The sequence below is a fragment of the Caloenas nicobarica genome, chromosome 33 (genome assembly GCF_036013445.1).
Source record: "Caloenas nicobarica isolate bCalNic1 chromosome 33, bCalNic1.hap1, whole genome shotgun sequence".
Lineage (NCBI taxonomy): Eukaryota > Metazoa > Chordata > Aves > Columbiformes > Columbidae > Caloenas > Caloenas nicobarica.
The window spans coordinates 1,203,904-1,268,084 of NC_088277.1; the positions used below are offsets into that span (position 1 = coordinate 1,203,904).

Below are 64,181 nucleotides of genomic sequence, written 5' to 3' on the forward strand. Positions count from 1 at the left end.
ACATGCCTTATTTCCCCTCTAAAAGGCCTGTTTTTCACCTCTAAAATGACTTTTTTCCCTCTAAAAGGGCCTTTTTTCCCCTCTAAAAGGTCTTTTTTTCCTCTTAAAGGGCCTTTTTGACCCTCTAAAATGGCCTTTTTTTCCCTTTAAAGGTTTATTTCCCCTCAAAAAGGTTTATTTCCCCTATTTCCTCCTTTCCCCTCTTCCCCGTCCTCTCCAACAAACTCCATCTCATGCAAAACACCCAGCGAGGGGGAAAAAAAATCATAAAAAAGGATGTTTTTTATTGGAAAAGATGACATTTTTATTGTCTCTTGTATTGTGCTATTTTCTTTTTTTTATTACCCAGTTCCAGCTTTATTTTAGCCGGTAACAGAAGTGAAATTATTTTCCAAGAGGGGTTTTTTTATTTTTATTTTTTTCCCCCTTTTTTCTCTTCCATCTCCGCATTTCCTTTTTAAACAGCCCATTAGAAAAATATCGCCTGGCAGATGGGAGGGGGGAGAGAATCGGGAGGGGGGGCGGCGAGTAATAAAAAATAAAAGGAACCAATAAAGATTAATTATCTAATTAACGGAGACATAAAATATCGAGAGGAATAAATGAGGCTCGTGCCGAAATTTGGGGGGGGAAGGGTTGGGAATGGGGGGGGTCCCACCTGTTGGGGGGATCATGGTCTGATCCCAGCCCAGCTCATCCCAGTCCAGCTCATCCCAGTCTAGCGCATCCCAGTCCCGCTCATCCCAGTCCACACACATTCCAGTCCAGCTCATCCCAGCCCAGCTCATCCCAGTCCTGCGCATCCCAGTCTAGCGCATCCCAGTCCAGCTCATCCCAGTCCACACACATCCCAGTCCAGCTCATCCCAGTCCCGCACATCCCAGTCCCGCACATCCCAGTCCTGCACATCCCAGCCCAGCTCATCCCAGCCCAGCTCATCCCAGCCCAGCTCATCCCAGTCCCGCACATCCCAGCCCAGCTCATCCCAGTCCCGCACATCCCAGTCCAGCTCATCCCAGTCCCGCACATCCCAGCCCAGCTCATCCCAGTCCCGCACATCCCAGCCCAGCTCATCCCAGTCCAGCTCATCCCAGCTCAGCTCATCCCAGTCCCGCACATCCCAGTCCCGCACATCCCAGCCCAGCTCATCCCAGTCCCGCACATCCCAGCCCAGCTCATCCCAGTCCCGCACATCCCAGCCCAGCTCATCCCAGTCCAGCTCATCCCAGTCCCGCACATCCCAGTCCAGCTCATCCCAGTCCCGCACATCCCAGTCCAGCTCATCCCAGTCCCGCACATCCCAGCCCAGCTCATCCCAGTCCAGCTCATCCCAGTCCCGCACATCCCAGTCCAGCTCATCCCAGTCCCGCACATCCCAGTCCAGCTCATCCCAGTCCCGCACATCCCAGCCCAGCTCATCCCAGTCCCGCACATCCCAGCCCAGCTCATCCCAGTCCAGCTCATCCCAGCTCAGCTCATCCCAGTCCCGCACATCCCAGTCCCGCACATCCCAGCCCAGCTCATCCCAGTCCCGCACATCCCAGCCCAGCTCATCCCAGTCCCGCACATCCCAGCCCAGCTCATCCCAGTCCAGCTCATCCCAGTCCCGCACATCCCAGTCCAGCTCATCCCAGTCCCGCACATCCCAGTCCAGCTCATCCCAGCCCAGCTCATCCCAGCCCAGCTCATCCCAGTCCAGCTCATCCCAGCCCAGCTCATCCCAGCCCAGTTCATCCCAGCCCAGTTCATCCCAGTCCAGCTCATCCCAGTCCCGCACATCCCAGTCCAGCTCATCCCAGCCCAGCTCATCCCAGCCCAGCTCATCCCAGCCCAGCTCATCCCAGTTCCTCTGCAAAGCTCCACCTCCAAGGACCCTGTCAGACGGTACCTGGGTTCGCGGCCCAGGTGCGGAGTCAGGGTGGGGTTGCGGGACCGGGGATGGGACCGTGGTTCGAGGCCGGGCTGCGGTGCCGGTCCCGGGGTTTTGGTGCCCGTGCCGGGGCCGCGGTTCGAGGCCGGGCTGCGGTGCCAGTCCCGGGGTTTTGGTGCCCGTGCCGGGGCCGCGGTTCGAGGCCGGGCTGCGGTGCCAGTCCCGGGGTTTTGGTGCCAGTGCCGGGGCCGCGGTTCGAGGCCGGGCTGTGGTGCCGGTCCCGGGGTTTGGTGCCACGCCGGGACTGCGGTTCGAGGCCAGGCTGCGGCGCCAGCAGCTCTCTGCCTCTCTCTAGCGGCTTCTCCCCGCAGAACCGGCCCGGAGGCTGCGGCTCTGCATAACCGGTTCCAGCAGCTGTGGGCAGGCCAGTGCCTTCCCAGTTCAACCCAGTGCCTTCCCAGTTCAACCCAGTGCCCCGGCGGTGGAAGGAAGGAGGGAGGGACAGTGGGACAGGGAGAAAGGAGGGAGGATAAAGCGGAAGAAGGAGGGAGGGAGGGCTGGAAGGATGGAGAGCGGATGGAGGGAGAGAGATAACAGGGAGGAAGGAGGGATGGAGGGACAAAGGAGGAACGGAAGGAGAGAGGGACCCAAATCCACCCAGGTGACACTTGGGGAGGTGTTTCCATGTTCCCGCCCAGCCCGTGTCCCCCACAAGGTCCCTGTGGCCCCCACATCCCCCTCAAAGCCACCTCTGTCTCCCTCGAGCCTCCGTGTCCCCTCCATACCCACACCCGCAAACCCGTGGGTGCCTCGAGGCGGGTAGTAACAATAGCAGGGACCCCCCAGGGGACCCCCCGAGTGATGACACCCTGAGGACAAGGCAGGGGGGACGCAGCGTTTATTGCTGACAGGGGAAACTGAGGCATGAGGGGGATGTGAACAGAACACCGGGGTCCCCTTGTCCCCCCCTGTGCCTCAGTTTCCCCCACCAAGAGCACACAGGGCCCCAGACCCCGGGGTTAAAGAGCTTAAAAAACCTTAAAAAACCCCAAAAAACCCAAAAAGGGCAATTTTAGGCGAAAAAAAGTATAGTGTTAAACTGAGGAGACTGGGAGCTGCCCCAAACCTCCTCCCAACTGGGGTAACTGAGGCACAGCCCCCTCCTCCCCGCCAAACAACTCCAGCACTCCCAGTTCCCCCAGTCTGGCCTTGGCCAGTTCCTCCCAGCCCTGGTTGGCGCGGGGATTTCGGGGCGAGGGATGGGGTAACCCCTCCACCCTCACGGCCGCCCCCGCCAGCGCCCGGCGCGCCCTCCGCTCGGTGAACCGCCCCACGGCCACCACCAGCCCCACGCCTAGCAGCCCCACAGCTCGTGCCAGCGCCCGGTCACATGGTCCCAGCAACCGGTTGCGTTCGGGGGGTGGCAATTCGGCAGGGGGGACGTTGCGGCCGCTGGCAGCGAGGAAGAGGAGGGGACAGAGGTTGTGGACGAAGCAGTGGCGGAAAAAGACGCGGGGGTCGGGGCAGAGGGCGCGGATGAGCCCCCAGAAACGGGCGCCGCTCACCTCGGCGCGGCGGCAGCTCAGCCCCAGCACGGGGCGCTTGGGGTGTTCGCCGGGGGGTTTTGTCACCGCGCCGGTGACGCGCAGCCACTCCCGCACATGCCAGACTTCGCCGAAGGGGACCTGAAAGACAAGACAAGACAAAGGGGTTAGAGGGGGGGATTTGGGGGTGCCAAGGGGATCTGGTACTCAAAAAAAGCCCTGGAGATTATGCTGTGCCTCAGTTTCCCTTGGCTCGAGCTCTGCGGGGATGGATGGGGCCAGCGTATGGTGTCCCCCGGGCACGCTTGTGCCTCAGTTTCTCCCATCTGATGTCCCATGGGGGTGGATTGGGATCCCCAGGCACCCCATGAGCACCCCCATCCCTCAGTTTCCTTCACTTAAGGCCTCACGGGGTTGGATTGGGATCCTCTGGGCACCCCTGTGCCTCAGGTCCCCCCCACTCAGACCCCACAGGGCTGGACTGGGGCACCCCAGCCCCCCCATGCCTCAGTTTCCCCCACCTGATGCCCCATGGGGATGGATTGGGACCCCCTGGGCACTCCCGTGCCTCAGTTTCCCTGACCTGAAGCCCCACAGGGATGAACTATGTCCCCCATCCCCGCCCCGTGCCTCAGTTTCCCCCCGTGCCGTACCCCGGTCTGGGCCATGCCGAAGGGGCCGGGGTTCATGCCGAGGAATAGGACGCGTTTCGGGGTGCGCAGGTAGCGGCGCACGAAGCGGCGGTGGGGCCGCCATGCGTACTGCAGGGGCCGGTACACATGCGCGACGGGCGCCCCGAAGGGCGGCAGTGCCCGCAGCTCCGCGTCCTGCTCCTGCTCCAGCCGCAGGAACCGCCCCGCCAGGTCCCCTTCGTCACCCTCCTTGTCCTCGTCATCCTCATCCTCATCCGCCGGCACCGGCTCCGGGTCCGTCACCGTCATCGCCGGCCTGTCCGCCATGCTGCCATCGCCTGCGGGAGGGGACACGGGGGACAGGGTGGCTCTGGGTGGACAGGGTGACCTTGGGGGGACAGGGTGACCCTGGGGGGATGGGGACATGGTGGGAGGAGACATGGGAGACAGGGTGGCCTTGGGGGGGGACATGGGGGACAGGATGGCCCTGGAACACAGGGACATGTAGGGAGGGGACACGGGGGACAGGGACATGCTGGAGGGGACACGGGGGACAGGGTGGCCCTGGGGGGACAGGGTGACCCTGGGGGATGGGGACATGGGAGATAGGGTGGCCCTAGAGGGGACACAGGGGACGGGGTGGCCCTGGCGGGATAGGGTGGCCCTGGAGGGGACACGGGGGACAGGGTGGCCCTGCAACACAGGGACATGTAAGGAGGGGACGCAGGGGATGGGGTGACCCTGGTGGGGACAGGGACGTGCTGGGGGGAACACGGGGGACAGGGACATGGTGTGGGGGGGGCATGTGGGACAGGGTGGCCCTGGTGGGACAGGGACATGGTGGGGGGGGTAGACAGGGAAGCCCCAGGGAGCGACAAAGAGATGCCAGGGTAGACAGGGAGAACGTGAGGGGACACAGAGAGGCCCCGGGGGGTGACAGGGAGACCCCGGGAGGTGACGTGGAGCCCTTGGGGGTGACGGGGAGACCCCAGGGGTGACAGAGCGGCCCCCCCGGCCCTGACCCAGGGAAGGAAAGAGCCCCAGCTGCTCCGCCCTGTCCCCTGCACACCCGGGGCCACCAAGTGCCCCATTAACCAGCCCCCCCAGGGCCCCCTCACCTCCCCACAGCCCCTCAAGTGTCCTAATGACGTCACACGACGTCATAAAACGTCACAACCCCCGCCCCGGGCCTACCTGTGCGCAGCGCCGGGCCCACCGGCCGCGCTTCCGCCGGCCCCGCCCCTTGACCCCTGACCCCGCCCCAGCGCAGCGCCTGCCGGGAACTGGAGTCCGCCGGGCCCCGCCCACTCCCCCCCGCCACCTTCCCGGCGTGCCCCGCGCGGGTGGGCGGGGCCCGGCCCTTTGTCTGCATGCTCGGAGTTTCCCATCGTGCCTCGCGGCGGGAACACCCGTGGGGATTGGGGGAGTTGGACACGTGACCTCACGGGGAGAGCAGATGGAGGGCGTGGCCTCCGCAAGCCCCGCCCCTTCCCCGCGGGCTTCCGCGACACAACGGCGCCCCCTGGTGGGGGCGGGCGGTGCCGCGGCGTGCAGGGGGTGGGCGTGGCCGAGTTGAGGCTCCGCCCCCTCGGACGCCCTTTTGCTCCGCCCACCACGGTGGCTCCGCCCCCTCCAGCTGCGGTGCCGCGACGTGGCCACCAGGTGGCGCGAAAGGCACGGCCGGGGGGACCCAGGCGTCCGAGAGCGGGGACCCCCCCCACCCGCCCCTTTTCGTACGGGGGAAACCGGCGCCCGACTCAGCACTGGGGTGAACTGGGCCATACTGGGGACACCCCCCGGTCACGTCCCCCCTCCACCTCCCAGATGAAGCGGCGGCTCCTGAAAAGTGATTGTTTATTGTGTGGAAATACTGGGGGGGGGGACGACGACGACGACAGTGACACCCCAGGGGGCTAAAAACACCAACTTTAGAAAAACAGCAAAAAAAAATAAAAAAAAGAAAGAAAGAAAAAAGGGGCTGAGACCCCCCCAAACCTGCCCCACCCCCTGGTCTGGAGGGGAGTGCAGGGTGGGGGGGCGCCCCCCTTCAGACACCCCCAAAGAGGAGTGAGGGGGGAAATGTTGTGTCGTCTCCCCCCAGGGTTTGAGCGTCCCCTCCCCTGTCCCCAGGGGGGCTGCGGGGAGGGGACACAGCGGGGGTGACACACACGAGATGAGGGGGGGGCTATGTACAGGCGGGGGGGCCCGCCTTAGCTCCGGGGGGTGTCACGCTCTTTGCTGTCCGTGTCCTCGGGGTACGCGTGCCAGGTCAGCCGCTCCTCGTAGAACGCGATGACAATTTGGGGACACTTGAGGTTCGCCTCCTTCGCCAGCACCAGGTCAGCCTCGTCTGTGTCCTTCCTGGACAGGGAGTGACACAGAAATAAGGGGGGTCAGGGGGTTCTGGGGGACACAGGTGGTGGTCACCCCCCTTGGGGACACACTGGTGGCCTCACCACTTCATGAGGAACATGAGGTCCCCGCAGGAGTCGGTGGCACCGATGATCTTCTCGGGCTCCAGTCCCCGCTCGAAGCCCCGGGCAATGTCGTTGCTCTGTGAATTTGGGGGAAAAAAAGGGGTTTTTGGGGTGGCAGGGACACAGGGAGGGGGACACAGCCCTGGTTTGCCATGGCTGGAGGTCACAGGGTTGGGGATCTGTCCCCACTGCAGTGACACTGGGTGTCTGTCCCCACTGTGAGGATGGCAGCTGCCTGTCCCCATGGCTGGGTGACAGTCCCCATCATGGGGACATTGTGTGCCTGTCCCCATCCCTAGTCACCTGTCCCCATCCCTGGGTTCCCGTCCCCATCTCTGAATTCTTGTCCCCATCCCTGGGTTCCCGTCCCCATCCCTGGTCACCTGTCCCCATCCCTGGATTCTTGTCCCCATCCCTGGTCACCTGTCCCCATCCCTGGGTTCCCGTCCCCATCCCTGGGTTCCCGTCCCCACACCTGGTCACCTGTCCACATCCCTGGATTCTTGTCCTCATCTCTGGTCACCTGTCCCCATCCCTGGGTTCCCGTCCCCATCCCTGGGTTCCCGTCCCCACACCTGGTCACCTGTCCACATCCCTGGATTCTTGTCCCCATCCCTGAGTACCTGTCCCCATCCCTGGATTCTTGTCCTCATCTCTGGTCACCTGTCCTCATCCCTGGGTTCCTGTCCCCATCCCTGGGTCCTTGTCCTCATCCCTGGTCACCTGTCCCCACCTCTGGTTACCTGTCCCCATCCCTGGATTCTTGTCCCCATCCCTGGTTACCTGTCCCTATCCTTGGGTTCTTATCCCCATCCCTGGGTTCCTGTCCCCATCCCTGGGTTCCTGTCCCCAACCTGGGACATTGGGTGCCTGTCCCCTGTCCCCATGGCGTGTCCCCTCACCTCCCTCTTCTTCTTGGCGCGGGCGTCCTCCCCGCCGCCAGGCAGCCCTTTCCTCTTGGCTCCCTCTGCCTTCTCGCGGGGTCTGTTCCCATCTCCCTCCTTCATCTTCTTGTACTTGCGCATAAACTCCGAGATCAGCTCCGGGCAATCCAGGTTCTTCTCCGGTTCCCAAGTGTTGTGTTCCCTGTTACCAGGTAACCGTTGTCATCAGAGAATCATTTGGCTTGGAAAAGCCCCTCAAGATCGAGTCCAACCGTTACCCCAATCCTGCCACTAAAATGTCCCCAAGAACCTCATCTGTTTAACCCCTCCAGGGATGGTGACTCCAGCACTGCCCTGGGCAGCCTGTTCAATGCCCGACAGCCCTTTGGGGAAGAAATTACCCCAAATTTCCACCCTCAACCTCCTTCTCCAGCCCCTTCCCTTCTCTGAACTCGCTCCAGCACCTCAAGGTCTTTCTTGTTGTGAGGTGATCCCAACACCCCTGGGGCTGCCACTCTGTGTTTTGAGCTGATTTCATTGCCCCTGAGGCCGCAATTTTGTGTTTTGAGGCAATTCTGATGCCCCTTGTGCCGCATTTTGACCCCTGAGGTGACCTCGCAACTTTGAGGGTCCCAAAACCACCCCAAAGATTCGAGGTTTGGCCTCCCCGGCACAGGGGTCGGTCACTGCCCTGGTCCTGCTGGTGGCACAGACCAGGACGCCGGTGGCACAAACCAGGACACCGGTGGCACAGACCAGGACGCCGGCGGCACAGACCAGGACGCCGGTGGCTTCTTGGGCTCACGTTCGACACCCCCCAGGTCCTTTTCCAGCCGCTGTGACCCAAGGGCAGGACAATGTTCCCCGTCCCGTCCCCAACTCACTCGGAGAAGCCCTTCCACTTGAGCAGGTACTCGGCCTGGCCCTTCACCACGCGCCGGTCCAGGACCTTCTCCACCACATACTCCTCCTCGTCACCCGAGGACGAGCTGTCGGCTGCCCGCTTGCTCCTCTTGCCCATAGCGCAGCGCCCAAGGGTCCTGTGGGGGGGACAAGATGGGCTTAGTGGGGACCCCCTTGCCACCCATCGCCCCCCAAACCCTTAAAAACAACAAACCCTCCAGCGCCTCCCCACACGATTTGCCTTAAAACCCCCCAAAATGGCGAGGATTTGGGGCCGTGAGTTTGAAAAGCCCGTTTTTCCGCTAATTTGTAACGCGGTTTCCTTTTTTTTTTTTTTTTTTGGAGGATCTTTTTGGGGGTTAATGGGGAAACAATGAGGGGGGGACCCTGTGGTCCCAACCAGCAGCTTTTTGGGGTGAGTTTGCTACTTAACAGTAAAACCCCCCCCGGGTTTAAACCTCAGGGTTCTAAGAAAAAAAAGGGGTTTAAGAAAAATAAATTTTAAGACACGCAGCCAAAATGTGGGGGTTTGTTAAATCTTGGGTTAAGCTTTTTTTTTTTTTTTAAATTCAGCCCTGAAAATAGTAACGGGGCCAAGAAATTCTTCGTGTTCTCTGTTCCCTGGGGGGGCGTTTCCTGAACAGGGCCGGGTGTGATTTCCAGCGGTGGTTTTGGGTGTAAAAGGGCAAGTTTTGGGTGTAAAAGGGGAGGTTTTGGCTGTAAAAGGGAACGGTATGGGTTGTAAAAAAGGCGGGTTTTGGTGTAAAAGGGATGGGAACAGAACCCCGCGGTGTCGCATCCCTAAGGCCGCCTGCGGGAGTCCCGGAGGAACAAAAGAAAAGCGCCGTTTTGAGGCAAAACGCTTCACTTTCGAGGCAAAAAAAGGCGCTTTGAGACAAAAAAAGAGGCGCTTTGAGGCAAAGCGCTGTTTTCGGGCAAATAAAAAGAGGCGGTTTGAGGGAATAAAGCACCGGTTCGGACTGGCTGGCCGCGGTTCTCCAGCCCCGGGCCCGGGGGCGGCGGAGCCCGGACCCGCTCCCGGTGCCGCACAACGGAACAGGCCGCGGGGGCGGGGCGAGCAGCGCGCCACCTCTCCCCATTGGCCGGCGGGGCCGCGGCGGCCGCTCGCTGATTGGCTGAGCGGTCCGCCGCTCGCCACCGCCCCGCCTCCCCCTCCCACCGCCGTTGGCGCGGCCGGCCGTCACTCCCCGCGCCGTCCCGCCCCTCCGCCGCTGCCATTGGCCGGCGCGCCTGCCCATCCCGCTGGCCGGACCCGCCCCTGTCCTGCCCCACCCCTCCATTCGTCCGCTGCCCGCAACCGCTACCTGGGCGGGGAGCGGCTCCGGCGCGGGCCCGTCCGCCGCGGTCTGGCCGCCCCTCCGAGCCACCGCCGCTCCGCCCGCCAAAACCGCCCGCAGCGCGCAGGCGCCGCCGGCAGCGCTCCGCGCATGCGTCCGCCCGCCTTCACCCCCACCACCCCAACAGCCCCGCGTTGCGCATGCGCCGAGCCAGACCCACCTTGGGCGCTGGCGGCCGGGCGGCCCCTTCTCGCCGCCGCCGCCGGGACTCGCCGCCGCGGCGCCACCGCGCCCTGCTGCTGCTGCCGCTCACCGCGCCGCGCTCGCCGACCTGCGCCGGGCCCGCCGCCGGGCAGCGCTGAGCGACGGCCGCACCCGCCAATGGCAACGGCCGAGCCGCGATTGTAGCCAATGAGGGGGAGGCGCGGGGCGGGATCGCCAGCGAGGGAGCCAATCGGAGGAGCGCCGGGGAGTGTCCGGGCGGGAGCGGGAAAAGCGGCGCAGGGCGGGGCCGTGGCTGTGTCGCCCAATCCGTGAGCCGCGGAGGCGGGACCTCCCTCGCCGCGGCCAACCAGCGGCGGCACCGCGGGCGGAGCAGCCGGGCTCCGCCAATGAGGCCGCGTCGCTCAGGCCCACCGCCCAATAGGAGGCGGCGTGGGGGCGCGGCACGGGCGGGCCCACCCAATGGGAGCGGTCGGGGGGCGGGCGGTCGGCGGGGGCGGCGGAGTGAGGCGGCGGCGCTCGCGTCGCTCGGCCCCTTTCTGTGTCGGCGCCTCGCAGAGGGAGCATCGCGCGCTGAGCCGCCCGCCGACCAGCCCGCCCAGCCCCGCGCCGCCGCCATGGCCAAGTCCGAGGTAAGCGCCGCCGCCGCCCCCCGGCCCCGCCCCGCCGTTCGCTCCCGCCGCGGCCTCCCCGCCCCACCCCCCCCCGCCGCCCCGCTCTTGCCGCCGCGCGGGCCGCGCGCAACGCGCCTGCGCGCACCGCCCGCCCGCCCCCTCACTGCGCAGGCGCCGGCGCCCCGCTGCGCGCCGGGGGGCTCCCGCGGCGCATGCGCAGCCCCGCGCGCGCCGGCTCTTCCGCCCTCCCTCCCGCTCCCCGCCGCGGCGCGCCCCCCTCCCCGAGCGCGCGGGGCCACGTGCGCGCTCTTTGTGCTCGGGTGGGCGATGGCGGCGGCTCCGCGCATGCGCAGAGCAGAGGGGGCCAGGCCCTCGCTCCGTAGCCCCATGGGGACCCCGGCCACCCCCAAAGTGCGGTCTTGGTGGGGGATCAGGGGCACTTGGGGGGCCGGGGTGGCCATTTAGGTGGGGTCTTGGGGGGGGCTTAGGGTGTGCTTGAGGGCTGGGCGGCCCCGCAGATGGGAGTGGGGGGGGTTCAGGGCGCTGCAGTGTCCCAGAGATGGGCTCTGAGGGGGCTCAGGGTCGCTTTGGGGCCAGGGCGACCCTACAGAAGGGGTTTGGGGGCCTCAGGGGCTGCACTGCCCCACAGATGGGGGGCTGGGGGATTTAGAGTCCCTTTGGGGCCATGGCAGCCCCGCAGATGGGGGCTGGGGGGCTCAGGGTCCGCTTAGGGCCTGGGTGTTCCCACAGATTCACTTTGGGGGTATCAGGCCTCTTGTAGCCTCACAGTGGGGCTGGGGATCCCCTGAGCCTGGTCAGCCCCATAAGTGAAGTTTGGGGTACCCAAGGGGGTTTCAGGGGGCCTGGACATGTCCATAGGTGGGGATTGGGGGTGATGGGGTCTCGCCAGGGCTGGGGACAGCACTGGGTATGACAGGCCCCGCCCCGGGGCTGGAGGAGCACGAGAAAACCTCATAGAAAAGATTTGGGGGCAATGGGGCCCGTTTAGGGGCTGCAGACAGAGATGATGGGGTGTAGAGGGCTCAGTGAGGCGGGGCTGGGGGTGCCAGGGCCTCCTTGGAGCTGGGACAGCACAAAGGGATCCTATGTAGGTGTTGGGGGGTGGGACAGGGGCGTGTGTGTCCCCCCTTTCTCACGCCCTCATCCCCATAGTCTCCAAAGGAGCCCGAGCAGCTCCGCAAACTCTTCATCGGCGGCCTCAGCTTTGAAACCACAGACGAGAGTCTCCGCAGCCACTTCGAGCAATGGGGCACCCTGACCGACTGCGTGGTAAGGACCCCCCCAAACACCCCCTTTATTGTCCCCCCGTGTCCTTTCTGTCCCCAGAACCTCTGTGGGGGGGTGGGTGACAAGTGACAGCCCTCAGTGACCCAGCACTGACAGGGTAACGATGTAGGTAATGAGGGGAGCAGAGGGAATGGATTCACGTCCCCACGGAAGGGGGTGGCTGCTAGGTTTTTTTGGGGTCGGGATTCACACGCCTGACACATCCCCGTCCCCGCAGGTGATGAGGGACCCGAACACCAAACGCTCGCGAGGCTTCGGCTTCGTCACGTACTCCTCGGTGGAGGAGGTTGACGCCGCCATGAACGCCCGGCCGCACAAAGTGGACGGTAGAGTCGTCGAACCAAAGAGAGCCGTGTCCCGAGAGGTACGGAGGGCACGTCTCTGTCATTGTCCCCAAGGTGGGGGGGTGAAACGCCACCAGGGGGGCTCCCCAGACCCCAAACCCACCCCGGGGTGTCCCCGCAGGACTCGCAACGCCCCGGCGCCCACCTCACAGTCAAGAAGATCTTTGTGGGCGGCATCAAGGAGGACACGGAGGAGCATCACCTGCGGGACTATTTTGGCCAGTACGGCAAAATCGAAGTAATCGAGATCATGACGGACCGCGGCAGTGGCAAGAAGCGCGGCTTCGCCTTCGTCACCTTCGACGACCACGACTCTGTCGACAAGATAGTTAGTAAGTCTGAGACGCGCACTGAAAATGAGCGGGGCACCCAATTTTGTGCCCCTCGCCCCTAAATTTTACCCTTGCCCTTAAGTTTTACCCCACTTCGCTAAGTTTTACGTCCTACCCCGCAGTCCAGAAGTACCACACGGTGAACGGGCACAACTGCGAGGTGCGGAAGGCGCTTTCCAAGCAGGAGATGGCCAGTGCCTCGGCCAGCCAGCGAGGTGAGCCCACGCCCCAGCGCCCCCCCTGAAACCCACCCCCCCACCGCCGCTAAACCCGCTGCCTGTGCTGTTCCTAAAGGCTGTCCCCCCCCACCGCCCCCTCTCCTAGGCCGCAGCGGATCCGGTAACTTCGGCGGTGGCCGCGGAGGCGGATTCGGCGGTAACGACAACTTCAATCGCGGCGGGAACTTCGGCGGCCGTGGTAAGTGATTCTGAGTGGGGGGACATCAGCTGCCACCCGCCTTAGGGACACCGACACCCCACAGCGGCTCAGCCCCCAGCTCCTTTTTCTCTCCCGCCCCCAGGTTACGGCGGCAGCGGCGGCCCTGGCTACTCGGGCGGCAGCCGGGGTTACGGCGGCGGCAGCACCTACGACGGTTACAACAATGGTGGCGGCGGTTTCGGTGGCGGCAGTGGGGGCCGACGCCCGGCACGGGGACCCGCGCTCGCCGTGCGGAACGGCCTCTCCGAAGCAGGGACAGGTGGGACCTTCCCGCACCTCCAAATCTGCTTCTGGGCCATGGGGTGGCTCCAGGCTCCCAGTTAAACCCCCCCCAGGACTCTGGGCTCCCAGTTAAACCCCCCAAGGGCTCTGGGTGCTTTTGGGTTCCCAGTTAACCACCCTCCCCCAGACCTCTGGGCTCCCCACTAAACTCCCCCCCTCAGGCCTTTGGGTGCCTTTGGGGTTCTAGTTAACCACCCCCCCAGGCCACTGGGCTCCCAGTTAAACCCCATTCTGACAATGGGGCCCCCCCAGACTCCCAATTAAACACTCTCCCGGGTGACTCCAGGCTCCCAGTTAAATCTCCCCAGACCTCTGGGCTCCCCATTAAACCCCCCCCTCAGGCCTTTGGGGTCCCAGTTAACCCCCCCAGGCCACTGGGCTCCCAGTTAAATCACCCCAAAGCTCACAGTGCCTCTGGGCTCCCCATTAAATCCTCCCCCCGCCCCCCAGATCTCCGGTTGGCTCTGGGCTCCCAGTTAAACCCCATTCTGACAGTGGGGTACCCCCAGACTCCCAATTAAACACCCCCCCAGGCTCCCAGGTACCTCTTGGCTCCCAGTTAAGCACCGCAGGCCTCTGGGCTCCCAGTTAACCCCCAGTCTAACAGTGGGGTGCCGCCAGACCCCCATTAAACACTCTCCTGGCTCCTGGGTGCTCCTAGTTAAACGACCCCGCCCCCCATCTATGCGGGACCCCCAGGCTCCCACTTGCTCCCCGCTAAACCCCCCCCAATTCCTCTGGTGCTCCTGGGCTCCCAGTTAAATGCGGCTGGGCTCCCAGTTAAACCCCCCCATTCCTTGGGTGCTTCTAGTCTCCCAGTTACCCACCCCAGGCTTCCCGTTAACTGTCCCCCCCCCTAATTCCTCAGGTGCCTCCAAGCTCCCAGTTAAATCCCTCCCTGGGCTCCCAGTTAAGCCCACTACCAGCCTCTGTGTTCCCAGTTAGACCCCACTCTGGGCTCCCAGTTAAACCCCGCCTGGCCATGGGGTGGCTCTGAGCTCCCCGTTAACCCCCCCACAAGCTCCCCAGTGCCTCCAGTCTCCCTATTAAACACCCCGTGCCCTCTGTACTCCCCATTAACCCCCCCAGACCCCCAGGTGTTCCCCCATTCCCCACACCCACCCTCTCTCCCTCCTTTCCCCCCCCCAGGCAGCAATTTCGGTGGCGGGGGGAACTACAACGACTTCGGCAGTTACAACAACCAGGCGTCCAACTTCGGCCCCATGAAGGGCGGCAATTTTGGGGGGCGCAGCTCGGGCCCCTACGGCGGCGGTGAGTCTGGGGCGGGGGGGGGAAGGTTGGGTTGTTTTCCCCCCCCCAAAATCCTTTTTGTTTGACCCCCACCAAGAGCATTTCACAGAATCTGGGGCTGGTTGGGGTGGAAGGGACCTGTAGAGATCACCCAGGGCTCGGCAACCCCAAATTAAGTCAGTTTTTCCTCATGTTCCAATAGCAAAAGTCTGTGATAAACTGAATTTTAACTTTAAACTTGCTGTTGCACAGGAGCAATTTGGGCTCCTGTGTTTAAATAATAAAAATCCACTTTACTTTGGCTTTAAGTATTTCACATAGTACAATTCTGACAACATACTACCTTAAAATTGTGGTTATACACAACATTTGTTCCCTCACTGTTTTTGACCGTTTTTTTTAACATGGGAAGCAAGATCGCTCTAAGTTACCTGATTAATTTTAACGGATTAGTTTTAAATATGGATTATTAAATTTTAAATATGGATTATTAACATTTTACGGGCACTAACCCATGTCCCCGAGAACGTCATCTCTGCATCTGTTCAACCCTCCTGGGCAGCCCGTTCAATGCCCGACAGCCCTTTGGGGAAGAAATCACCCCAAATTTCCACCTTCAACCTCCTTCTCCAGCCCCTTCCCCAGCTCCGTTCCCTTCTCTGAACTCGCTCCAGCTCAAGTTCTTTCTTGTCATGAGGTGATCCCGCCACCCCTGGGGCCGCCATGTTGAGCCCTGAGGTGATTTTGTTGTCCCTGGCGCTGCCGTTCTGTGTTTTGAGGTTATTTTACTGCCCTTGGGGCCGCCTTCGTGAGTCCTGAGGTGATTCTGGTGCCCCTGAGGCCACAATTTTGTGGTTTTAGGTCATCTTGGTACCCCAGGTGCCTCAGTTTTGTCAGCCGAGGTGATCCCGCCACCCCTGGTGCTGCCATTTTGAGCCTTGAGGTGATCTCGGTGGCCCTGGTGCCACCATTCTGTGTTTTGAGGTGATCTTGGTGCCCCTGGGCCTGCAATTTTGTCTTTTGAGGTAATTTTGGTGCCCCTGGGCCTGCAATTTTGTCTTTTGAGGTAATTTTGGTGCCCCTGGGGCTGCAGTTTTGTGTTTTGAGGTGATTTTGGTGCCACATTTTGAGCCCTGAGGTGATCTCGGCGCCGCCATTTTGAGGGTCCCAAAACTGAGCGCAGGATTCGAGGTTTGGCCTCCCCAGGACAGGGGGACGGTCACCGCTGGTGGCCTTTTTGGCCACCTGGGCGACACTACTGGCTAAGCATACACCTATTTAAAAAAAAAATTTAAAAAAAGCTTTTAAAAAGCGCCACTGCTGTGCCGCGTTGCTGAACCATTTGCTCATGGCACCCGAAGCGCTTCTGTAGCCACCAAATATCCCCTTTTTTTTGTTGGTGTTTTTTTTTTTTTTTTTTTGCATTTGTAGCATTGAGCACAGCGCTTTTTTGGGTCATTTTGGGTGGGTACCTCAAAAAAAAAAAGCATTTTTTAAAGCCTTTTTTTCCCCTCCCGCAGGCGGCTACGGCAGCTCGAGTGGCGGCGGCAGCTACGGCGGCGGCAGGAGGTTTTAACACCCAGGTGAGCCCCCCCCCACATTAAATTACACGGAAAAACACCCCAGAAACACGCCCTTTAGATTAATTTTATTGCCTGTTATTCGCAGGACACCAAGCTTAGCGGGAGAGGCGAGTCAAGAGAGGGGACAGGGCCGCCGCAGGTGACACCGCTTGTGACCGCGGCCCCTTTGGCGGGGGGAGGTCGGTGGCCGCCCCCCCCGTGACGCCACCACGTCCTCGGACACGAGTGTCTCCTCCGTGACCCCCCCCAGGACTGTGTTTTTGGTTATTTTTTTTCTTTTTTTTTTTGGTTTTTTTTTTTTTGTGACTCAGTAATTAATTAATTGTACAACCAGGTTATTTTTAGTTTGTTCTGTGCCGTGGAAGCATTCCGACGAGGCCGAACCCCGGGGCCTCGTTTTTATTTGCGCGCCCGTGCTGTCGATCGCTGACTGTAACACAACCTGACGCTGAATAAATGTCTCTCTTTTTTTTTTTTTTTTTTTTTTTTTAAATTATTATTTTTTAGGTAGATTTTTCTATCTTTCGGAGCTCCACGCTCAGATGCCGTGGAGTGCACCCAGTGCAGAATAGCTCAGGCTTTTCCTCTTCCCCCCAACCCCCAAGCCCCATTTCACCCCCATTTCAAGCTTCCACCCCCAAATATCAAGCTGCCAGCCCCCAACTTGTCCCCATGGTGTCCCTTTGGTGTCGTCCCCTCCCCTATTTCCCCCCCCGCAGCACCGCGGACGCTGTAGGTAAGAGCAGCTTCTGTGTCTGTCCCCTCCCCATTGTCCCTGTCACCCCCCCCACGTCACTAACACCCACTTTTTGCTTTTGTAGGAGCCGCCGGTAAATGAGAGGAGCCCGTGGGGAGCAACAGGTGAGCGGGGGGACACTGGGTGGGGGGGTGAGGGGAAAATGGGGACACCCCTGGGGTTGGGGACACCCCCCCTCACAGCTGTCCCCTTCTTTGCAGCGCCCGTGGGACCCCTGAGGTGTTGGAGTCGCCGGGGAGCGGGGGGGGCTTGTAAATAAATTTTAAAAAAGGGTATTTTTGTAATAGTGACCCGTTTGTGGGCACAGGGAGGGGACAGTGTGGGGTGGGGACAGAGGGGACAGGATGGGGATGGAGCATTTGGGGACATGGTGGCACTGGGGAGCGGGACGGGGATGAGGACAGAAGGGACAGGGCTGGGGATGAGGATGGAGGGGACAAAATGGGGACAGAGAACGAAGAAGGTGGGATGAGGGACAAGGTTGTGGGGACCGCAGGGCAAGTTAGAGCCACCTGTCACCCCAGGTGACAGGGACAGGAGGTGACAGGCTGTGACAGCCCAGGGCAGGACGGAGTAAGGGATGTGTCACCTGAACTGAGGTGACAGGGTGACACCTCCTTGCCCCAGAGGGACAGAGAGGGAAAGAGGTGGCAGGAATGTGTCACCCCAGGGTGCTGGGACAGGAGGTGACAGAGGTGACACAGGCGCTGGCCCCCTCCAATCTGGTTTATTGTCTGTTTACAGAGGTGACAGTGACAGGGTGTCCCCAGGGTGTCACCTGCAGCCCGGGCAGAGCTGGGGGGCACTGGGGACACCCTGGGGTGGTGCAGGGGACACTGGGGACAGGACCCAGGGTCCATTGGGCTCTGGGGATGTGGGAGCACCCAAGGGTGCTGTGGGGTGCAGGGGTCACCCAAGGGTGCTGCGGGGCTCTATGGGGTGCAGGATGTCACCCCAAGGACCCCCCAGCACCCCAGGGGGTTCAGGTGTCCCCCAAGGGTGCCATGGAGCACAGGGGTCACCCAAGGGTGCCCTTGGGCTTTATGGGGTTCACGATGGCACCGTGAGCACCCAAGGTGCGCCCCATCAGGTACAGGGGTGCTCTGGGGTGCACCCAAGCCCCCCCCTCCTCCCCATGGGGTGCAGCCCCCCCCTCACTCCCCCAGTCTGCCCCCCCCATCAGGCACCAGGTGCAGCCCGAGGCTTTCGGGAGGGGGCAGCTCCTCACCCCCCATCACCCCCCTGTGCCCCAGGACCCCAACATCCCCCAGCACCCCCAGGGGCACCCCATTCCCCAGGGGTACCCCATTTCCTATTGCCCCCAGGACACCCTTGTCCCCCAAGACCTCCCTGTTCCCCATCACCTCCACATTCCCTGGGACCCCCCCATTCCTCATCACCCCTCTGTCTCCCATCACTCCCCCACTCCCCAGGGCCCCCTCATTGTCCAGGGCCCCCCTGTCCCCCAAGAACCCCCCCTTCCCTATCACCTCTGCATTCCCCAGGGCCCCCCTATTCCCCAGGATCCCCCTATTCCCCATCGGCCCCAAGATCCCCCTGTTCCCCGGGACCCCCCCGTTCCCCATCACTCCCCCATTGTCCAGGCCCACCCCATTCCCCAGGGCCCCCCTGTCCCCCAAGACCCCCCCGTTCCCCATCAGTTCTGCATTCCCCAGGGCCCCCCCATTCCCTATTGGCCCCAAGATCCCCCCATTCCCCAGGACCCCCCTGTTCTCTAGGCTCCCCCTCTTCCCTATCACTCCCCCATTGTCTACGGCTCCCCCATTTTCCAGGCCCACCCCATTCCCCAGGGCCCCCCTGTCCCCCAGGACCCCCCCATTCCCCATCAGCTCTGCATTCCCCAGGACCCCCCTGTTCCCCATCACTCCCCCATTCCCCAGTACCCCCAGGTCCCCCCCGTTCCCCATCACTCCCCCGTTCCCCAGGGCTCCCCCATTGTCCAGGGCCCCCTTGTTCCCCATCATTCCCCCGTTCCCCAGTACCCCCAGGGCTCCCCCATTGTCCAGGGCCCCCTTGTTCCCCATCATTCCCCCGTTCCCCAGTACCCCCAGGGCTCCCCCATTGTTCAGGGCTCCCCCATTGTCCAGGGCCCCCCTGTTCCCCATCATTCTCCCATTCCCCAGTACCCCCAGGGCTCCTCCATTATCCAGGGCTCCCCCATTATCCAGGGTTCCCCCATTGTCCAGGCCCACCCCATTCCCCAGGGCCCCCCTGTCCCCCAAGACCCCCCCATTCCCCATCAGCTCTGCATTCCCCAGGACCCCCCCATTCCCCATCACTCCCCCATTCTCCAGTACCCCCAGGTCCCCCCCATTGTCCAGGGCCCCCCCGTCCCCCATGGCCCCCCGCACCATGGCCGCCACCCTGGCCAGGTCCCTCCGCAGCCCCCCGCGCACCCTCAGCAGCCGCTCCCTCTCCCGTCCCAACCGGCCCAGCTCCTCCCGCAGCCCCGCGATCGCTTCCAGCTTGCGGCGCCGACATCTCTGCGCCGCCACCTTGTTCTTGGCGCGCCGCCGCATGTCGCGGGCCAGCGCCACCTCCGCGCCCGACAGGCGCGCCCGGCCCAGCGCGGCGCGGAACGACTCGGCCGGCAGCGCCACCAGCGCCTCGGGCGGCAGCGGCAGCGGCCAGCGCGGCGGCGCGGCGGGGGGGTACACGGGAGCGGGGGGCGCTGGGGGGAAAGGGGGGGCGGTGGACACGTCCAGGCCCTGGGGGGGAGAAGGGGGGGGTCAGGGGGGTGGCCCCGGCGGGAGTACAATGGGGGGGGGGTACAGTGGGGGATTCAGGGGAGTCAGAGGTTGGGGGGGTACAATGGGGGGGCTACAATGGGGGATTCAGGGGAGTCAGAGGTTGGGAGGGTACAATGGGGGGGTCCCAGGGGGAGCACAATGGGGGGGCTACAATGGGGGATTCAGGGGTTGGGGGGGTACAATGGGGGGGTCCCAGGGGGAGCACAATGGGGGGGCTACAGTGGGGGATTCAGGGAGGTCAGAGGTGGGGGGGCACAATGGGGGTGGCCCGGGGGGAGCACAATGGGGGGGTCGGGCTGGGGGGGCTACAATGGGAGATTCAGGGGAGTCAGAGGTTGGGGGGGTACAATGGGGGGGTCCCAGGGGGAGCACAATGGGGGGGCTACAATGGGGGATTCAGGGGAGTCAGGGGTTGGGGGGGTACAATGGGGGTGGCCCGGGGGGAGCACAATGGGGGGGCTACAGTGGGCGATTCAGGGGAGTCAGGGGTTGGGGGGGTACAATGGGGGTGGCCCGGGGGGAGCACAATGGGGGGTTCAGGGAGGTCAGAGGTGGGGGGGCACAATGGGGGTGGCCCGGGGGGAGCACAATGGGGGGGTCGGGCTGGGGGGGCTACAATGGGAGATTCAGGGGAGTCAGAGGTTGGGGGGGTCCCAGGGGGAGCACAATGTGGGCTTCAGGGGCTGGGGGCAGATACAATGGGGATTTCAGGGGGGTCAGAGGTTGGGGGGTACAATGGGGGTGTCAGGGGTACCAGGGGGAGGTGGGATACAATGGGAGTCTCAGGGGGTTCAGGAAGAGGGGGGTGCAGCGGGGGGGGTCCTGGGGTGTGTTTGGGGGGGGGGGTCCCAAGGCGGGAACGGGCTGGGGTGCACGGGGGCGGGGGATGCGGCGGTGCAGCCCGGTGGCCAGCAGGGGGCGGTAGGAGCCTGCGGGGGGGGCGTGGTCCACGAAGGGGGCGTGGTCACGCGGAGGGGGCGTGGCCCACCTGCAGCTCGCTGAGCGACAGGATCTCCTGCCACGTGATCTCCACCTCGGCGGGGCCCGGCAGGGGCGGGGCTAGGGGCGGGGCCAAGGCTGGGCCACGCCCCCCCAGCTCCCCGAGCGCCGCCAGTGTCTGCGGGGCAAAGTGCCTCGTTGGCTCTGATTGGCTGCAGCTGGCCCAAGCCCCGCCCCAATGGCCCACCAGGACCCCCCCCGGGTCCTAGCGCCCCCCTCAGTCCCCGAAACACCCCCAGACCCACCTCGGTCCCCACCCATGACCCTCACGCCCCATGCGACACCCCCAATGCCACCTCCGACTCCCTGAGACCGGACCCCCTCCGCTCACCTCGGGGTCCCCCATGTCGGAGCCGCAGCGTCGCCGCCTCCTGCCGCCCCAGACAAGGGGTTATGGGGGGGGGGAGGCACCCACTGACCCCCCCGCAGGACGCCTGGGTCCCTTCCCGCTCCCACTTCTGCTTTCGGGGTGCAGCGGGGGACGTGGGGCGCGGTTGGGGGGGGCGATGCCCCCACCTATGGGTGCCCCCACCCACGGGTGCCCCCACCCACGGGTGCCCCCCAGGCGCCACCCACCTTGCGCCACCCACCTTGCGCCACCGCGTTGCCCAACGCCGGGACGTTGCACAAGGACCGAACGGCGTGTCCCGCCACCCCCCGTGTGTGTGTGTGTGTGTGTCCCCGCGTGTCCCCCCCGCTCCCCGCAGCCGTTGGGGCCGTTTCCGGCTGTTCCCGCCCGGGGCTGAGCCGGGTCCCCGTGTCACCAACGCGCTGGCGCTCGGCCAGGGCACCCTGCCCGTCCCTGGCCCTGCCCGTCCCTGCCCGTCCCTGCCTGTCCCTGTCCCTTCTTGTCCCTTCTTGTCCCTGCCCGTCCCTGCCCGTCCCTGCCTGTCCCTGTCCCTTCTTGTCCCTTCTTGTCCCTGCCCGTCCCTGCCCGTCCCTGCCTGTCCCTGTCCCTTCTTGTCCCTTCTTGTCCCTGCCCGTCCCTGCCCGTCCCTGCCTGTTCCTGTCCCTTCTTGTCCCTGCCCGTCCCTGCCTGTCCCTGTCCCTTCTTGTCCCTTCTTGTCCCTGCCTGTCCCTGCCTGTCCCTGTCCCTTCTTGTCCCTGCCCGTCCCTGCCTGTCCCTGTCCCTTCTTGTCCCTTCTTGTCCCTGCCCGTCCCTGCCTGTCCCTGTCCCTTCTTGTCCCTTCTTGTCCCTGCCCGTCCCTGCCCGTCCCTGCCTGTCCCTGTCCCTTCTTGTCCCTGCCCGTCCCTGCCTGTCCCTGTCCCTTCTTGTCCCTTCTTGTCCCTGCTCGTCCCTGCCCGTCCCTGCCTGTCCCTGTCCCTTCTTGTCCCTGCCCGTCCCTGCCTGTTCCTGTCCCTTCTTGTCCCTTCTTGTCCCTTCTTGTCCCTGCTCGTCCCTGCCCGTCCCTGCCTGTCCCTGTCCCTTCTTGTCCCTGCCCGTCCCTGCCTGTTCCTGTCCCTTCTTGTCCCTTCTTGTCCCTGCCCGTCCCTACCTGTCCTTGCCCGTCCCTGCCCGTCCCTGTCCCTTCTTGTCCCTGCCCGTCCCTGCCTGTTCCTGTCCCTTCTTGTCCCTTCTTGTCCCTGCCTGTCCCTGCCTGTTCCTGTCCCTTCTTGTCCCTTCTTGTCCCTGCCCGTCCCTACCTGTCCTTGCCCGTCCCTGCCCGTCCCTGTCCCTTCTTGTCCCTTCTTGTCCCTGCCCTTTGCCTGCTCCTGCCTGCTCCTGCCTGCACCCCAATCCCTGCCTGTGTCCTGCCTGTCCCTTCTTGTCCCTGCGCGTCCCTCCTCCCTGCACTCTGCTTGCTCCTGCCCATCCCTGCCCGTCCCTGCCTGTGTCCTGCCTCCTGCCTGCACCCCAATCCCGCCTGCACCCCAATCCTGCCTGCACCCCAATCCCGCCTGCACCCCAATCCTGCCTGCACCCCAATCCCGCCTGCACCCCAATCCTGCCTGCACCCCAATCCCGCCTGCACCCCAATCCCGCCTGCACCCCGTGTTCTATCCGTGCCCTGCCCGTCCCTGCCCGCACCCGGACTCCCCCCCCCCCATCACCGGGACCCACCTGCTGCCCGGCGGGACGCGGGGACACGCGGGGACACGCGGGGACACGCGGGGACAAGGGACGAGCCCGGCAGCGCCACCCCCAGCGCTGGCAGCGGGGACCCGCCCCGGGGACACCCTGGGGACAACGCGGGGGGGGCAGGAACCCGTGGAGGGGGGTGGGGACACGGGAATGGGGGACACAAAAGGGGGACGAGGGGATGGGGAAACGGGGGGCGTGGCGACAAAAGAAGCGACGTGGGGACAGCGGTGGGTCAAAGGGACATGGGGACAGAGAGACAAGAAGCGGGGGGACACGTGGACGCGACTGGGGGACACGGGTGAAACGGAGGAATAAACAGCAGAATCGATTATAGTGTTAAGCGGCATTTTATTGACAAGCCCTGGGGAATCATCCCCCAAAGTGCTCCAGCCACTGGACGCCCTCGCGTTGCTCATATCCAAATAATTACTGCGTATTGGTTACGGTTCTTGTTTTTAATCACAAAATACATCAATGCGAAGAAGCGGTCGCAGCAACAGGTTGCAGGGAGGTGGTAATTCCGCGGTCTTTGCTGCCATCCAGCGGCGGGTACCGGTACTGCAGCCTCTTTGGGGGGCTCTGGGGGGCTCCTCAGGTGTCCCATTGAGCCCGCAGCTCCTCGCACAAGCGCAATTAGTGCTCATTTACAACAGTAATTGATTAGTTTCTTACTTACGATTAACCTCTGGTTAAGCACAAGCTCAGCGGTCTGTTTCTAAGCAATATATGGCTTGATTTTCTGTCTTGGATCTGAACTTGGAAAATATCCCCTCGTTCTGCGCGTGGTCAGAAAGCGTTGATCATGTTAATTGGTTAATGATGGGTTCGTCTTTTGGAATTTAATCAGAATATACATTAATCGAGCAGCTTCTCTTCATGGGAACAGGAGGTTGAGGGACGCGGTGACAAGAGGACACAACTGGGGGACATGGGGACATCATGGGGACACAGGAGAAGGGGACGCAACCGGGGGACACTGGTGGGGTCAGGGGGACAAGGGGACACGGGTTGGGGGACACAGGGACAATTATGGGGTCACAAGGGGACACAACTGGGGGACAGGTCAGGGGGACAAGGGGACACAGGGGTCGGGGGACACAGGGAGGGGGGACCAGTGACAGGGACACTCGTGCGTCCCTCCCTGTCCCCCCCACGTCCCCCCCCCGGCGGACCCAGGCGTCCGGGCGCAGGAAGCCGCTGGCGGTTGCCCAACCCTGGGGCCCCACGGGGGACACGGCGGGGGGGACACAGGGGACCGTGTGACACCCCCAGCGTTATCAGTGGGGCCCAGGGCATCCGGCCCCCCCCCCCCCCCCCCCAAAACCGCACGGGGGGGACCCAGGCGTCCGGGTGTCCCATCCCCCCATGGTGACGCTGCTCCCCCGGCGTCACCCCCCCCGGGACGCTGCTGGGTCCTTGTGTCCCCCCGCACCCCCTACATCCCCCTGCTGTCCCCCCCTTGTCACCTTTGTCCCCCCACATTCCTCGTGTCCCCCTGCATCCCACTTGTCCCCCGGTGTCCCCCTATGTCCCCATGTCCCCCTATGTCCCCATGTCCCCCATATCCCATGTGCCCCCATGTCCCCTCATCCCCCTTGTATCCCCATATGTCCCCATATCCCACGTGTCCCCATGTCCCCCCATGTCCCCTCCTGGCCCTATAGAAGCCAAAGGTCACAGGTGGCCCGCCCACCTATGGGCATGTGGCCAAGCACTGAAAGGGCAAACCGCTTCCGGTCACGTGGTTGGCGAGCCAGCCAACCGCAGGGTGAACCTGGCAAAGGGGTGACGTCAGCGCTTCCCTGGTCACCATGGGAACTGCACCGCCCCCGCGGCTTCCGGGAGTGCGGCGCGGCGGTGACGGACGGGTCGCCCCTCCAATCAGCGGCCACCGCGGGAAGGGCGGGAAAAGCTAGCCCGCCCTCCGCGCCTAGCTGCATCGCGATTGGCCAGACGGGTCACCGGCTCGTCCAGTCAGCCCGGAGGGCGGTCCCTAAGGCGTGACTGGCAGCCGAGCAGCCAATGAGCGGCGGCGGCTCTTCCGGCTCCACGTCGGCAGCGGCGGGGGCAAAATGGAGGCGCTGATCCTGGTGAGGGCGGCGGGGCCGGGGCCTTAATGGGCCTTAATGGGGGTTAATGGGGGTTAATGGGAGAAACGGGGGGGCGGCGGTTGGGGTGCGGGGTGGGGAAGGGGGGGAGTGGGAGAAATGGGGGGACAAGGGGGTGGTGAGGGGGGAAATGGGGGGTAAACTGGGGGGGGGGGCAGTGGAGTAAATGGGGCGGTGAATGGGGGGCGAGGGGGGGAGTGAGGGAGTAAACTGGGGGGCAGTGGGGGGGGCAATGGGGATAAACCGGGGTTCCAGTGGAGTAAACGGGGGGGCGGTAAGGGGATCGATGGGGGTAAACTTGGGGGGCCAGTGGAAGAAATGGGGGGTGGATGGGGGGAGTCGATGGGGGCAATGGAGGGAGAATGGGGGAAATGGGGGGGAATGGGGGGAATGGGGGAAACTGGGGGGGAATGGGGGAAAGTGGGGGAAATGGGGGGGTATGGGGGAAATGGGGGAAACTGGGGGAAATGGGGTAAATGGGGGGAATGGGGGAAACTGGGGGGGAATGGGGGAAAATGGGGAAAATGGGGAGAATGGGGGGAAATAGGGGAAACTGGGGAAATGGGGGAACTGGGGGGAAATGGGGGAAATTAAGGGGAATGGGGGAAATGGGGGAAACGGGGGGAAATGGGGGGAGATGGAGGGAATGGGGGGAATGGGGGAAACTGGAGGGAAATGGGGGAAATGGGGGAAATGGGGAAATTGGGGGAGAAGAGGCGGATGTATGGGGGGCAATGGGGTGAATGGGGGTCAGTGTGGGGGGGTAAATTCCCGGGTGCCCCTGGGGTGGTCTCGTCCTGCGGGGGGTGACTGTCCCCAGCGGGGGTGACAGGGGCCCTGGGGGGGTGGCCGTGGGCGGTGGCCATCGCTGGCGGCCACTGCTGGCTTTCGGTGGCCATTAGTGGCTGTTGGTGGCCATGGGTGGCCCTCGGTGGCCCTTGGTGGCCTTCAGTGGCCTTTGGTGACCATTGATGGCCCTTGGTGGCCCTTGGTGACCATTGGTGACCATTGATGGCCCTTGGTGGCCCTTGGTGGCCATTAGTGACCATTAGTGACCATTGATGGCCCTTGGTGGCCCTTGGTGACCATTGGTGGCCATTAGTGACCATTAGTGACCATTGATGGCCCTTGGTGGCCCTTGGTGGCCATTAGTGACCATTAGTGACCATTGATGGCCCTTGGTGGCCCTTGGTGACCATTGGTGGCCCTTGGTGGCCCTTGGTGACCATTGATGGCCTTTGGTGGCTGTTGGTGACCATTGGTGGCCCTTGGTGGCCCTTAATGGCCCTTGGTGACCCTTGGTGGCCCTCGGTGGCCCTCAGTGGCCCTCGGTGACCTGGCGGTGCCCGGGGCGAGGTTCTGTCCTACACTCCGGCTGTGGCTACGGACAGTCAGTGCATCACAGAACTTGGTCCCGGGGGCTCGGGAGCGCCCGGATCGACGGGGACAGTGACAACGATGGGATGCTGACAAGGGCAGGGCCACTGACAGTGACGGGGACACTGATAGGGACACTGGCAGCGATGGGGACGCTGATGGGGACAATAATTGGGATGGGCAGACTGATGGGGACACTGACAGGGACGGTGACACAGATGGGGGCAGTGGTAGGGACAGGGACACTGGCGGTGACACTGACAGCGATGGTGACACTGATGGGGACAATAACAGGGATGGTGACAGTGATAGGGATGGGGACACTGATGGGGACAGGGACACTGATGGGGACAGTGACAGGGATGGGGATGCTGATGGGGACAGGGACACTGATGGGGACAATAACAGGGACGATGACACTGATGGGGATGGGGACACTGATGGGGACAATAACAGGAAGAAAGACAGTGGTGACACTGATGGTGACACTGGTGGGGACAGAGACAGGGACACTGGTGGGGACACTGGTGGGGACAGTAACAGGAATGGAGACACTGATGGGGACACTGACAGTGACGGTGACACTGGTGGGGACAGGGACACTGATGGGGATACTGACAGTGACGGTGACACTGACGGGGACACTAACAGGCTTGGGACACTAACGGGACAGGGACGCCTCAGCAGACAGGGGTCCCAGTCACAGGCTCCGTCCCCGTGTCCCCGGTGCCACCGCGGTGCCGTGCGGGTGACAGGGCAGCTGTGGTGCCACCGGGTGTCCCCAACGGGTGTCCCCAGCGGGTGACACCAGCCGTGTCCCCGCAGGAGCCGTCCCTCTACACCGTCAAAGCCGTCATCATCCTGGACAACGACGGCGAGCGGCTCTTCGCCAAGGTGGGGGCCGCGGTGACACGCGGGGGACACGGCTGGGGACGCTCGGTGACACCGGGAGGGCTGGGACGTGACGCGGGTGACACGCGCGCGAACGGAGGGATGTTTGGTGGCACGGGGGAGGGACGGGGACACGGACGGGGGGGGGCGTTTGGTGGCACAAGGACTTGGGGACGGGGTTGGTGGCCGCGGCGGGGGGGGGTGCTCCTCTCGTGTCCCCAAGTGCCACTGTCCCCGCAGTACTACGATGACACGTACCCCAGCGCCAAGGAGCAGAAACCTTCGAGAAGAACATCTTCAACAAGACCCACCGCACCGACAGTGCGTGACCGGGGCGGGGGGACACGAAGGATGCAGGTGTCCCCCTGGGGGGGCGCCACCCCCGCGGGGACAGCGGGGACAGGGGGAGGTGACAGCGCTGTCCCCGCAGGTGAGATCGCGCTGCTGGAGGGTCTGACCGTCGTCTACAAGAGCAGCATCGACTTTATTTCTACGTCATCGGCAGCTCCTACGAGAACAAGGTGGGTTGGGGACAATGTTGGGACATCGCGGGGGGGGGACGCGGGGGGGGGACACCCCAATGGGGGCGGCTTGGGACACCTGGGGGGGGTGGGGATGGGGACACGACGGGTGGCAGAGCGGGGGGGATGGAGGGCAAACGGGGTGGGGGGGGCACAGAGGGGGTGTGAGGGGTGACACCGGCGTGGGGGGGGTGTCCCCCGGGGTGTGACGCCGTGTGACCCCCCCTGTCCCCAGCTGATGCTCACGGCCGTGCTCAACTGCCTGTTCGACTCCCTCAGCCAGATGCTGCGGTAAGGGGGGGACGGGGGGGCACAGAGCTCCTGGGGGGCTCCTGTGGGGCTGGGGGGCACAGAGGTCCTGGGGGGCACCTGTGGGGCTGGGGGGCAGCCATGGCGTTGGGGGGCACCTGTGGGGCTGTGGGGGGCACAGAGGTCCTGGGGGCTCCTATGGGGCTGGGGGGGCACAGAGGTCCTGGGGGGCACCTCTGGGGCTGGGGGGGCAGCCATGGGGTTGGGGGGCACCTGTGGGGCTGTGGGGGGCACAGAGGTCCTGGGGGGCTCCTGTGGGGCTGGGGGGGCACCTGGTCGTGGCAGGACCGGTATTCTGGGGGGCGTCACCTACGGTTTGGGGGGGCTACAGCATCACATCGTGGGGGGGGGTGCCCCATTGTCAGGGGGTTCCCATTGTGGGGGGTCCTGGTTTTGGGGGGTCCTGCTGCCTGGGATCCCCATTGTGGGGGGTCCCCATTGTAGGGGTTCCCATTGCTGGGGGGTCCTGGTTTTGGGGGGTCCTGTTCCCTGGGGTCCCACTGTGGGTGGGTTCCCCATGTTGGGGGGGTCCTGTCGTGGGTATGGGGGGGTGCTGAGCGCGTCCCCCCCCCAGGAAAAACGTGGAAGAGCGGGCGCTGCTGGAGAACATGGAGGGGCTGTTCCTGGCCATGGACGAGATCGTGGATGGGGGTGAGTCTCTGTGTCCCCCCCCGAGGTCTGTCCCCCCGACAGGTGCCCCCGGGCCCCACGGGGGGGCCACTTGGTGCTGAGGGTTCCCCGTTTCCCCTCACATCCCGCAGCGTCGTCTGGAGAGCGACCCCCAGCAAGTGGTTCATCGCGTGGCCGTGCGGGTACGGGGGGGTGAGGAGTGGGGGGCCATGGGGGGGGGCCACGGGGTGGTCATTGGGGGGTCATGGGTGCCCCCCCAGGCACCCACCGCGCCCCCCCGTGTGTTGCAGGGCGAGGACGTGCCCCTCACGGAGCAGACGGTGTCACAGGTACGGACTGATGCCCCCCCTGGGACCCCCCTGGGACCCCCCCGCGGCTGGTGCCGCCCCCCACCCGAGGACACCAAACTCCTGGGTGTCCCCAGTGTCACCTGGGTGTCCCTGAGCCCCCCAACCCGTGGGTGCCCCCCACAAAGTGCCACCTGGGTGTCCCCAGCTACCCCTGCTGTCCCCATGTCCGTCCCTGTGACCCCCCCCAGCACCCACGGGCGCCCCCCCCGCAACACCGTGTCCCCCCCCAGGTGCTGCAGTCGGCGAAGGAGCAAATCAAGTGGACGCTGCTGCGTTAGCGCGACCCCCCTGGCCCCCCCAGACCCCCCCCCATGTGCCCCCCAGCACCCATGGGTGTCCCCCCCACCGCCCAACGCCGTGTCCCCCCCCAGGTGCTGCAGTCGGCGAAGGAGCAAATCAAGTGGACGCTGCTGCATTAGCGCGACCCCCCCCTGGCCCCCCCGGACCCCCCAACATGTCACCCCCCCAACTCCTGTGTGTGGCCTCGTCTGTCCCTGCGTCGCCCCCGCCATGTCCATGCAGGGGGACCCAGGCGTCCGGGTGTCTGGGGTGGGGGTCTGGTGTCCCCCTCATTGATGTGGGGGGGTCCCCAGGGTCCCTCTTTGCTCTGGGTGGGGGGGACACACGTGGACAAGTTGGGGGGGGGCCCCCTGGGGAGGTCCCCCCAAAACAAAACCAGGAGCTCAAACCTCATCATTTATTGGGACAAAGCTGGGGTGGGGGGAACATGGGGACAGGCGGATGCTTGGGGGGGGGACAAGGCTCTGTGCCCCCCCCCATAACCCTGTCCCCCTCCCACCCCCCTGCCTGCTATTGCTTTGCTTAAATCACAGTATTGACTTGGGGGGGGGAGGGCACCAGGAAAGTGGGGGGGCCAGTGCCAAGTCGGGGGGCCAATAAGGAACGGGAGAGGGGGGTGCAAGGGGGGGGCAGGGCCAGTTGTGGGGCGATAAGGATGGGGGGGGCTGTAGTGATAAGGGGGGGCACAGTGATAGTGGGGGGGTGATAAGGCTGGAGGGGGACACAGTGATAGTGGGGGTGATAAGGGGGAGGTCACAGTGATGGGCGTGCTCGGGGGGGGCACAGTGATTGTGGGGGGCACTAAGGGGGGGGCACAGTGTTTGTGGGGCAATATTGGGGGGGGGGACGGACGGATGCTATTTACAGGGTGGGGGGTGCCCCGGCCCCCCCCACATTATTGCAATGGGCCGGGCCCAGAGCAGGGGGCCCTGGGGTTTGTTTGGGGGGGAGAGGGGGTGAATGGGTCCCCCCCCCGGGGGGTGTGGGGGGCTCGCTGCCCTCAGTGCAAGAGGTCATGGCTTGGGGGGGCACCCTGGGGTGGGGGGGGGACACCCTGGCCGGGGGCGGGGGGCTCCCTTCAGCCATCACTGATTGCTTAGCAGATCCCTGAGGTGCCGGGGGACACACACACACACACACACAACACTGGGGACCCCCCCCGGACCCCCCCACCCCACCCCGGGCTCTGGGGGCTCCCCGTCCCCGCGGGAGTTGTGCAGTGGGGCCGGGGGGGGGGCTCATCTTTTTCCTGCCAAATATCCGAATTCCAGTTAAAAAATAGTCACTGAGCCCCGTGAGCAGCCGGGGGGGGGGGTGGGGGGGCTGTTGCTGAGCACGGTTGCTGGGATACAGTTGCTAGGAAACGGTTGCTAGGGACCGTTGCTGGGTCCCTCTGTTAGGTGGGGATGCTGGACACGGTTGCCAGGCAACCACTGCTGGGTACCGTTGCCAGGGGCAACAGGCGCCAGGTCCCGTTGCTGGGTAAACATCATCTGGTTGCCAGGCAACCGTCGCTGGGTGGGATGCCGGTCCTGTTGCCAGGTAACCGTTGTCAGGCGGGTTGCTGGGGAACTGTTGCCGGGGTGGGGGGTGGGTTACCAGGTAACCATTGCTGTGTGGGCGGGGCCTGTTGCCAGGCAACCATTGCCAGGACAGGGCTGTTGCCGGGCAGATTTCTGTTCTCCTTTGCCCGGTACCCATTGGTGGCTGGTTGCTGGCCAACTGTTGCCAGGCAACCATTCTGGGATGGTTGCTGGGCAACCGCCGCTGCCTGGTCGCCTGGCAACAGTTGCTGGGTTGTGCTGGGGGGGTCGTTGGGTGACCGTTGCCGGGCAGTTGCCAGGTACTGGTTGCTGGGCAACAGTTGCCAGGTGATACTTTCCAGGTACCAGTCGCCTGGTTGCTGGGTACCGGTTGCCAGGCAACGGTTGCCGGGGGGGCATCAGTACGGGGAGAAGAGCAGGGGGGCGTGGGCGGGGCGCAGGGGCCCGGGGGCGGGGCGCAGCAGGGCGGGGGCCAGGGGGGGCCCGGGCAGGAGGGGGGGCCCGGGGGGGCGCAGGGCCAGCGGGGGGGCGGCCATGGCGGCGGCGGCAGCCGCCAGGGCCAGGGGGGGCGGCAGGAGCCCCCCCCCCGCCAGCGCCTTGGGCAGCTCCTTGGGGAACGGCAGCGGGGCCTGCGGGGGGGGGATGAGGTTCAGGGCTGGAAGTGGGGGGGGGCACCCCCAGAGCCCCCCCAACCCCACCCCGGGCACCCCCAGATCCCACCAACCCCCCCCGGGCACCCCCAGATCTCACCCCCTTGTCTCATGGGGCATCCCATAGATACTCCCAGGAACCCTATACATACCCCAACTTGTGCCCCCCCCCCCGCCATGGGGCACCCCCCGTCTCCAGGGTCCCTTCAGGGCACCCTATAGGTATCCCCAGGAACCCTATAGATACCCCCATTTGCGCCCCCCCCGCCATGAGGCACCCCCCGTCTCCAGGGTCTCTTCAGGGCACCCTATAGATACCCCCAAACACCCTATAGACATCCTTGGGCACCTTATAGATGCTCTTGTCACCCTATAGATAGCCCCGAACACTGTATAGATACCCCCAGTGCCCCCCCCGAGATAACCCCAGTCACCCTATACATACCCTCGGGCACCCCCCACCCTATAGCCCCCCTATAGCCCCCATACCAGATCGGGGGGGCTCCGCGGCTTCTTGTGGCGGCTCAGCAGGGGATTGGGCTTCCCGGCCACCCCGTCCCGGTGCCGCCGGCTGGAGATGTGCTGGGGGGGCAGGGGGGGTCAGGGGACCCAGGCGTCCAGGGAGGCGGGGGGTCAGGGGACCCAGGGAGGGGGTACATCAGGGGACCCAGGTGTCCGGGGAGGCGAGGGGGTCAGGGGACCCAGGCGTCCGGGGAGGTGGGGGGTCAGGGGACCCAGGGGTCTGGCGGGGGTGGGTCACGGAACACAGGCATCTGGGGAGAGGGGTGATCAGGGGACCCAGGCGTCCGGGAGGGGGGGGCAGGTCAGAGGACCCAGGCGTCCGGGGGGACCCAGGCAGCCGGGAGTGGGGGAGAGATTAGGGGAGTCGAGTGGAGCTGGGGGAGCTCCCAAAAGCATTGGGGTTGGGGGGGGGGGTCTGGGGTCTTAAGGTGGTTTGGGGGGTCCCATGAGGGTCTGGGGGCATCTCATGGGGGTCTTCCTGGCACCCAGGGGGTCCTATAGGGTCCTTGTGCGTCTCAGGGGGGGGTCTGGGGTGGGGGTCCCAGGATGGTTTGGGGGGTCCCATGAGGATTGGGGGGGTGTGGGGTTCCCGGGGGGGTTTGGGGGTCCTGGGAGGGTTTGGGGGGGTCCCCGGTACCTGCTTGAGCTGCAGCTCGGAGTTGAGGCGCACGTTGCAGATCTGGCAGTGGAAGGAGCGCTCGGGGGGCTCGGGGGGGGTCCCCGCGGGCCCCCCCGGGCGCGGGAAGGCGCGGATGGGCCCCAGCCCGCTGCGCGCCTCCACCAGCGTCTTGTGCTTCGTCCCTGGGGGGCACCCACAGCTGGGACCCCCCAAACCCTCCTCCGGCCCCGATGTCCCCATGTCCCTGAGCCCCCCAGACCCTCCCCGAGCCCCTGTGTCACCCCTATGTCCCCTGTGTCCCCATCTCCCTTGTGTCCCCCCCACGTCCCCTATGTCACCCCCATCTCCTTCGTGTCCCCAGGCCCCACAGTGTCCCCATGTCCCTTGTGTCCCCCCCATGTCCTCTGTGTCCCTATGTCCCCAGACCCCCCTGCCCTCCTGTGTCCCCGTGTCACCCCCATGTCCCCTGTGTCCCCCTGTCCCCAGACCCCCCTGCCCTCCAGTGTCTCCGTGTCACCCCATGTCTCTTGTGTCCCTCTCATGTCCCCTGTGTCCCCAGACCCCCCTGCCCTCCAGTGTCTCCGTGTCACCCCATGTCCCTTGTGTCCCTCTCATGTCCCCTGTGTCCCCAGACCCCCCTGCCCTCCAGTGTCCCCGTGTCACCCCCATGTCCCCTGTGTCCCCATGTTCCTCGTGTCCCCAGGCCCCCAAGTGTCCCCGTGTCACCCCCATGTCCCCTGTGTCCCCATGTCCCCAGACCCCCCTGCCCTCCAGTGTCCCTGTGTCACCCCCATGTCCCCTGTGTCCCCATGTCCCCAGACCCCCCTGCCCTCCAGTGTCTCCGTGTCACCCCCATGTCCCCTGTGTCCCCATGTCCCCAGACCCCCCTGCTCTCCAGTGTCTCCGTGTCACCCCCATGTCCCCTGTGTCCCCATGTCCCTCGTGTCCCCAGGCCCCCCAGTGTCCCTGTGTCTCCCCTATGTCCCCTGTGTCCCCATGTCCCTCGTGTCCCCATGTTCCTCGTGTCCCCAGGCCCCCAAGTGTCCCCATGTCACCCCCATGTCCCCTGTGTCCCCATGTCCCCAGCCCCCCCGCCCTCCAGTGTCCCCGTGTCCCCACCTTTGTTGTGCGCCTCCAGCTGGGACAGGGAGTTGACGGCCACCTTGCAGAGCCCGCAGTACAGCAGCCGCTTGGCCTTCGCCTTCTCCTCCTCCTCCTCCTCGCCCCCCGGCCCCCCCTGCGCCCCCCCCGCCGGCTCCGCGCCCTGGGGGGGGACAGCGGGGGGCGAGGGGGGGCCGGGGGCGCCGGGGGCTGCGGGGGCGGGGGGCTGCTCGCCTGCCAAATTATGGGGGTCAGTGGGATGCACAGGGACCCCCCCCGGGGGGGTGGGAGGGACCCAGGCGTCCGGGGATGTCATAGGGTCATGTGGGGACACCCCAGGGTCACGGGGGGACCCAAGGGTGTCATGGGGGCACCCCAGGGTGTGGGGGGACCCAGGTGTCTGGGGGTGTCATAGGGACATGTGGGGACACCCCAGGGTGGGTGGGGGACCCAGGCGTCCGGGAGTGTCATGGGGACACATGGGGACACCCCAGGGTTCAGGGGGGGGACCTGAGCATCCTGGGGGGACCCAGGGGTGTCATGGGGACACGTAGGGACATCTCAGGGTGTGGGGGGACCCAGGGGTGTGTGGGGGGATCCAGGGGTGTCATGGGGACACATGGGGACACCCCAGGGAGTGTGGGGGACCCAGGCGTCCGGGGGTGTCATGGGGACATGTGGGGACACCCCAGGGAGTGTGGGGGACCCAGGCGTCCGGGGGTGTCATGGGGACGTGTGGGGACACCCCAGGGTGTGTGGGGGACCCAGGCGTCCGGGGGTGTCATGGGGACATGTGGGGACACCCCAGGGTTCGGGGGGGGACCCAGGGGTGTCACGGGGACACATTTTGGGGCTGTGGGGACCCACCTGTGCGGTCAGGCGTGTCTGGGGGCTCGGGGGGGTCCCCGTTGTCCCCCCCCCGGCGGGCCCGGGCCGCCTCCAGCCCCTTGAGGCGCCGCGCGTGGCGGTTCCCCTGGTAGTGAGCGGCCGCCTGGCTCTGGGGACAGGGGGACCCCACGTCACCACCTTGGGGACACCGCGTCACCGCCTTGGGGACCCCGCTGCGCCCCACAGACCCCCCTCTGGGGACCGGGTCACCCCAGGATGTGGCACCTCACGGACCCCCCAGCCACTCCTGGGGACACGGGACACCCTGGGGACCCTGGGGACAAGAGTCACTTTGTCCCCATGGGGACATGGGACACAATGAGGACCCCCAAGTCTGGGGACCCTGAGGCCTGGGGACAAGTGTCACCCTGGGGACCCCCAACCCTGGGGACCAGGTCCCCCAAACCAGGGCAGAATGCGGCAGGGGACACGCACACATTGGGGTGGGGGGTCCCAGGTGTTGGGGGGTCCCGGGTGTTGGGGGGGTCCCGAGTGTTTGGGGAGTCCCAGGTGCGGGGGGGTCCCAAGTGCTGGGGGGGTCCTGGGTGTTTGGGGGGGTCCAGGTGTTTGGGGGGTCCCTGGTGTTTGGGGGGTCCCGGGTGAGGGGGGGTCCCAGGTGAGGGGGGGTCCTGGAGGGGTCCCGGGTGAGGGGGGGTCCAGGTGTTCGGGGGGTCCCGGGTGTTTGGGGGAGTCCTGGGGGGGTCCCTGGTGTTTGGGGGTCCCAGGTGTTCAGGGGGTCCCAGGTGAGGGGGGGTCCTGGGTGTTTGGGGGAGTCCTGGGGGGGTCCCTGGTGAGGGGGGGTCCAAGGTGAGGGGGGGTCCCAAGTGTTTGGGGGGTCCCGGGTGTTTGGGGGAGTCTTGGGGGGGTCGCAGGGGCTTGGGGGGCCCCGGGTGTTTGGGGGTCCGGGTGTCCGGGGGGGTCCCACCTGGGAGTTGAAGCGGATCTGGCAGACGCCGCAGGCGATCACGGGGCGCCGGGGCTTGGCCAGCGCGCCCCCCCCAGCAGCTTCGGCACCGGCTCCATCTGCGGCACGGGGGGGTGGGGGGGTCACAGCCTGCACCCGCACAGCCCCCCCAAACCCCCCCGGCATCCCCGGTGCTGGGAGGGGGGGACGGGACGGTGGGGTGCTGGGGGTGCTGGGGGGGTGCAGTGGGTGCTGGGGGGGTGCAGTGGGTGCTATGGGGGGGCTGGGGGTGCTGGGGGGTGCAGTGGGGTGCTGGGGGGGCTGGGGGTGCTGTGGGGGGGCTGGGGGTGCTGGGGGGGTGCAGTGGGTGCGGGGGGGGGCTGTGGGTGCTGGGCGGGGCTGTGGGTGCTGTGGGGGTGCGGTGGGGGGGTTGCGGGTGCTATGGGGGGGCTGGGGGGGGTGCAGTGGGTGCTGGGGGGCTGTGGGGGCTGTGGGTGCTATGGGGGGGCTGGGGGTGCTGGGGGGGTGCAGCAGGTGCGGGGGGGGGGTTGTGGGTGCTGGGGGGTCTGTGGGTGCAGTGGAGGGGCTGTGGGTGCTATGGGGGTGCAGTGGGTGCTGGGGGGGGCTGTGGGTGCTGGGGGGGGCTGTGGGGGCTGTGGGTGCTATGGGGGTGCAGTGGGTGCTATGGGGGTGCAGTGGGTGCTGAGGGGGTGCAGTGGGTGCGGTGGGGGGGCTGCGTGCTGGGTGCGTGTGCCGGGACGCGGGGGGGTGTGCAGCACCATGTGTCCCCCCCCCGCCCCATTCCGTAACGCCTCCGGAATCCCTCCCTGCCCAAGCCCGGGGGACCGACCCCCCCCGTCCCACCCCCCCCCAATCCCGGCGGGGGGGTTCCAGTGTCGTGCCCCCCCCCCCTTACCCCAGCGCGTCCCGTTGCTGCGGGGGGGTGGGGGGGTCGGGGGGGTCCGGTACGGCGGCCGCGAGGGGGCGGGGCTTCCGCTCCGCACCGGCCTGTGCGCCCCCCCCGCGCCCCCCCCAGGTCCCCGCAGTGTCCCCGCGTGTCCCCCCCCCCCGCCGTGTCCCCCCCGCGCTCACCGCGGGCAGCGGCGGCAGCAGCCGCAGGGCAGCGGCGGCGGCTTCGGGCAGCAGGAGGCGGCCGGGGGGGGGCGGCCCCAGCGGCCGCAGCATCGCCCTGGGGGGGGGACACGGTCAGGGACCTGCCCCCCGCTTCCCGTTCACCCCCCGCTTCCCGTTCACCCCCCGCTTCCCATTGACCCCCCTGTTCCCATTGACTCCCTTGTTCCCATCCACCCCCCGATTCCCATTGACCCCCCTGTTCCCATTCACCCCCCTGTTCCCATTGACCCCCCATTTCCCATTTGAGCCCCCTGTTCCCATTCACCCCCCTGTTCCCATTCACCCCCCCGCTTCCCATTGACCCCCCTGTTCCCATTGACCCCCCATTTCCCATTTGAGCCCCCTGTTCCCATTCACCCCCCTGTTCCCATTCACCCCCCCATTTCCCATTGACCCCCCTGTTCCCACTGACCCCCCTGTTCCCGTTGACCCCCCATTTCCCATTTGAGCCCGCTGTTCCCATTCACCCCCCTGTTCCCATTCACCCCCCCGGTTCCCATTGACCCCCCTGTTCCCGTTCACCCCCCTGTTCCCATTCACCCCCCCGGTTCCCATTGACTCCCCTGTTCCCATCCACCTCCCATTTCCCATTCACCCCAAGGTTCCCATTGACCCCCCTGTTCCCATTGACCCCCCGATTCCCATTCAGCCCACATTTCCCATTCACCCCAAGGTTCCCATTGACCCCCCTGTTCCCATTCACCCCCCTGTTCCCATTCCCCTCCCGATTCCCACTCGCGCCCCGTTCCCCGTTGACCCCCCCGGTCCCCGTTCACCCCCCACCCCCGGGGGGTTGCGGTGTTACCTGCTGCCCCCGTCCCCGCGTGTCCCCCCCCCGCAGTGTGTCCCCCCCACCCCCGCGTGTCCCCCCCCCCGCGCCCAGCGCAGCCAATGGCGCCGCGCAGAAGTGGGGCAGGCGCGGGGTGGGGGGGGGGGACACAAACGCACACACACACACAAGCGGGGAGCGGGAGATTCACATCACACGCGTGTCTCCCCGGCCACGCGTGTCTCCCACCACCACCCCCCCCCCAATCCCCGCCACCCGTGTCCGCGCTCGCTCACGTGTCCCCGCTCCACGCGCGGCCCCCCCCGCGGCTCTGCGCACGCGCACGCGCACATGTCGGGACACGCGTGGGCGGGGGCGGGCGGTTGCCGCGGGAACGGGATCCCCACGCCCCGCCCACGCGCGCCCCAGGCGCAGGGTGGGGAGGGGGAGGAACCCAGGCGGCCGGGTGGGGCTGGTCCCCCGTGGGGTGCTCTGGTTAGAACCGCGCCCCCGTGTGTCCCCCCCCACCCTGTGTGTGTCCCCCCCTCCCTGACTTTGCACCCTCCCCCACTCGGGTCTGTGGGTGCGTGGGGGGGGTCTGTGGGTGCCGGGGGGTCTGTGGGTGCAATGGGGGGGGTCTGTGGGTGCGTGGGGGGGGTCTGTGGGTGCGTGGGGGGGTCTGTGGGTGCCGGGGGGGTCTGTGGGTGCGTGGGGGGGTCTGTGGGTGCAGAGGGGGGGTCTGTGGGTGCAGAGGGCGGGTCTGTGGGTGCGTGGGGGGGTCTATGGGTGCCGGGGGGTCTGTGGGTGCAATGGGGGGGGTCTGTGGGTGCGTGGGGGGGTCTGTGGGTGCATGGGGGGGTCTGTGGGTGCAAGGGGGGGTCTGTGGGTGCAAGGGGGGGGTCTGTGGGTGCCGGGGGGGTCTGTGGGTGCGTGGGTGGGTCTGTGGGTGCAGAGGGGGGGGGTCTGTGGGTGCGTGGGGGGGTCTGTGGGTGCAGAGGGGGGTCTGTGGGTGCAGGGGGGTCTGTGGGTGCAGGGGGGGGTCTGTGGGTGCGTGGGGGGTCTGTGGGTGCCGGGGGGGTCTGTGGGTGCAGGGGGGTCTGTGGGTGCCGGGGGGGTCTGTGGGTGCCGGGGGGTCTGTGGGTGCAATGGGGGGGGTCTGTGGGTGCCGGGGGGTCTGTGGGTGCAATGGGGGGGGTCTGTGGGTGCAGGTGGGTCTGTGGGTGCGTGGGGGGGTCTGTGGGTGCAGGGGGGGGTCTGTGGGTGCCGGGGGGGGGGGTCTGTGGGTGCGTGGGGGGGTCTGTGGGTGCAGGGGGGGTCTGTGGGTGCGTGGGGGGGTCTGTGGGTGCAGGGGGGGGTCTGTGGGTGCTGTGCAGCTGTTCTATGGGTGCCAGGGGCCCCCCCGCATCTCCGTGGCGGGGGGGGGGGATGAATTATTGATGTGCGACGCTGCTAATGAGCCGCTAATGGTGTCACCGGACACCGGGGGCGCTCAGCCGTGTCCCCCCCGCGTGTCCCCCCCGGCCCCCCTGTGTCCCCTCCCACCCCCCCCGTGGCCCTGGCGCTGCTCTGGGTCGGACACATTTATTGGGGGGGGGGCCCTGAGGTCGCCCCCCACCCCCAAATTAAATACAAACCGAAGCCGCCCCCCCCGCCCCGCGCTAGTGCAATCACCCCCCGGGGGCACCCTGGGGACAATAGGGGGCGCTGTGTGGGTGTGGGGGTGTGTGTCCCCCCCCCAAAAAAAAACAAAAACCTTCGGGCGCGGAGTCAGTGCAAAGTGAGGTGCCCGCGGGGGGGACACGGGCAGTGCAGCACACGCTGGGTGACACCGCGACCGGGTGACACCGTGATGGGGTGACACCGCGATGGGGTGACACCGCGATGGGGGTGACACCATGAGGCAAGGTGACACCGCGATAGAGTGACACCGCGATGGGGGTGACACCGCGATGGGGGTGACACCGCGATACGAGGTGCCACCAGGTGCCCAAGTGACGCTGCGGCCAGGAGACACCACGACCAGGTGACACCACGACCGGGTGACACCGCGACAAGGTGACACCGCGACAAGGTGCCACATCTGTCCCCAGGTCTTGTGCCGGCGCGGTGACAGTGCCGGTGCCAGCGCGGCGGTTCCGGCACGGTGACGGTGATGGCGTTGTCACCCCACCGGTGTCCTGAGTGTCCCCACGCTGCCCGGGGTCCCGGCGCGGCGGTGTCCCCGTGGCGTCCCGGTGACAAAGCCCCGTGCAGGTCGTGTCACCCGCGCGGCGTCCAAGGGGTCGGCGCCCGGCTCGGTGTCACCCCGGTGACACCCGTCCTGGCGGTTCCAGGACCGCCCGGTGTGACAGTTCCCGGCTGGAGGTCCCTGGTGCCCGGTGACACGGGTGACGCGGGTGACACGGGTGACACCGGTGACGCTCAGGCCTCGGAAGCCGCCTGGGGCTTCAGCTGCGCCTTCTCCATGGCGGTGCCGTAGGGGCCCGAGCGCTTGAAGAAGCCCAGCTGGGGGGGGGACAGGTGACATGTCACCCCCCCTGGGGACACCCGGGACCCCCATAGTGTCCCCTGTGTCCCCCGCACCCCCCGTGTCCCCTTCCCCTTCACCTTGTGCCCCGCGTCCCCTGTGCCACCTGCGTCCCTTGTGCCCGCATGTCCCCACGCCCCCCGCTGTCCCCATGTCCCCTGCACCCCCACGCCCCCCGTGGTCCCCAAAATGTCCCCCCCACCCCCCGGAGCCCCCGGACCCACCTTATAGAGTCCATAGCAGAGCAAGGCCAGCAGCAGCAGCCCCAGCAGCACCGACAGCACCACCACCCACACCGGGACCCCCGCGGCGTCACCCTGCGCCCACTGCAGCCCCGTCACCACCTGTCACAGGGTCACAGTGTCACCCGGTGTCACCCGGTGTCACCCAGTGTCACCCAGTGTCACCCTGCGCCCACTGCAGCCCCGTCACCACCTGTCATGGGGTCACCCAGTGTCACCCTGCGCCCACTGCAGCCCCGTCACCACCTGTCACAGGGTCACAGTGTCACCCGGTGTCACCCAGTGTCACCCTGCGCCCACTGCAGCCCCGTCACCACCTGTCATAGAGCCACAGTGTCACCCGGTGTCACCCGGTGTCACCCAGTGTCACAGTGTCACTCAGTGTCACCCCGCACCCACCACCCCATCACCACCCGCCACCCACTCAGTGTCACCCCCAGTGTCCCCAGCAGCCCCGCGCGGTGTCCTCCCCAGTGTCCCCCCCGTGTCCCCCCGTGTCCCCCGTGTCACCTGCAGCCGCTGCCGGGGGTAGTGCTGGGGACGCACTCGGTACGGCAGCCGCAGCACCCGGAACTCGGCCTCGCAGCGCAAGGACTGCGCCCGCGCCTGCACCTGCACCCACGGGTGACACGGACACCGGTGTCAGCGCCAGAGCACCCACGGGTGACACGGACACGGTGTCAGTGCCAGGGCACCCATGGGTGACACGGACACGGTGTCAGCGCCACAGCACCCACGGGTGACACGGACACCGGTGTCAGTGCCAGGGCACCCACGGGTGACACGGACACCAGTGAGACCCAAGGGCACCCACGGGTGCACATGGACACCGGTGTCAGTGCCGCAGCACCCATGGGTGACACAGACACCGGTGTCAGTGCTGCAGCACCCATGGGTGACACAGACACCGGTGTCAGCGCTGCGGCACCCACGGGTGCACACGGACACCAGTGACACCCAAGAGCACCCACGGGTGCACATGGACACCCAGTGACACCCAAGGGCACCCATGGGTGACACAGACACCGGTGTCAGTGCCAGGGCACCCACGGGTGACACGGACACTGGTGTCAGCGCCACAGCACCCGTGGGTGCACACGGACACCAGTGACACCCATGGGTACCCACGGGTGACACGGACACCCAGTGACACTCACCAAGACCCACAAGCACCCACCAACACCCGCAGGACACCCACGCGGCACCCACTGACACCCCCAAACACCCACGGACACCCATGCGCACCCACGAACACCCCCAGACACCCCCCCGAAGACCATGGGCACCCATGTAGCACCCCAGGGTGCCAGAGCACCCACTGCCCCCCCCCCCCCCGACCCCCCCACAAGGGGGACAAGGGCACCCCCACCCTGGGGCACTGGGGTACAAGGGGGTCCCGGGGTGGGGGGGGCAGGATTCTGGGGGCTGGTTGGGGTGCGGGGGGTCCCGGGGGGTGTCACCTGGCGGGGGGGGGGCGCGCGCAGGCGCAGGTCCAGGCGCAGGGTCACCCGCTGCTGCTTGTCCAGCCCCCCCATGGGGCAGCTCAGCCGGAAGCACTCGGCCTCGGGGCAGCCCTGGGTGACCCCCGCGGGGACATCGTGTCACCCGCGGGTCACCCGGTGTCACCGGCATGTCACCACGGCGGGGACACCGCCCTGGGGGCACCCACGGAGGGGACACCCCCCTGTGTCACCCACGGCGGGGACAGCAGTCCCAGGGGTCACCCAGAGCGGGGACACCCTCTTGTGTCACCCAGAGCAGGGACAGCAGCCCCAAGGGTCACCCATAGTGGGGACATCCCCTCATGTCACCCACCATGGGGACATCAGCCCCAGGGGTCACCCATAGTGGGGACATCCCCTCATGTCACCCACCATGGGGACATCAGCCCCAGGGGTCACCCATAGTGGGGACACCCCCCCACGTCACCCACCATGGGGACATCAGCCCCAGGGGTCACCCATAGTGGGGACATCCCCTCATGTCACCCACCATGGGGACAGCAGCCCCAGGGGTCACCCATAGTAGGGACACCCCCCCATGTCACCCACCATGGGGACAGCAGCCCCAGGGGTCACCCATAGTGGGGACACCCCCTCATGTCACCCACCATGGGGACAGCAGCCCCAGGGGTCACCCATAGTGGGGACACCCCCTCATGTCACCCACCATGGGGACAGCAGCCCCAGGGGTCACCCATAGTGGGGACACCCCCCCACGTCACCCACCATGGGGACAGCAGCCCCAGGGGTCACCCATAGTGGGGACACCCCCCCATGTCACCCACCACGGGGACAGCAGCCCCAGGGGTCACCCATAGTGGGGACACCCCCCCATGTCACCCACCATGGGGACAGCAGCCCCAGGGGTCACCCATAGTGGGGACACCCCCCCATGTCACCCACCACGGGGACACTGGCCCCAGATGTCACTCACAGTAAGGTCACCCAAAGTGGGGTCGTGTCCCCCCCCCATCACCCACGGCAGGGACATCCACCCCCACGTGTCACCTGCCTTGGGTGGGGACAGCACCCACCCGTGGGGACAGCACCCCTGGGGGAGCACGTGCCAGCCTGGGGGTGTCACAGGGTGGGACAGGGACAGCCGCGGACATGGGGAGGGGGGACACGGGCACAGGGACAAGAGGGGACACGAGGACAGGAGGGCACTGACCAAGGTGTGGGGGGCTGTGGGGGGGGCACTGCCCCACGCGTCCCTCGTGTCCCTTGTGATGGTGTCCCCTGTGTCCCTGCGCTGCAGGACGTGCGACTCCGGGCTCTGCTCCTGTGGGGGGGGACAGCTCTGGGGACAGCCCTGTCACCCCGCTGGCACCCACTGCTGCCCTCCCTCCCCACCACCTCCCCGTGCCACCCGTGTCCCCTCTCGGTGTCCCCCAGTCCCCCCGCAGTGCCACTCATGTCACCCAGTGTCGCCTGCCTTGGTGCCACCTGGTGCCCCCAGTACGCCCAGTGCCCCCCAATGTCCCCAGCACCCTCCAGTACCCCCAGTGTTCCATCTCCCGGTGCCACCTGATGTCCCCAGTGCCACCCGATGTCCCCAGTGTCACCCAGTGCCCCGCAGTCCTCTATCAGCCAGTGCCACCCAAAGTCCCCAGTGCCACCCAAAGTCCCCAGTGTCACCCGATGTCCCCCAGTGCCCCATCTCCCAGTGCCACCCAATGTCCCCAGTGTCCCCAAGTGCCCCATCTCCCAATATTACCCAATGTCCCCAGTGTCCCCCAGTGCCCCATCTCCCAGTACCACCCCATGTCCCCAGTGTCCCCCAGTGCCCCATTTCCCAGCGCCACCCAATATCCCCAGTGTCCCATCTCCCAGTGCCACCCAATGTCCCCAAGTGCCCCATCTCCCAGTGCCACCCAATGTCCCCAGTGTCCCCCAGTGCCCGATCTCCCAGCGCCACCCATTGTCCCCAATGTCCCCCCGTGTCCCCACCGCCAGGCGCAGGCTGTCCAGGGGGTGGCTGGCGGAGCAGTTGCGGGGACCCGAGTGGCCGATGACATAGAGCAGCGGGTGGCCGCGGTGGCTCAGGGGACAGCTCAGCTCCAGGGTGCCGTGGCTGATGGCGCTGGGACCCTCGTTCACCACCTGGTGGCACCGGGGAGGGGACATGGAACCTTGGGGGGGTCACCCGTGGCGTGGGGACATGGGAACGTGTGGGGTCAGGGACAGGGGGACCCACAGGGCTGGGGACATGGGGATCCCTGGGGTTTTGGGGACATGGGCACCTGCAGGGCTGGGGACATGGGGACCCCCAGGGACCCACAGGCAGATGTGCACTTGGGGACATGGGCACCCCTGGTTTTGGGGACATAGGGACCCCCAGGGTTGGGACATGGGACAGCCATAGGGACAGGGACATGGGGACCCTGGGGCTTGGGACACGGGGACCCCAGTGTTGGCAACATGGGGACCCCAGGGCTGGGGACACAAGGACCCTAGGGTTGGGGACACAGGGATCCCAGGGTTGGGGACAGAGGGACAGCCCAGTGTTGGGGACATGGGGACCCCAGGGCTGGGGACACGGGGACCCCAGTGTTGGGGACACGGGGACCCTAGGGTTGGGGACAGAGGGACAGCCCAGTGTTGGGGACATGGGGACCCCAGTGTCGGGGACACGGGGACCCTAGGGTTGGGGACAGAGGGACCCCAGTGTTGGGGACACGGGGATCCCAGGGCTGGGGACACGGGGACCCCAGTGTTGGGGACATGGGGACCCCAGGGCTGGGGACATGGGGACCCCAGGGCTGGGGACAGAGGGACAGCCCATTGTTGGGGACAGGGACACCCCCGGTGTTTGGGACACAAGGATCCCAGCACTGGGGACAGGGACATCCCTGGCGTTGGGGACACAAGAAGCCCAGCCTTGGGGACAGGGACACCCCGGTGTCGGGGCCACCCCCACCTCATAGACGTGCTCCACGGGTGGCCCCAGGTCCTGCAGCCGCTGCGGTGGCCGCTCGGCCGCCCACACCCCCTCGGGGATGGTGACAACCTCCGGCCGGGACACCCTGAGGTTGGGGACACCGGGGCGGGGGGGGGGGGTCAGGCAGAGCCCAGAGCCCCGTGTCCCCCCCGTGTCCCCCCCCAGTGTCCCCCCGGTGACACTCACCCGAAGACCGAGAGGCGGGTGGCCGCGCGCACCTCCAGCGGCACCGGCACCACCGCGCTCTGCGAGTTGTTGGCGTTCTTGCTGCTGGGACACGGGGGGGGTCACGGCACGGATCCCCCCACCCCGGGATCGGGGACACCCCCTGGGATTGGGGACACCCCGCCAGGATTGGGGACACCCCCGCTAGGAATGGGGACACCCCCCTCAAGATTGGGGACACCTCCACTGGGAATAGGGACACCCCCCCTGGAACTAGGGACACCCTCGCAAGATTGGGGACACCCCCACTAGGAATGGGGACACCCCCTGGGATTGGGGACACCCCCACTAGGAACGGGGACACCTCCCGGGATTGGGGACACCCCCCCAAGATTGGGGACACCCCCTGGAAATGGGGACACCCCCCTCAAATTGGGGACACCCCCACTGGCAATGTGGACACCCCCCTGGGACTGGGGACACCCCCCTGCTGGGAACAGGGACACCCCCCCAAGATTGGGGACACTCCCCCTTGGGGACACCCAGCCCAGGGGACACCCCAAGTCTGAGCCCCCCCAGTGTGTCCCCCCCCCCCAATCCCCAAGGGGACACCCTCATTTTTGGGGACCCCCCCCCAATTTTGGGGACACCCCCCCCCCCAGTGTGTGCCCCCCCCCACCTGCGGATCTGCAGCTCGAACCGGACGCTCTTGCTGCTGTCGCTCAGCTGGGGGATGGTGAAGCGCAGCCCCCCCCAGATCTACGGGCAGAATGGGGGGGTCAGACCGGCCCTCCCCGCACCCCCTGCCCCCCCCGCGCTCCCCCCACTCACATTGGCCCCCGCCTTCATGGGGTTGCCCAGGTCGCAGACGAGGGGGCTGGAGCCGTTGCCCCCCCCCAGCTCACAGCTCAGTGCTGAGAAGTTCTGGGGGGGCACGGGGGGGGGGGGGGGTGTCAGGGGTGCTGGGACCCACGGGGGCTGGGGGGACCCACGGGTACCCCCCGCCCAGGGACACCCCCTTATATTCAAGGGACACCTCACCCCATACCTGGGGGGGGCACCCCCTGACCCCCCCCCCCAGGCACCCATGGGTCCCCCCAACACCCTCCTGACTCCCCCCACACCCCCAGGCACCCCCTGACCCCTCCCAAAGCATGAGACACCCCCTGACCCCCCCAATACCAAGGGACACCCCCAGGCACCCCTTGACCCCCCCCAGAGCATGGGACACCCCCTGACCCCCCCGATACCCGGGGACACGCCCAGGGACCCCCTGACCCCCCCCAAAGCATGAGACACCCCCTGACCCCCCCAATACCCAGGGACACCCCCAGGGACCCCTTGACCCCCCCCCAGAGCATGGGACACCCCCTGACCCCCCCAATACCCAGGGACACCCCCAGGGGCCCCTTGACCCCCCCCCAGAGCATGGGACAGCCCCTGACCCCCCCCAGAGCATGTGACACCTCCTGACTCCCCCAATACCGGGGACACCCCCAGGGACCCCCTGCCCCCCCCGCACGCACCCCGTGCGGGTGCAGCACCCCCGTGTACTGCGCGTTTGGGGGGGGCCGCACGTGCAGCTCGGCCTCGTACGCCCCCCCCTCGCCCTGGTTGCGGGCGTTGAAGGTCAAGTTCAGGCTGTTGCGGTCCCCCAGGTACACGGCGCGCCGGTCCCTGCCGGGGGGGGGGACACCGCATCACGGTCACCCTGCGCCAGGGACCCCCGCGTCCCCAGACCCTCCAGACCCCCCCGGGACCCCCAGACCCCCCCCGGGCCCCTTCGTGGGACCTTCAGACCCACTTGTCCCCTCTGTCCCCCCGCCTTACGCAGACGCCTCCAGCTGCAGGTCGGGCACACAGATGTTGTCCTCCCCGCAGTCCAGCTGGATGTGAGCCTGGGGACATGGGGACATGATGGGGACATGATGGGGACATGGGGCTGATAGGGTCACAAGGGCAAGGGGGGACACAGGGACAAGGGGACAGGGGGGTGATGGGGGACAGGGGGGACATGGGGAACAGGGGGGACATGGGGACAGGGGGGACATGGGGGACAGGGGGGACAGGGGGGACACAGGGAACAGGGGGACATGGGGGTGATGGGGGACATGGGGACAGGGGGGACATGGGGCTGATAGGGGCACAAGGGCAAAGGGGGACACAGGGACATGGGGACATGGGGTTGATGGGGACATGTGGACAGGGTAGACACCGGGGTGATGGGGACATGGGGACGATGGGGGACATGGGGGTGATAGGGGCACAAGGGCAAGGGGGGACACAGGCACACGGGGACATGAGGACACAGAGGTGATGGGGACATGGGGGTGATGGGGGACATAGGGACAGGGGGGACATAGGGACAGGGGGCCAATGGAAGCACAGGGACATGGGGGACATGGGGACAGGGGAGTAATTGGGTGACACAGGGGGGCGATGGGAGACACGGGGACACTGAGTGATGCAGGGGACAATGGGTGACACGGGGGCGGTGGGTGATGCAGGGGACAATGGGTGATAGGGGACAAGGGCCGATGCGGGGGACAGGGGTTGGCCAGGGGGTGACAGGGGGTGACAGGGGGTGACAGGGGGTGACCGGTACCTTGGCCTCCAGGCGGGTGCGGGTCTGCGCCGCCAGCACCGGGTGCAGCCCGTGGGTGTCGGGGGGCGCGTGGGGGTCCAGGGTGAAGCTCAGCCCCACGGCGATGGGCGACAGCTTGTCCCTGAACTCCGACTCGTTCTGCAGCGGGGGACACACACACGGTGACAAACTGGGGCGGGGGGGTGTCCCACCCTTCCCACCCCCCCCCCAGCCCCATCCCGGCGTACCCGCAGGAACACGGGCAGCGTGCGGCAGCGGGTGCCGGCGCCGTTGGGGACGTTGGGGACGTTGGGGACGGGCAGGGTGAGGGTGCGGGTGGGCTGCCCCCCCCGCAGGAACAGCGCTCGCCGCCCCCCCCCGGCCTTGGCTGCATCCACGCTCAGCTCCACCGAAAAACCTTTTTTTGGGGGGGACACACACACCCCCATGTCAGGGGATTCTGGTGGCCCTGATGTGGGTGTCCCCCCCCCGTGTCACTTGTCCCCCCCCCGCCGTGACTCACCGATGGAGCTCGGGAGGTGACGCCCCGAGGCGTTGAGGCAGAAGCTGACGTTGATGCTGGGGGGGAGGGGGACACGGGGGGGCACCCATGGGACCCCACACCCCTCTGTGCCCCCTCCCAGTGTCCCCCCCTCCATCCCTAATTGTCCCCAACACCCCTGGATGTGTCCCCTTCCCCAGGCCCCCCCGTCTCCTCAGGGACCCCTCCCTCGGCGCCCCCCCCATGGTGTCTCCCAATGTCCCCAAGCCCCCCCGTGACCCCTTGCTACCCCCAGGCCACCTGAGACCCCCTCCCTCAGTGCCCCCACCCCTGTGTCCCCTGGCTTGTCCCCAAGCCCACTGTGCCACCCCCATGTCCCCCTCAGTGTCCCCATGTCCCTGGGAAACCCCAAGTGACCCCCCCGCCCAGTACCCCCCCACAAACCCGGGACCCCCCCCAGTGTCCCCAGCCGTTTGGTTCCTCCCCAATAATGTCCCACGCAGTGTCCCTACTGTCCCCAAGCCCCCATCTGACCCCTTGGCAGTCAATGGAGACCCTGGGGACACCCCGGCTGTCCCCAACCCCTCCATACCCCCGTTCACCCGAGGTCCCCCCGCCCGGGACCCCCCCGCGGCCGCGTCCCCGCGGTGTCACCCACCAGGGGACGTGGTGGCCGGTGGCCTCCAGGACGCAGCCGCGCTCCTCGGGGTTGAACATGGTGGGGAAGACGCTGAGCGCGGCGCTGGCGTGGACGATGGGGCGGCCCCTGGGGACAGGGCGTCAGGGACGGGGCGGGGGGGACACGGCGGGGACACCCCCACCCCACCGCTGGCACCCACCTGTACACCACGGCCGTGTCCTCCCCGAACGCGCCCACCAGGAGATCTGTGGGGACAAGGGACGGGGGTGTCACCGGATGGGGGGACACCTGGGGCTGGGTGGCCCCTCCGTGGGGTGGCACGTCCAGGCGGGATGTCCCCCCACCCGGGGGGTGTCACAGCATCCCAGAGTGGCAGGGGGTGGAAGGGACCTCAGAAGCTCATCCAGTCCAACCCCCCGCCGGAGCAGGAACACCCAGATGAGGTTGCGCAGGAACCAGGCGGGTTGGAATGTCTGCAGAGAAGGAGACTCCACAACCCCCCTGGGCAGCCTGGGCCACCATGAAAAAGTTTCTTCTCATATTTAAGTGGGACATCCCATGTTCCAGTTTGCACCCACTGCCCCTTGTCCTGTCCCTGGTTGTCACCCAGAAGAGCCTGGCTCCATCCTCCTGACACTCCCCCTTTCCATATTGATCCCCATGAATGAGTCACCCCTCAGTCTTCTCCAGCTCCAGAGCCCCAGCTCCTCAGCCTTTCCTCACACGGGAGATACTCCACTCCCTGCAGCATCCTCGTGGCTGCGCTGGACTCTCTCCAGCAGTTCCCTGTCCTTGGACTGAGGGGCCCAGAACTGGACGCAATATTCCAGATGTGGTCTCACCGGGCAGAGCAGAGGGGCAGGAGAACCTCTCTGGACCTACTGACCACCCTCCTTCAAATCCACCCCAGGTACCATTGGCCTTCCTGGCCACAAAGGGCCCAGTGCACCCACAGCACCCAGTACTCCCAGCTGGTCTCCCATCCAAATACTAACCGGGCCCGACCCTGCTTAGCTTCCGAGATCAGATGACACTGGGCGTTCTCAGCGTGGTATGGCTGTATATATTTTATATATATATGTGTTCCCCAAGTATACCCTGGTAGTATCTGAACCAAACCCTTTTTTCAAGGGCAGAGTAGAGGGGAAGGAGAACTTCTCTTGACATACTGACCACCCCCTTGTAATCCACCCCAGGTACCATTGGCCTTCCTGGCCACAAAGGGCCCAGTGCACCCACAGCACCCAGTATTCCCAGCTGGTCTCCCATCCAAGTACTAACCGGGCCCGACCCTGCTTAGCTTCTGAGATCAGATGACACTGGGCATTCTCAGAGTGGTACGGCTGTGTATATTTTATATATATATGTGTTCCCCAAATATACCCTGATAGCATCTGAACTAAACCATTTTTTCAAGGGCAGAGTAGAGGGGCAGGAGAACCTCTCTGACCTACTGACCACCCCCCTTCTAATCCCCCCCAGGTCCCATTGGTCTCCCTGGCCACAAGGGCCCAGTGCTGGCTCATGGTCACCCTGCTGTCCCCAGGACCCCCAGCTCCCTTTTCACTGCTCCAACAGCTTGTTCCCCAACTTACACTGGAACCTGGGGTTGTTCCTACCCAAATGCAAGACTCTACATTTGCCCTTGTTCTATTTCATTAAATTTCTCCCCGCCCAACTCTCCAGCCTGTCCCCCCTGTTACCCGGGTAGCCGTTGCCGTCCAGGTCGGTGTCCCCGCGCAGGGCGGCTCCGAAGAAGTCGGGGTGACGCCGGGGGGCCCAGTGTCCCCGCAGCTGCTGGGCGGGCTGGGGGTGCAGCCCCGCGGCCCCCCCGCGGTAGATGTAAACCGCCCCCTGCTGGCCCTCGGCGCCCAGGGGGGCCCCCACCGCCACGTCTGCGCCAAGATGCTCAATGTGGGGGGGGCAAGGGGTACATGGACATGGCCCCCCCGTGTCCCCCCTGTGCCCCCCTCGGTCACCCTATAGCCCAGGGACCCCCCCATGCCCCCCCTGTGCCCCCCCCGTGCCCCCCTATGTCACCCTATAGCCCAGGGACCCCCTATTTCCCCCCCAACCCTGAACCCCCTATGCCCCCCCTTACCCCCCCATGTCACCCTATAGCCCGGGGACCCCCCCATGCCCCCCCATGCCCCCCCATGTCACCCTATATCCCAGGGACCCCCCCCATGTCACCCTATAGCCCAGGGACCACCCCCATGCACCCCTATACCACCCTATAGCCCAGGGACCTCCCCATAACCCCCATATCACCCTATAGCCCAGGGACCCCCCTATTCCCCCCCTCCCCAAATCCCCTGTGACCCCCCCCCATGTCACCCCCCGCCCCGTGTCCCCCCCCCAGCACCCACCGTTGAAACCGTCAAGGTCAATGTCACCCAGGGGGGCGATGGCGCTGCCGAAGCGCCCGAACTCCTGGGTCCCCGTGAGCTCCATGGCGGGGGCGGGGGCCATGGCGGGGGGGGCGGTTGGCGGGGTGTCCCCCCCCCGCTGCAGGTACAGGTACACCCTGCCCACCTCCTGCACCCGCCCCCCCCCGCTGCGCGCCATGAACAGGGGGGCGCCCACCAGCAGGTCCGTCAGCCTTGGGGGGGGTGGGCGGGAGATAATCAGCACCCCCCTCATGGAGCCCTGGGGTGCAGGGGGGGGCACCCATGGGTGCCTGATGGGGGCTGGGGGGGGGACGCACTCACCCATCGTTGTTCACGTCAGTGGCTGCCACCGCATAGCCGAAATACGCTGCCATCTGGGGGGGGGCGTGGGGTGAGGGGAGGCACCCCCACCCTCAACGGGGACCCTCCCACCCTGTATGGGTGCCCCCCACCTTCAATGGGTGCCCCCCACCCTCAATGGGGACACCCCATCCACTGTGGGTGCTCCCGATAAATATGGGTGCCCCCCACCTTCAGTGGGTGCCCCCCACCCTCAATGGGGACACCCCATCCTCTGTGGGTGCTCCCAATAAATATGGGTGCCCCCCACCCTGTATGGGGACCCCTCATCCACTGTGGGTGCTCTCAATATATGTGGGTGCCCCCCGCTCTCTATGGGACCCCAAAAGAGCCCCCCCTGGGCCCACCTGCTCCCCCGAGAAGTTGTAGAGGGATTTCATGTTGGTGCCATTGAGGATGGTGACCTGGGGACATGGGGACACAGGGGGGGACATGGAGGGGGACACTGCGGTTGCAGCCACAGGACCCGGGCAGCCAGGGCCCCCCAGTGTCCCCTGTCCCCCCAGACATGTCCCCCATGCCCGCCTGTGTCCCCTCATGTCCCCTGTGCCCCCATGTCCCCCAGCCCATTTCCCCCATGTCCCCTGTCCCTCCATGTTCCACATCCTCTGTCCCCCATGTCCCCTGTCCCCATGCGTCCCCCATGTTCCCTGTGTCCCCTGTCTCCCCATGTCCCCTGTCCCCCGTGTCCCCTGTCCCCATGTATCCCCCATGTCCCCTGTCCCCCCATATCCCCTGTCCCCATGTATCCCCCATGTCCCCTGTCCCCCCATATCCCCTGTCCCCATGTGTCCCCCATGTCCCCTGTCCCCCCCTGTCCCCATGTGTCCCCCATGTCCCCTGTCCCCCCATATCCCCTGTCCCCATGTGTCCCCCATGTCCCCTGTCCCCCCCTGTCCCCATGTGTCCCCCATGTCCCCTGTCCCCCCGTGTCCCTGTCCCCGCAGCCTTACATAGCCGTAGGTGAGGTTGCCCTTGGGGACACCAGCAACGAAGTCTGCAAGGGACAAAGTGACCCTGTCAGGCGTGCCCCCAGGCGAGGGGGCTGTGACACCCCCATGTCACCCCCCAGCACCCTGGTGGCACCCACCTTGTGTCGTGTCCCCGCTGAACTCGCCGACCGCCACTGAGTAGCCTGGGGGGAGGAGAGGTGTCACCTGCATTGTCACCTGTGCCACTGATGTCACCCTGTCCCCATGCCCTTGTTCCCTGTCCTCCTGTGTTCCCATGCCCTTGTATCCCCATGTCCCCATCTCCTGTGTCTTCATGTCCCCGTCATCCCCATCGCCCCTGTCCCCCCATGTCCCCCATCCCCTCTCTCCCCATGTCCCACATCCCCTGTCCCCTCATGTCCCCATGTCCCTATGCCCATGTTCCCATGTACCCATGTCCCCCATGTCCCCTTGTCTGTGTCCCCATGCCCCTGTCCCCCCATGTCCCCATCCTGGTACCCCATGTCCCCATGCCCACGTCCCTTATGACCCCATGCCCGTGTCCCCCATGTCCCCTTGTCTGTGTCCCACATGTCCCCATGCCCATGTCCCTTATGACCCCACGCCCCTGTTCTCCCATGTCCCCATGCCCCCTTCTCTGTGTCCCCATGCCCCTGTCCCTGTCCCCCCATGTCCCCATGTCCCTGTCCTAGTGTCCCATGTCCCCATGTCCCTATGTCCCCATGCCCATGTCCCTTATGACCCCACGCCCCTGTTCTCCCATGTCCCCATGTCCCTATGTCCCCATGCCCATGTCCCTTATGACCCCACGCCCCTGTTCTCCCATGTCCCCATGTCCCTATGTCCCCATGCCCATGTCCCTTATGACCCCACGCCCCTGTTCTCCCATGTCCCCATGTCCCTATGTCCCCATGCCCATGTCCCTTATGACCCCACGCCCCTGTTCTCCCATGTCCCCATGCCCCCTTGTCTGTGTCCCCATGCCCCTGTCCCTGTCCCCCCATGTCCCCATGCCCCTGTTCTCCCATGCCCCTGTCCCCATACCCCCTTGTCTGTGTCCCCATGTCCCCACGCCCCCATGTCCTTGTCCCCCCACGCCCCCGTCCCATCCCCGTCCGTGTCCCCAGACCCATGTAGCTGTCATCGTGGGTGGGGGCTGCCTGGCGCGTCTGCAGCTGCCCGGCCACCTCCTGGATGAAATACTCGGGGTAGCTGGAGGCTGCGATCTGCTCCTGCGTGGCCGACATCACCTGCCCTGGGGACGGGGGCTCAGCACGGGGGGGCCCCAGCACCGGGGGGGCCCAGAGCCCGGGGAGGGATCTGCCGTGCAGGGACGGTGGGCAGGCAGGGGGACAGGGACAGGCATGGACAGGTAGGGACAGGTAGGGACAGGTAGGGGTGTTTAGGGGTGGGGGGGGACAGGGAGGGACTGGGGGACAAGGGCAAGAAGGGACAGACAGGGACAAGAAGGGACAGGCAGGAATGGGCAGGGACAGGGACACAGGGAGACAGGGACACAGGGACATAAGGACACAGGGACGCAGGGACAGGGACGCAGGGACATATGGGGACAAGGACACTGGGACACCAGGGACACCGGGATGCAGGGACACCGGGAGACCGGGACACAGGGACAGGGACACAGGGACACAGGGACAGGGGCAGGGACACAGGGACAGGGGCACAGGGACAGGGACACAGGGACACAGGGACACATGGGGACAGGGACGCAAGGACATATGGGGACAGGGGGACAGGGACACTGGGACACCAGGAGACCGGGACACAGGGACGTAGGGACAGGGACACAGGGACACAGGGACAGGGACACCGGGGCCGGGGTCTCACCTTGCCAGAAGTAGCTGCCGGGCCCCCCCAGGAGCACCCGTCCCGTCTGCAGGGAGACCCGGGGGGGCCCTGAGCCTGGGGCACCCACAGGGACCCCCCCGCACCCCCTGTATGACCCCAGACCCCTATAGACCCCCCCACCCCTCATGACCCCAATAGACCCCCCCCCCCACACCCCATTACCCCCATACCCCTGCCCCCCCAACCCTCCCCCTCGCCCAGCCCTATGGGTCCTGCTCCCCCATCCCCACGACACCCCCCATGTCCCCATGGCCCCTTGTCCCCCCCACGCCCCTATGTCCCCTTGTCCCCCCCACGTCCCCCCCCGTGCCCCCACCTGGGTGAACTCAGCGCTGAACCCCCCCTGGCAATATCCCTGCCCGGCTGCAGAGTTCAGGTCTGTGGGGAGAAGGGGGGGCGGTTGGGGGTCCCATTGGTGCTGATGGGGGTTATGGGGGTGCCACCCACCCCCCCCCCGGGTGTCAGGCTGGGGGGGGGGCCCATGGGTGCTGATAGGGGGGTGGGGGCTGTGGGCGTGCCATCCAGAGACGGCGCCTGGTGGGGTGTGTGGGTGCCGGGGTGGGGGGGGGGGGGGTCACCCTGGGGGTGCTGGGCACGGGGGGGGGTGACACCCAGGGGCACCAGGCGGGGGGTTCTGGGGGTGTCACCCCTGGGGACCAGCTCGGGGGGGGGACGCCCAGCAGTGCCACCCATGGGTGCCAGGCTGGGGGTTGCCAGGGGGGTCCGGGGTGGGGGGCGCGGGGGGGTCCCACCTGAGCGACAGGGCGCGTATTCCACGAACTTGGAGAAGTTGCCGATGGAGAGGAAACAGGTGCCCACCGGCTCCCGGCCCCCCCCGTCCTCCTTGGGGGGGCTCCAGCTGTACAGGGGGGCACAGGCCTGGGAGGGGGACACAGTGGGGGCCGGGGGGGGTCACAGGGGATGAGCACACAAACCCCTGCCCCCCCGTTATCCCCCCGTGCCCCCCCGTACCAGGATGGAGCCGTTATGCGCCCGCACGGTGGCCCCGAACCACTGCAGGGACTTGAACTCCACGGGGTCGGGGGTCTCGGTGCTGTTGCCCCCAAAATCGTGGGTGCGGGTCCCTGTGTGTGGGGGGGACACCAGGGGGTCACTGGCACCCGCTGCTGCAGCACCCATGGGACCCCCCCCCGTGGCTAATGGGTGTCCCCCCCCCCTCTGGGTTTACCATTAACCAGGCAGGACAAGCGCCCGGTTGCGGGGACAAGGCCACGGGGGGGACACGTGGCCGTGGGGGACGATGACGTGGGGCTGGGGGGGCCCATGGGGGGCTACTGGGGTGCCGTGGGTGCTGGGGGCCCGGTCCCCGGTCATGCCCATCCCTGTCCCCAGGCCTGGGGGGTCTTGTCCCCACGCGTGTCCTCGCCCCTGTCCCCAACCCGTGTCCTGCCCAAGGGGGTCCTGTCCCCACCTGGGTCCTTGTCCCTGTTCCCCCACCCTGTCCCCCTGCACAGGGGGGGTCCTGTCCTCACCTGTGTCCCTGTCCCCGACTCGTGTCCCCATTCTGTCCCCATGCCCAAGGGGGTCCCGTCCCCCGCCCAGTGTCCTCGTCCCCACCCTGTCATCATGCCCACGGGATCCCGTCCCCACCCGTGTCCCTGTCCCCCCCGGTGTCCCCGTACCGATGTGGTCGAAGTCGATGGGGGTGCAGTCGCCAGTGGGGGGCCAGGGGCAGTGGTACACGGCCCCCCCCTCGGTGACATTGGGCTGGCTCGTGTTGGCCTTGGGGGCACCCACCAGGATGCTGACGCTGGGGGGGGGGCAGGGGATGCTCAGGGTGGGGGCTGTCCCCGTGGGGACATGGGGGCTGTCACCCCAGGGCACCCAGGAGCCCTGACATGGGGGTGTCCTGGGGGGGGGGACGACACACCTTTGTGTGCCCCCCACGGGCCCCTCTGGCCCAGCCCACGGGGCCGGGGTGACCCCTTCCGAGGCGGCGGGGGGGACACCCAGGAGCACCCAGGATCCGGGGGATGGGGGGTGCAGAGGGGCCGGGGACACCCCTCCCGTGTCTTGGGTGGGGGGGCCCAGCATGCCCGGGACGCCTGGGTCCCCCCTGGGTGCGGGTCACGCGTGGGCGGAGGGGGGGGCGGGCAGGGCCGTACCCGGACGCCTGGGTTCCCCCGGAGCCTCCGCCGCCCCCCGGGGGCAGCTCCCGGCTCCGGTTACAGGAAACGCTCCGGCCGGGGGCAACGGGGCCCCGGGACCCCCGGCGGGGGCCGGCGCGGGGCGGGGGGGGGGAAACCGGAGCCGGGAACGGGGTTGAGTCCCCGCCCGGTGCCCCCGGCCCCGCCGGAGCCCCCCGGTCCCGCCCCGTTCCCGTTATCCTGTCCCAGTCGCGGTTCCTGCTTCCCATTCCCGTTCCCGTTTCCCCGTCCCGCCCCCGCGTCCCGTTCCCGTCCGTCCGTCCCGGTTTCCCATTCCCGGTTCCCGCTGCCCCATTCCCGTTATCCCGCCCCGCTCCCCCGGTTCCCGCCCGGGTGGCCCGTTCCCGTCCGTCCGTCCCGGTTTCCCATTCCCGGTTCCCGCTGCCCCGTTCCCGTTATCCCGCCCCGCTCCGGGGGCCGCTCCCCACCGCTCCGGCCCGCTCCCGGTCCCGCCCGTTCCCCATCCCGGGCTCCGTCCCGCTCCCGGTGGCCGCTCCCCGTGTCCCCGGTTCTGGTCCCCTGCCCGGTTCCCGGGGCCGCTCCCGCCCCGTCCCGTTGCCGGGGCCGCTCCCGGGGCCGTTCCCGGGGCCGTTCCCGGTACCTGCGGGGTTCGGGCAGGTAAAAGTCCAACGCGAAGCCGAAGAGGGACCCGGGGGCCCCGCGGAAAGCGACGGGCCGCGACGCCTCCAGGTTGAAGGCAGCGACCGGCAGCACCGGCAGCAGCACCGGCAGCAGCACCGGCAGCAGCACCGGCAGCAGCACCGGCAGCAGCGGCCGGGCCCGGGGGCGGCGCGGGGGGGCCGGGGCCATGGCGGAGCGGGGCTGGCCGGGCTCGGCGCTGCCTCCCGCTCCCGAGTCCCTTCGGAAAGTGCCCGGGGGGGGCCCGGGCCGCCCCGCCCCGCCGTGACTCACCGGGGAGGAGCCAGAGCCCCGCCGGGCACCGGCACCGCACCGGAGAGGGACGGGGGCACGGGGAGCAGGGACATCCCGGGGGGAGCGGGACATTCTGGGGGGAGCGGGACGTCAGGGAGCGGGGAAACCCGGGGACACCAGGACATCAGGGACTGGGGAACCCCGGGAACACCAGGACATCAGGGACTGGGACACCCCGGGGGCACCGGGGCATCCTGGGGGGAGCGGGACATCAGGGACCGGGACACTCGAGGGACACTGGGACACACCGGAGGGACCAGGATATCGGGGGCTGAGACACACTGGGACACTCCGGAGGGATGGGGACATCAGGGATTGGGACGCCTCAGGGGGACATTGGGACACCCGGGGGCACAAGGGCACCCCAGGGGCACTGGCTCATTGGGACACCAGGGATGGGGACACCCATGTGCACCAGGACACCCCGAGGACACCAGGGACGGGGACACCCGAAGGATACAGGGCCAGTGGATACTGGGGACCAGATCACTCGAGGGACACCAGGAGTCTGGGGACAGGGACACCGGGGACCAGGGTACCCAGGAGGGACTGGGACACTGGGAACAGGGACACTGGGGGGACACCAGTGGGAGCAGGACACCAGGAACTGGGACAGCTGAGGGGACCGGGACAGTGGGAACAGGGATACTGGGGACCAGGACACTTGAGGGACACTGGGAAGGACTGGGACACACTGGGGTGAATGGGACACTGGGGACACTGAGACATGAGGGGAGATGGGGCCCGGGTGGCAATGGGACACTGGGGACTGGGACACTGGGAGGGGAACTGGGACACTGCAGGGGGTGAGGACACAGGACACCAGTGAGGGGACTGGGAGACGGGGGACGAGACCCCAGGTGACACGGGGGGTAACGGGACAACAGGGGGACAAGGGGACATGGGATGTGGGGGACATGGGGGGAGCAGGACAGCAGGGCGTGCTGGGACACGGGGCACTGGGGGTCCTGGGACACTGAGGGGACAAAGGGACACAGGGTGGGACCTGCACGAGGGGACACGGGGGGACACGTGGGGACAGGGGACACGGGGGGTGGGCGTGGAATGGGCCACTGGGGAGGAGCAGCAGGGGTGGGACAGCTGGGGGGACACGGGGCTGGGGACACAGGGGGAAGGGGACACGGAGGGGGCCGGGGGGGGCGGATCCGGCTGCCGCTTCCTGGAAGGAACCAGCGGAAACGGGGCCGGGGCTGGAGCGGTTCCCACGCGGCGCCGGGGGGGGACACGGGGGGACACTGCGCGGGGGGGACACACACCGCCCGCCGGGACCCTGCGAGGGGCGGGGGGCACCCACGCGTGCTCCCCGCCCGGGGTCACCTTTGTTGTCCCCACGCCAGCGTGCGCCCCTCCAGGTGCTCGTGTGAAAGGTGGGGACCCCCCCGCCCCGCCCCAGCGTTGGATCCCCCCAGCGGGGGACCCCCACCCTGAGCGGGACCCCCCCCCCAGCAGCCCCGTGCGAGGGGCCGGGGGCCTCGCACGCCGGCGGCGGGGGGGGCACATTCCTGTGCTGCTGATGCAATGGGGCCGCAGCTGGGCCGGGGGCTCGGGGGGCTCAGGGGGACCCAGGCGTCCGGGGCCTCCCCCCTACACCCCCAAGCCCGGATGCCTGGGTCCACTGCCCAGCACCCTGCTGTGGGTGCTGCCCCCCGCTCGGGGTTGGGGGGGAAGCGTGGGAGCTCACACACGCGTGTGGGCGCGGGGCTGCGTGTGCCCCCCGTGGGCACCGTGCCCGTGGGGACAATGGGGACATTTCCGTGGCCGGGGGGGGGAAGTGACGGGCGGGCGGTGAACAATGCGCTGGCGCCGGGGCCCTTCCTGCCCCTGCACACGCGGCCCCTCCTGCACACGCGTGTGCTCTGGCACCGTCACCTTGTGCACACGCGTGTGTCCTGGCGCTGTGACCGTGTGTCCTGACATCGTCCCCGTGTGCGCTGACACCGTCCCCTCGTGCACATGTGTGTGTCCTGACCTGTCCTCTTGTGCACACATGCGTGTCCTGGCACTGTGACCTTGTGCACACGCGTGTCCTGACACCGTCCCCTTGTGCACATGTGTGCACTGGCACCGTCCCCTTTCGCACACGCGTCCTGACACATCCCCTTTTGCACACACGTCCTGACACCGTCCCCTTTTGCACACGCGTGTCCTGATACAATCCCTTTGTGCACACGTGTCCTGACACTGTCCCCTCCTGCACACACATGTGTGTCCTGGCCCTGCCCATTTGTTCACACTCATCCCTGTGTCCCCATGTCCCCACACACGGGCTGTGCGGGTGCCCGTGGCCACAGGCCGCCCCACTCGTGCCTCAGTTTCCCCAATGCTGGGCCTGGAAAAGTCTGATTTGGTGCCACCCTCATCCCCACGGGTGCTGTCCCCGTGCCCCCCATCCCCTGGACACCCCATGGGTGCTGTCCCCATGTCCCTCCCATCCCTGGGACACCCCGTGAGGACTGTCCCCATGGTCCCCCATCCCCGCAGCCCCATTCTGGGGACACCCCATGGATTCCAACCCCACAGCCCCCCATCCCTGGGACACCCCACATCCCCCCCATCCCCAGAACACCCCCTGGTCCCCCATCCCCGCAGCCCCATTCTGGGGACACCCCATGGATTCCAGTCCCATGTCCCCCCATCCCTGGGACACCACATGGTCCCCCATCCCCACAGCCCCATTCTGGGGACACCCCATGGATTCCAGCCCCATGTCCCCCCACCCCTGGGACACCCCATGGTCCCCCATCCCCACAGCCCCATTCTGGGGACACCCCATGGATTCCAGCCCCATGTCCCCCCATCCCCTGGACACCCCACGTCCCCCCCATCCCCAGAACACCCCATGGTCCCCCATCCCCATTCTGGGGACACCCCACGTCCCCCCCATCCCCGGGACACCCCACGTTGCCCCCCCCATCCCCACAGCCCCACCCGGGGTCACTGTTCGGGTGCCCTTGGCTAAGTATGGCCAGTGCTGGGGATCATCCCTGAGTCACCGGGGGGGAGCCGGGGGGGCCCCAGGCCTGACTCACCGCAGCCGCCAACCCCTATATAGCCTGGCGGGGCAGCGGGGGCCACGTCACCCCTGTGTGTGTGTCCCCCCCCCCGGGCTGTGACAGCGCTTGGGACTGGAGGGGTGGCCACCCCCATTGTGGGGGGGTTGATGGTGACACTGAAGCAGCCCGATGGGTGCGGGGAGGGGGGTGATGTCCCCGTGGGTGGGGGCGCGGGGGGGGTCACCCCGGTGCGTGCCTCAGTTTCCCCGCTGGCGCGGCGCCCCGGGCTGGCGCGGAGCCCGAGCGGCGGCTGCGCTTCCCAAAAAGGCGCTGGCGGCTGCGGCCGATGGGGAATCGGGCACCCGGCCAGTCCCGGGCGGGGGGGGCCCCGAAACGCGGCAAGGGGCGGGGGGGGGGGGGGGCACGCAGGGCAGAGACCCGGAGGTGACACCGCTGCGGGGTGACACGCGCGTGGCTCTGCTGCGCGACCCCCCGATGTCACCCAGGGCCACCAACCCCCGCGCCGGGGCTGCCACCCCCCCGTCCCCCCCCGCCCCGGAGAAAATCTGGGGACACAGGGGACATTTCACCCCGCTATTTTTGTCCCCCACCTCCCAGGCAGCCAGGGGACACCCCGATGTGACTTCGGGCCCCCGCCCCCTTTTTGACCTTTTCCAACACCCCGATATTGGGTAAAACACCCCAAAATGCGGCTGCACCAACCTGGGCTACCGGGGATTAACCACGGGGGCGTTTTGAGGCCAGAAACGGCAGTTTTGGTGCTCGAGTGACGGGGCGGGGGGGGGGGACAGACGCTGCCCAGCTCTCGCCACCCGATCCCGCTGATTTGGGGGCATTTCGTGGTTTTTCCGCCTAATTTATTTTTTTTTTTCCGCAAGTTCCTGGAGGCGACAGGATCGGGCCCCAACCCCCCTAAAGAGCTGCGGGGATAAAATGCAAAAAAAGTGTGAAGATCGCCCAAAAAGGGGTTACTGGGGGGGGACACCGAGGGGATGGGGGTCCCCAAACCCCCCCGGTCGTGTGTGCGTGTGTCCCCCCCCCGGGCGACTTCAAAGCGCCGCTTCCTGCGCTTTTCCTCTTTCCTTTTCCTGCCGCTTTCAGACGCCGTTTGACGGGCAATTTTTAATTAATTTAGGTTTTAAATATGTCCCCGGGGTGGGGCCACCCCTGTCCGTGCAGGGGGGGCTCATTTCCCGCCCCCCCACCAGGGCCGTGCAAATGCGGGTGTAAACGGGATGGATCATCCCTGCACGGAACAAACCAGGGAAAAGCGGTTAAAACGGCAAAAAAAGCACCAAATGTCCCCAAAATCGCAGCGCGGGGGACACACACACACACACTCTTAGAGGCGGGGGGGGGGCAACCGCGAGGTGCTGTCCCCAAAGTGCCACGGCGCAGGGGACAGTGGAGGTGACACGTCTCTGTGCCACCACCCAAAAAATCACGAACGTCCCCCCCCGACGAGGGGAAAACCCGACGGAGGAGCAGCGGGGGGGGGGGGGGCGCTCAGCAACTGCTCCCCCCCAGGGAGAAAAAAAAAATAAGGCAAAATAGGTGGAAAAAAGAAGGGAAACGCCTGTGGATTCCCATCCGGCTCCCTGATGAAAATAAAGCGGTTTTTTCCATCCCCCCCCCCCCGGTTGGATGCAACCGCCCCCCCCCGGAGCAGAAACTCCTGGCAAAGTTCGAACGCACATGGAACTTCTGCAAAGCCCAGGGGAGAGATGGGGTTTGAAATGAGTGAGGAAACAAAAAAAAAAAGGGGGAAAAAATAAGTTTTTAACCATTTAGGGAGGGATTCGGGGGGGGAGAAACGGTTCTGAGATTTGTGGCCGGGGAGGATGCTGAAAAAAAAAAAGGTTTACGGAGATAAACCCGAGTGGGCGGTTTTGGGGCGGGGGGGCGGGGGTAAACCCCGCCTATAAATTCAATAAATGGGTTTAAAACATGTTCAAGGAGGAAAAAAAAAATTAAAAATTAAAGGCGGGGTCAGGTTTGTGCTTGGCAGGTTTAAGCGCGATGAGATGAGTCGTGTTTAGGCTCAGGCTCAGGAAACAAAAAAAAAAAAAAAAAGGAAAAAAATTAAAAAATAAGCTTGAGAAACAAAATTAAGGTGGAGAAAAATTTTGTGTTTAAGCTCCGGCTTTTCAGGAAAGCGCCGCCCGGGCGGGTCGGGCCCGGGATGTGCAGCTGTTGCCAGATGTGCGAAAAAGAAACGGCCCCGCAGCTGCAATTCTGGCGGGGGAGGAATTAATTGCAACACCAGATCGTGCTGGGCGGGGGGGACACACACACACCGGGATGACCCCACCCGTGTGTCCCTCCCCGAATGGGGAACAGCTGGGGGTGACCTCGCTGTGAACCGCTGGAAAAATGGGGGGAAAAACGAGGATTTGTCCCCAAATTCAGGAGATTTTCCCCGGGGGGGCGGCATGAAACGCATGTTCCTATTTCCACAGGAATTACCCCAAATTTGTCGCATTTTAGCCTTTTCTCACCCCCCCAACAGGCGTGGTGGGGGGGTCCCTGAAATATCCCGAAGGGGGGAAGGAATTGGGGGGGGGGGGGTAGAGGATTGGGGTGGGGACACAGAGAATTGGGGACACCCCCCGTTGCCGGCACGGTGGGTGTGACGGGTGTGTCTGGCGGCGGGGGGGACACACGGGGGACAATGTGACGCATTTTGGGGAGGAATGCACAAGGGCGGGGGGGTTAATGAGGCTTCCCCAGCCTTGGCCCCCCCGCCTTTCCCAGGGAGGGACCCATGGGAGCCTGAACACGAGGCAGCCACGTTGCGCAAGAGGCACCAAAATAGCCCCCCCGAGCCCAAAATGCGCCTGGAAACGCCTGTTTTGGTGGCAAAGAGACTCGGGGGGGGACACTGGTGGCCTGGGGGGGGGGGACAGGAGTCCCCCCAAGTGTTGGGAATGGGGGTTTGGGGGCAGCTGGAGCTGGTTTGGTGACAGTCAGTCTCTTTTGTCACTGTCCCCGCTGGAGTTTGGGGGTGGTTGGGGACAGAGGGACAGCGGGGGACTGGGGGGACGGGGACACGCTGGGGGGGGTTTGGGGACACATTGGGGGGTTATGGGGACACATTGGGGGGTAACGGGGACACACTGGGGGAGTGACAGGGACACACTGGGGGAGTTATGGGGACACATTGGGGGGCATTGGAGGGGTGACAGGGACACACTGGGGGGGGTGACAGGGACATACTGGGGGGTTTTGGGGACACGCGCTGTGCACTGGAGCTGTTGCCCCCCCTCGACCCCCCCAGAAGGGGCGGGGCCAGCGCGGGGCATGGGGGGGAGTCATGTCGGGGGTCCCCGGGGTGTCCCCGTCCCCAAGTCACACGGTCCCCTGGGTCCCCATCCCCCGGGTCCCCCCAGCGTCTGTCTCCTGGGGGTGCCCCAGTCCCCACCCCACAGTGTCCCCTCCGTCTCCCCCTGGGTGACAAATCACTGCGCACTTTTACATGCAAAATACTTTATTAAATTACCTTTAAAGTTTTCAGCATAAAATTCATTTAAAACCCCGGGGGGGGACCTCCGCCCCCCAGCAGCGGCCAAAGGGGCACAGCCCCCCTGCTACCGCGGACCCCCAAATCCTGGGGCAGTGTCAGGCACCGTTCTTGTCCTCCTGCCACTGTCACTTGTCCCTCCTGTGTCCCGTGTCCTGCAGCTCCCCCGCCATGGCTTTGCTTTGCGAGTGCTGCTGGGGCAGAGCTGAGGGGCAAGAGAGGCCTGGGGGGGGTCGGTGTGGGCAGCACCCTGAAGCGGGGGCACCCAGGGAGGGGACACTGTCACCCCCGCAGGGTCCTACCTGTCGGATGGGAGCAGCAGGTTGTTCGCCCCGGCTCTGAGGATGAACGGCGGCTGCTCCTCCAGGTCCTGCAGCTCTGCAAAGGGGGACGAGACAGGGACGTGCCAGCCTTGGGGTGACACGGGGGGGGGGGCACTGGGGGACACTCACCAGCCTCCCAGTCCTCCTGGCACGGGGGTCCCTGCCAGGCCGGGGGGGTCTCCTCAGGCACTGTTGTGTTGCTGAGCGATGGGTCCGTCCCTGCGAGGACACAGAGGGGATAGTTGCGGGGGGGGGCACAGCTGAGCGCGGCCGCTGGGTGCCGGGGGGGGGGGTCCCGCTGTACCGAGGGGGAGGTCG

General features: G+C 66.4%; 8 protein-coding genes and 2 pseudogenes across 15 annotated transcripts in view; 2 read left to right on the plus strand and 8 right to left on the minus strand.

The window, feature by feature from the left end:
- Positions 1–2,640: 2,640 nt before the first annotated feature.
- Positions 2,641–5,295, minus strand: SMUG1 (single-strand-selective monofunctional uracil-DNA glycosylase 1). Its single transcript, XM_065654406.1, has 3 exons — positions 5,241–5,295; positions 4,068–4,384; positions 2,641–3,555 (listed from the first exon to the last, which is right to left on the minus strand). Exons 2-3 carry the CDS (start codon positions 4,371–4,373, stop codon positions 2,965–2,967), a joined length of 897 nt encoding a protein of 298 aa, XP_065510478.1. The 5' UTR covers positions 4,374–4,384; positions 5,241–5,295; the 3' UTR covers positions 2,641–2,964.
- A 588-nt stretch (positions 5,296–5,883) lies between these two features.
- Positions 5,884–9,976, minus strand: CBX5 (chromobox 5). Of its 2 annotated transcripts, none has more exons than XM_065654416.1 (5): positions 9,829–9,976; positions 8,292–8,447; positions 7,426–7,609; positions 6,503–6,600; positions 5,884–6,407 (listed from the first exon to the last, which is right to left on the minus strand). In XM_065654416.1, the coding sequence occupies exons 2-5, from the start codon at positions 8,426–8,428 to the stop codon at positions 6,257–6,259; spliced, it is 570 nt and encodes a 189-aa protein (XP_065510488.1). In that variant the 5' UTR covers positions 8,429–8,447; positions 9,829–9,976; the 3' UTR covers positions 5,884–6,256. The 2 variants fall into 2 exon arrangements, with proteins under 2 accessions (XP_065510488.1, XP_065510487.1); XM_065654415.1 differs by lacking the exon at positions 9,829–9,976 and adding an exon at positions 9,636–9,740.
- A 344-nt stretch (positions 9,977–10,320) lies between these two features.
- Positions 10,321–17,013, plus strand: HNRNPA1 (heterogeneous nuclear ribonucleoprotein A1). 4 transcript variants are annotated; one of them, XR_010607736.1, is made up of 12 exons: positions 10,321–10,462; positions 11,618–11,734; positions 11,970–12,116; positions 12,218–12,428; positions 12,551–12,643; positions 12,723–12,845; positions 12,949–13,125; positions 14,298–14,420; positions 15,920–15,982; positions 16,068–16,121; positions 16,804–16,843; positions 16,940–17,013. XR_010607736.1 is itself a non-coding variant. In XM_065654403.1 (11 exons), exons 1-9 carry the CDS (start codon positions 10,448–10,450, stop codon positions 15,973–15,975), a joined length of 1,062 nt encoding a protein of 353 aa, XP_065510475.1. In that variant the 5' UTR covers positions 10,321–10,447; the 3' UTR covers positions 15,976–15,982; positions 16,804–16,843; positions 16,940–17,013. The 4 variants fall into 4 exon arrangements, 3 of the variants coding, with proteins under 3 accessions (XP_065510475.1, XP_065510474.1, XP_065510476.1); XM_065654403.1 differs by lacking the exon at positions 16,068–16,121; XM_065654402.1 differs by lacking the exons at positions 16,804–16,843; positions 16,940–17,013 and having other exon boundaries at positions 16,068–16,452.
- On the minus strand, positions 16,078–21,010 carry NFE2 (nuclear factor, erythroid 2). The gene is made up of 4 exons (XM_065654188.1): positions 20,841–21,010; positions 20,499–20,627; positions 19,058–19,468; positions 16,078–16,146 (listed from the first exon to the last, which is right to left on the minus strand). Exons 1-4 carry the CDS (start codon positions 20,853–20,855, stop codon positions 16,078–16,080), a joined length of 624 nt encoding a protein of 207 aa, XP_065510260.1. The 5' UTR covers positions 20,856–21,010.
- Positions 21,011–24,618: 3,608 nt separating this feature from the next.
- COPZ1 (COPI coat complex subunit zeta 1) lies at positions 24,619–29,315 on the plus strand. Its single transcript, XM_065654273.1, is given in 11 exon segments — positions 24,619–24,682; positions 26,903–26,971; positions 27,209–27,245; positions 27,248–27,289; positions 27,399–27,449; positions 27,452–27,489; positions 27,725–27,780; positions 28,373–28,455; positions 28,564–28,610; positions 28,719–28,757; positions 29,009–29,315. Coding segments are annotated over 11 exon segments (528 nt in total). The 5' UTR covers positions 24,619–24,664; the 3' UTR covers positions 29,057–29,315.
- Positions 29,316–29,472: 157 nt separating this feature from the next.
- ZNF385A (zinc finger protein 385A) lies at positions 29,473–37,350 on the minus strand (the record flags this gene model as incomplete). The annotated part of the gene is made up of 8 exons (XM_065654189.1): positions 29,473–31,251; positions 31,762–31,854; positions 32,432–32,595; positions 33,533–33,748; positions 34,382–34,511; positions 35,328–35,425; positions 36,399–36,495; positions 37,246–37,350. Coding segments are annotated over 8 exons (1,134 nt in total), but the record flags the coding sequence as incomplete, so codon positions are not given.
- A 1,424-nt stretch (positions 37,351–38,774) lies between these two features.
- Positions 38,775–56,910, minus strand: ITGA5 (integrin subunit alpha 5). Of its 3 annotated transcripts, none has more exons than XM_065654231.1 (30): positions 56,654–56,910; positions 55,528–55,655; positions 54,857–54,969; positions 54,637–54,763; positions 54,201–54,262; positions 53,864–53,909; positions 53,145–53,270; positions 52,153–52,197; positions 52,016–52,059; positions 51,410–51,466; positions 51,024–51,076; positions 50,682–50,914; positions 50,016–50,207; positions 48,512–48,557; positions 48,331–48,438; positions 47,694–47,749; positions 47,419–47,588; positions 47,192–47,329; positions 46,417–46,484; positions 46,113–46,263; positions 45,418–45,510; positions 45,266–45,345; positions 44,608–44,688; positions 44,401–44,506; positions 43,431–43,583; positions 42,652–42,762; positions 41,439–41,552; positions 40,489–40,590; positions 39,961–40,080; positions 38,775–39,714 (listed from the first exon to the last, which is right to left on the minus strand). In XM_065654231.1, exons 1-30 carry the CDS (start codon positions 56,860–56,862, stop codon positions 39,631–39,633), a joined length of 3,216 nt encoding a protein of 1,071 aa, XP_065510303.1. In that variant the 5' UTR covers positions 56,863–56,910; the 3' UTR covers positions 38,775–39,630. The 3 variants fall into 3 exon arrangements, with proteins under 3 accessions (XP_065510303.1, XP_065510302.1, XP_065510304.1); XM_065654230.1 differs by having other exon boundaries at positions 44,608–44,691; XM_065654232.1 differs by lacking the exons at positions 38,775–39,714; positions 39,961–40,080 and adding an exon at positions 40,222–40,295 and having other exon boundaries at positions 44,608–44,691.
- On the minus strand, positions 49,259–49,377 carry LOC136000637 (5S ribosomal RNA; annotated as a pseudogene).
- On the minus strand, positions 49,545–49,663 carry LOC136000639 (5S ribosomal RNA; annotated as a pseudogene).
- Positions 56,911–63,525: 6,615 nt separating the features above from the next.
- GTSF1 (gametocyte specific factor 1) overlaps positions 63,526–64,181 on the minus strand; it is a 1,038-nt gene continuing 382 nt past the window's right edge. Inside the window, exons 2-5 of one of the 2 annotated variants that reach the window (XM_065654265.1) lie at positions 64,168–64,181; positions 63,993–64,082; positions 63,843–63,918; positions 63,526–63,745 (exon numbers count right to left, since the gene is read on the minus strand). The exon at positions 64,168–64,181 is cut by the window's right edge and continues 113 nt beyond it. In XM_065654265.1, coding sequence (XP_065510337.1) covers positions 63,547–63,745; positions 63,843–63,918; positions 63,993–64,082; positions 64,168–64,181 — 379 coding nt within the window. In that variant the 3' untranslated portion in view covers positions 63,526–63,546. Of the gene's footprint in view, positions 63,764–63,842; positions 63,919–63,992; positions 64,083–64,167 lie in introns of both variants that reach the window. The other variant, XM_065654264.1, reaches the window with a different exon arrangement.

Bases quoted from the DNA above. Each gene is read 5' to 3' on its own strand.
- SMUG1 (XM_065654406.1), bottom strand. From the start codon at position 4,373: ATGGCGGACAGGCCGGCGATGACGGTGACGGACCCGGAGCCGGTGCCG. The intron at 3,556-4,067 runs GTACGGCACGGG...CTTGTCTTTCAG, and splicing joins TCGGCATGGCCCAGACCGGG to GTCCCCTTCGGCGAAGTCTG.
- CBX5 (XM_065654416.1), bottom strand. From the start codon at position 8,428: ATGGGCAAGAGGAGCAAGCGGGCAGCCGACAGCTCGTCCTCGGGTGAC. The intron at 7,610-8,291 runs GTGAGTTGGGGA...ACCTGGTAACAG, and splicing joins AAGTGGAAGGGCTTCTCCGA to GGAACACAACACTTGGGAAC. The intron at 6,601-7,425 runs GTGAGGGGACAC...CCAAATTCACAG, and splicing joins GCGCCAAGAAGAAGAGGGAG to AGCAACGACATTGCCCGGGG.
- HNRNPA1 (XM_065654403.1), top strand. The intron at 12,117-12,217 runs GTACGGAGGGCA...GTGTCCCCGCAG, and splicing joins AGAGAGCCGTGTCCCGAGAG to GACTCGCAACGCCCCGGCGC. The intron at 14,421-15,919 runs GTGAGTCTGGGG...CCCCTCCCGCAG, and splicing joins CTCGGGCCCCTACGGCGGCG to GCGGCTACGGCAGCTCGAGT.
- NFE2 (XM_065654188.1), bottom strand. The intron at 19,469-20,498 runs GTGGGCCACGCC...TCTCCCCCCCAG, and splicing joins TGTCGCTCAGCGAGCTGCAG to GGCCTGGACGTGTCCACCGC. The intron at 16,147-19,057 runs GTACTGGAGAAT...CCCCCGCCAAAG, and splicing joins ACAATGGGGGGGACCTGGGG to GGGCCGCGGTCACAAGCGGT.
- ITGA5 (XM_065654230.1), bottom strand. From the start codon at position 56,862: ATGGCCCCGGCCCCCCCGCGCCGCCCCCGGGCCCGGCCGCTGCTGCCG. The intron at 54,970-55,527 runs GTACGGGGACAC...CCCCACACACAG, and splicing joins CATCGACTTCGACCACATCG to GGACCCGCACCCACGATTTT. The intron at 51,467-52,015 runs GTAAGGCTGCGG...CCATGTCCCCAG, and splicing joins GCAACCTCACCTACGGCTAT to GTCACCATCCTCAATGGCAC.